This window comes from Narcine bancroftii, chromosome 3 (assembly GCF_036971445.1).
Source record: "Narcine bancroftii isolate sNarBan1 chromosome 3, sNarBan1.hap1, whole genome shotgun sequence".
Lineage (NCBI taxonomy): Eukaryota > Metazoa > Chordata > Chondrichthyes > Torpediniformes > Narcinidae > Narcine > Narcine bancroftii.
Genome location: NC_091471.1, coordinates 9,618,238 through 9,690,326, shown reverse-complemented (window position 1 = coordinate 9,690,326; position 72,089 = coordinate 9,618,238).

The window sequence follows — 72,089 nt, the reverse complement described above, 5'->3', positions numbered from 1 at the left end:
GCGGTAGTCGGCAGCGTGACTCGGGCAGGTGGGCGAGCGGTAGTCGGCAGCCTGACTCGGGCAGGTGGGCGAGCGGTAGTCGGCAGCCTGACTCGGGCAGGTGGGCGAGCGGTAGTCGGCAGCCTGACTCGGGCAGGTGGGCGAGCGGTAGTCGGCAGCCTGACTCGGGCAGGTGGGCGAGCGGTAGTCGGCAGCCTGACTCGGGCAGGTGGGCGAGCGGTAGTCGGCAGCCTGACTCGGGCAGGTGGGCGAGCGGTAGTCGGCAGCCTGACTCGGGCAGGTGGGCGAGCGGTAGTCGGCACCTGACTCGGGCAGGTGGGCGAGCGGTAGTCGGCAGCCTGACTCGGGCAGGTGGGCGAGCGGTAGTCGGCAGCGTGACTCGGGCAGGTGAGCGAGCGGTAGTCGGCAGCGTGACTCATGCAGGTGGGCGAGCGGTAGTCGGCAGCGTGACTCGGGCAGGTGGGCGAGCGGTGGTCGGCAGCGTGACTCAGGCAGGTGGGCGAGCGGTAGTCGGCAGCGTGACTCAGGCAGGTGGGCGAGTGGTAGTCGGCAGCGTGATTCAGGCAGGTGGGCGAGCGGTAGTCGGCAGCGTGACTCAGGCAGGTGGGCGAGCGGTAGTCGGAAGCCTGACCTAGGCAGGTGGGCGAGAGGCAGTCGGCAGCGAGACTCAGGCAGGTGGGCGAGCGGTAGTCGGCAGCGTGACTCAGGCAGGTGGGCGAGCGGTAGTCGGCAGCGTGACTCAGGCAGGTGGCCGAGCGGTAGTCGGGAGCCTGACTCAGGCAGGTGGGCGAGCGGTAGTCAGCAGCGTGACTCAGGCAGGTGGGCGAGCGGTAGTCGGCAGCGTGACTCAGGCAGGTGGGCGAGCGGTAGTCGGCAGCGTGACTCAGGCAGGTGGGCGAGCGGTAGTCGGCAGCGTGACTCAGGCAGGTGGGCGAGCGGTAGTCGGCAGCGTGACTCAGGCAGGTGGGCGAGCGGTAGTCGGCAGCGTGACTCAGGCAGGTGGGCGAGCGGTAGCCGGCAGACTGGCTCAGGCAGGTGGGCGAGCGGTAGTCGGCAGCCTGGCTCAGGCAGGTGGGCGAGCGGTAGTCGGCAGCCTGGCTCAGGCAGGTGGGCGAGCGGTAGTCGGCAGCCGGACTCTGGCAGGTGGGCGAGCGGTAGTCGGCAGCCTGGCTCAGGCAGGTGGGCGAGCGGTAGTCGGCAGCCTGACTCAGGCAGGTCGGCGAGCGGTAGTCGGCAGCGTGACTCGGGCAGGTGGGCGAGCGGTTGTCGGCAGCCTGACTCGGGCAGGTGGGCGAGCGGTAGTCGGCAGCCTGACTCGGGCAGATGGGCGAGCGGTAGTCGGCAGCGTGACTCGGGCAGGTGGGCGAGCGGTAGTCGGCAGCCTGACTCGGGCAGGTGGGCGAGCGGTAGTCGGCAGCCTGATTCAGGCAGGTGGGCGAGAGGCAGTCGGCAGCGTGACTCAGGCAGGTGGGCAGGCGGTAGTCGGCAGCATGACTCAGGCAGGTGGGCGAGCGGTAGTCGGCAGCGTGACTCAGGCAGGTGGGCGAGCAGTAGTCGGCAGCCTGGCTCAGGCAGGTGGGCGAGCGGTAGTCGGCAGCGTGACTCAGGCAGATGGGCGAGCGGTAGTCGGCAGCCTGGCTCAGGCAGGTGGGCGAGCGGTAGTCGGTAGTCTGGCTCAGGCAGGTGGGCGAGCGGTAGTCGGCAGCCTGACTCAGGCAGGTGGGCGAGCGGTAGTCGGCAGCCTGACTCAGGCAGGTGGGCGAGCGGTAGTCGGCAGCCTGACTCAGGCAGGTGGGCGAGCGATAGTCGGCAGCGTGACTCAGGCAGGTGGGCGAGCGGTAGTCGGCAGCGTGACTCAGGCAGGTGGGCGAGCGGTAGTCGGCAGCGTGACTCAGGCAGGTGGGCGAGCGGTAGTCGGCAGCGTGACTCAGGCAGGTGGGCGAGCGGTAGTCGGCAGCCTGACTCAGGCAGGTGGGCGAGCGGTAGTCGGCAGCCTGACTCAGGCAGGTGGGCGAGCGGTAGTCGGCAGCGTGACTCAGGCAGGTGGGCGAGCGGTAGTCGGCAGCCTGACTCAGGCAGGTGGGCGAGCGGTAGTCGGCAGCGTGACTCAGGCAGGTGGGCGAGCGGTAGTCGGCAGCGTGACTCAGGCAGGTGGGCGAGCGGTAGTCGGCAGCCTGACTCAGGCAGGTGGGCGAGCCGTAGTCGGCAGCGTGACTCAGGCAGGTGGGCGAGCGGTAGTCGGCAGCGTGACTCAGGCAGGTGGGCGAGCGGTAGTCGGCAGCCTGACTCAGGCAGGTGGGCGAGCGGTAGTCGGCAGCCTGACTCAGGCAGGTGGGCGAGCGGTAGTCGGCAGCGTGACTCAGGCAGGTGGGCGAGCGGTAGTCGGCAGCGTGACACAGGCAGGTGGGCGAGCGGTAGTCGGCAGCGTGACTCAGGCAGGTGGGCGAGCGGTAGTCGGCAGCGTGACTCAGGCAGGTGGGCGAGCGGTAGTCGGCAGCGTGACTCAGGCAGGTGGGCGAGCGGTAGTCGGCAGCCTGACTCAGGCAGGTGGGCGAGCGGTAGTCGGCAGCCTGACTCAGGCAGGTGGGCGAGCGGTAGTCGGCAGCCTGACTCAGGCAGGTGGGCGAGCGGTAGTCGGCAGCCTGACTCAGGCAGGTGGCCGAGCGGTAGTCGGCAGCATGACTCAGGCAGGTGGGCGAGCGGTAGTCGGCAGCCTGACTCGGGCAGGTGGGCGAGCGGTAGTCGGCAGCCTGACTCGGGCAGGTGGGCGAGCGGTAGTCGGCAGCCTGACTCGGGCAGGTGGGCGAGCGGTAGTCGGCAGCCTGACTCGGGCAGGTGGGCGAGCGGTAGTCGGCAGCCTGACTCGGGCAGGTGGGCGAGCGGTAGTCGGCAGCCTGACTCGGGCAGGTGGGCTAGCGGTAGTCGGCACCTGACTCGGGCAGGTGGGTGAGCGGTAGTCGGCAGCCTGACTCGGGCAGGTGGGCGAGCGGTAGTCGGCAGCGTGACTCGGGCAGGTGGGCGAGCGGTAGTCGGCAGCGTGACTCATGCAGGTGGGCGAGCGGTAGTCGGCAGCGTGACTCGGGCAGGTGGGCGAGCGGTAGTCGGCAGCGTTACTCGGGCAGGTGGGCGAGCGGTAGTCAGCAGCCTGACTCGGGCAGGTGGGCGAGCGGTAGTCGGCAGCCTGACTCGGGCAGGTGGGCGAGCGGTAGTCGGCAGCCTGAATCGGGCAGGTGGGCGAGCGGTAGTCGGCAGCGCGACTCGGGCAGGTGGGCGAGCGGTAGTCGGCAGCGCGACTCGGGCATGTGGGCGAGCGGTAGTCGGCAGCGCGACTCGGGCAGTCGGGCGAGCAGGCGAGCGGAGAGACGCCAGCGCAACTCGGGCAGCCGGGTGAGCAGGTGAGCGGAGAGTCACCAGCGCGACTCAGGAGGCCGGGCAGGGGGTCCAGCGGAGAAATACCAGCACAACTCAGGCTGGTGAGGGAAGATGGTAAAATTTTTCCCCCTTTTTCCCCTCAAAAATGGGGGGGGTGGTCACATTATACACGGGTTGCATTATATATGTTTATGTATGGTATGTGGCCGAGTATTAAAAATTTGTGCTGACCGACTTACTGATGTGTTCACGATAGTTTCAATATTACCAGCAAGACATGGTACCCACCTGTCTCAAACAGGCCTTAATATACCGGTGCCGAAGAAGAGTTTAGTAACCTGCCTAATGACTATCGTCCAGCAGCACTTTACATCAACAGTGATGAAATGTTTTGAAAGGCTGGTGTTGAAGCAGATCAACGTCTGACTGAGCAGTGACATAGATATGTTGCAGTTCACCTACTGTAGTAACAGGTCTATGGCAGATGCCATCTCACCGCCTCTACACAAAGCCCTGCCACACCTGGACAGTAAAGATTCATTTATCAGGATGCTCTTTACCGACTTCATTTTGGTATTTAGCACCATCATCCGCTCCAAACTGATCAGCAAACTCCAAGACCTGGGAATCAACGCCCCACTGAGTAAATGGATCATGGATTTCCTCACCTCCAGACCACAATCAGTGAAGATTGGTAAGAACATCTCCTCCACAATCTCCATCAGTACCGGAGCACCACAGGACTGCGGTCTTAGCCCCTGCTCTACTCACTTTACACAGTATAGCTCAGTACGACAATAACACCACTTACAAATACCACGGTAGTGGGTTTTTATAAAGGAAGGTAATTAGTCAGCATACAGCAATGGTGCATCAACAATAACCTTGCACTCAATGTCACCAAAACGAAGGAGCTGATTGTAGATTTCGGGAAGGGAAAGCCAGATGTATACAGTCCAGTGAGATTGGAGGTGGAGAGGGTGAGCAAATTTAAATTCTTGAAAGTCACTATCTTGGTGGATCTTTCCTGGACCCAACACAAATGGCAACGTGAAGAAAGCACGTCAGCACCTCTAATTCCTCAGGAGTTTGCGGAAGTTTGGTGTGACATCGTAAACTCAGGCAAATTTCTACAGAGGTGTGGTGGAAAGTGTGCTGACCAGTCTGGATTGGGGGCACCAATACCCCTGAGTGTAAAGCCCTCCAAAAGGTAGTGGACACAGCCCAGCACATCACAGGCTAAAACCTCCCCACTATTGAGAATATCTACAGGGAGCGCTGCCCCATCGGAGAGCAGCAGCAATCATTAAGGATCCACACCACCCAGCACACGCTCGGTTCTCACTACTGCCATCAGGAAAGAAGTTTAGGTGCCACAAGACTCGCACCATCAGGTTGAGGAACAGCTGCTACCCCTCCTAATGCATTATCAGTCACTGACTGAGCGTAGAAGGTTGAGGGGGAATTTGATAGAGTTATTTAAAAATATGAGAGAGATAGATAGAGTAGATGTGAATAGGCTCTTTCCCTTGAGGGTAGGTGAGATTGCAATGAGGGATCATGAGTTAAGGGCTAGGGGAAAAAAGTTTATAAGTAACATGAGAGGGAGTTTCTTCATTTAGAGTGGAATGACCTTCCGGAAGAGGTGGTTGCAACAAAATCAATTTTGTCATTTAAGGAAAAGTTGGATAGGTGCATGGATGAGAGGGGATTGGAGGGTTATGGGCAGAGTGCAGGTAGGTGGGACAAGAGGAGATCACTTAAATTGGTGTGGACTAGAGGGGCCGAGATGGCCTGATTCTGTACTGTAATTGTTGTATGGTTATTGTGGAGAAACCAATAGGGTTCAATTCACTTGAGAACTTAACATATCCATACTGTTCAGCTGTCTTGCACTGAGTTGCAGGGGGCTGTGGAACAGTCACCTTTATACAGGAGCCTGCGGGAAGAGGCCACAGGTACAACCAGCAAATAGGTCTGCTTGACCAGATAATGAAACATTACCTCTCCCCATCCGACCTCTCAACAACAAACTCAATCAGGAACTCATTTAAGGACTCTTACTTGTACACTTTATTTATTTTTTTATTATTCTCTCTATATTGAATAATCAAGTTGTTTACATTCATTATCTGTAAACAGTTCTTTATTTGTTTACGTGTATATGTTGTATAAAGTTTTTTATATGAACTACCGATAAGTGGTAATTCTGCCATGCCCGCAGGAAAAAAGAATCTCAGGGCTGTATGTGATGTTATGTATGTACTCTGACAATACATCTGAAATATAAAAATATGTCTTATGAGTCAAGGTTTACAAAGTTAAGGTTTTTTTCTTTGGAGTGAAGGATGAACGGTGACTTAATGGAGGTCTACATGGTTCTGGGAGGCATCGATAAGGTAGACCAGTAGTTCTCTACCTTTTTCTTTCCACTCACATACCACTTTAAGTAATCCCTATTCCATAGGTGCTCTGTGATTAGAAAGGGATTGCTATGGGTGGACTGAAAAAGTTTGAAAACCACTGGTTTAATCGTCCCTAATTGACTCGTTATGTGCACAGTTTCATAACTCCAAAGGAAATCAGCCAATGACAGTTTTTTTCTCAAACAAAATGTTTGGGTCTAGAGCAGTGATTCTAAACCTTCCCTTCCCACTCACATCCCTCCCTAGGCAATCTCCGATGGCTCAGGGATTACCCTCATGTGAGGGGAAAGTAAAAGGTTGAGAACCACTGAGGTGGGGAGTCAGAACCTTTTTCCCAGGGTGGGAGTAGCAAACACCAGAGGACAGGTGTACAAAGTGAAAGGAGCAAAGTTTAGGGGACACATTGTGGTAATTTTTTTTACACATCCACAAAGGGTGATGGTGGAGGCTGGAAAAATAGGGGCATTCAAGCCTGCTGATGCTGTGATTGTTGTACAAACACCCAGCAATGCATCGGGCTTGAGCCCTTCGTCAAGGTACACACAAAGAAAATAGGAAAAGGAACAGTTGCTACCTCTCCACCATCAAACTCCTCAACTACAGACTCAAAGATTCATTCAAAAACTCTTAGTTTGCACATTATTCACAGTTTTACTGAATATTTATCTTTTCTGTATTTGCAGTCAGTTTGTTTACATTTCTTTCTTTGATTACATTAGCTATCTTTTTCTTGAGTAGAGTTTGCACTGCCAATAAGTAGAAATTCTTCCTGATACACAGGAAAAGAATCTTAGGGCAGTATGTGATATCATGTATTTAATCTGACAATAAATCTGAACTTTGAACTTGAATGAAATTATTATGAAGCTGGGGTTTGAGATGGGTTAATGACTTCCCATGGTTTCCGAGGTCCACTTTAGCTCATCTCTGAGTTAAAGAATCTGGGTGTCAGACAGTGTGGAAGAGGTCTTTCAGCCCAACTCGCTCAAGTCGACCTAGATGGCATTCTGGGCCAGTCCCATTTGCCTGAATTTGGTCCATATCCCTCTAAACCCTTCCCATCCATATATCACTCCAAATGTCTTTTGAAAATGTCTCTGGAAGTACGATCCAGATACGGACCACCCTCTGAGTGACAAAAGTTGCCCCTCAGGACCATCTTGTTAATTTATATTTTTTTAAAATTTAGAGATATAGCATGGTAACAGGCCCTTCCGAACCATAAGCCCACGTAGTCCAAACATGCCCTAGTGACCAATTAACCTACCAGGACCCCATACATCTTTGGTATGTGGGCGGAAACCGGAGCACCTGGAGGAAACTCGTGATCACGAAGAGAACGTATAAATTCCTTACAGACAGCAGTGAATTCGAACCCAAGTCCCTGATGACGTAAGAGCGCTGTCCTAACCGTGACTGCCATCCTAACTCAGACCCGTCTCTGACTCAAAAAGTTGCCATGTGCACCGGGACACAGTGAAAAGATTTATTTTCTGCAAATAAACCCACACTTAAATATAGTGGAGCAATTATAATAGACCAAAAATGCAAGGTGTAGCACAGCGGTTTTCAAACTATTTCTTTCCACTCACATCCCACCTTAAGCAACACCTATGCTATAGATGCTCTGTGATTAGTAAGGGATTGCTTAAGGCGGTATGTGAGTGGGAAGGAACAGTTTGAAAACCTCTGTTTTAATCATCCCTCATGGACTCGTTATGTGCACAGATTCATAACTCCAAAGGAAATGGGCCAGTGACAATTTTTCTCAAGCAAAATATTTCAGTAATAATTGGGTCTAGAGCAGTGGTTCTCAGCCTTCCCTTCCCACTCACATCCCGCCTTAAGCAATCCCTTACTAATCACAGAGCATCTATGGCATAGGAGTTGCTTAAGGTGGGATGTGAGTGGAAAGAAAAAAGTCAGCCAAAAATATCCCAGGAAATGTTATAAAAACAGTGCAGCCTTTCAGCTCTTCTGGTCTGTGCTGCACAATTATTCTTGCTAGCCCCACTGACATGCACCCCAACCATATCCCTCAATACCCATCCCATCTGTGCACCCGTCCAAATTCTCAACGTCCAAATTCACCACTTCACCAGGCAGTTTGTTCCACACTCCCACCACTCTCTGGGTGAAGAGGTTCCCTCTAATATTCCTTATGAACCTTTTCCCCTTTTACTCTTAACCCATGTCCCCTGGTTTCTATCTCACCTACCCTCAGTGGAAAAAGCTTCTGTCTATCCCCCTCATAAATCACCCCTCATTTTCTTCTATACTCCAGGAATAAAGTCCTAACCTGTTTAACCTTTCCCTGTAAGTCATTCTGAAATCCGGGCAACATCTCAGTTAATCTTACCTGCTCTCTTTCAATCTTATTGATATCTTTACTGTGTTTAGGTGACCAGAACCTAGCCCAATACTTCAAAGTTGGGCTCACCAATGGCTTGTACAATTTTACCATAACATCCCAACTCCTATATTCAATAATTTGATTTATGAAGGCCAAAATGCCAAAAGATCTCTTTACAACACCATCCATCTGTGATGCCACATTCAGGGAATTATGTATCTGTATTTTCAGATCCCTCTGTTCTCATACACTCCTTGGTGCCCAACCATTTACTGTGTATGTCCTTTCTTGGTTTGTCCTTCCAAAATACAACACCTCACACTTGTCTGCATTAAATTCCATCTGCCATTTTTCAGCCCATTTTTTACAGCTGGTCCAGATCCCTCTGCAAACTTTCAAAGCCTTCCTCACTGTCCACAACACCTCCACTCTTTCTGTCATCTGCAAACTTGCTGATCTAACTTACCGCATTATTCAGATCATTGATATAGATGACAAACAACAAAGGTCCCAGCACCGATCCCTGAGACACACCACTAGTCACAGCTCCAGTCTGAGAAGCATCATCCACCACTACTCTCTGGCTTCTTCAGACCAGCTGTTGTCAAATCCAGTTCACTACTTCACCATGAATACTTAAAGTCTGAACCTTCCTGGGACTTGGTCAAATACTTTATTAAAGTCCATGTAAACAAGATCCACAGCCTTTCCTTCATCAACTATTTGGTAACCTCCTCAAAACACACTAAGACTGGTTAAACACGACCTACCACGCACAAAGCCATATTGACTCTCCCTTATCAGCCCCTGGCTATCCAAATATATGTTTACACAATCCCTAAGAAGAACTTACCTACTACTGATGTCAGGCTCACTGATCTATAATTTCGAAGGTTACTTTTGGAGCCTTTTTAAAACAGCAGAACAATGCGAGCTACCCTTCAATCCTTAGGGATCATACCTGTGGCTAAGGTCATTTTAAATATTTCTGCAAGAGCCCCTGCAATTTCTACACTCACCTCCCTCAAGGGAATAACTTGTCAGGGCCCGAGGATATTTTGCTTTACTTATGGTTCAAAGGTTCCTTTTATTTTCATGTTACAAAACATAAAAATGTAATATGCATGATACACCAAGTTTCGTCTGCCGTAAGGTAAACAAAGAATTAGAACATAGACCATAGAACAATACAAGCCATTCAGCCCTTGATGTTTGTTGACTCATATATTCCTTCCTAAAAAAATAAAGTATGAAACCCTCCCTACCCCATTGCTTGACCCCCCTAACTCCAAGAGAAAGAGAGTCCCTTCAGAATTATTGAGTGTCTGTGGATTTGCCTTCAGTATAGCCGCACAGATTCCTGTTCTATTCATCAGAAACTCGAGCTCTAGATCCAAACCTCTGATATCATCAGGAGGCTTTAAGCACTCGAGGTCCTTCAGCACCCTCTCGAATCCCCATTCCAGTGCTTGGTTCCTATGCGGCAGTCTCCTGCAGCCCACAGACCATGCGTGTCCCGCCCCCAATCACGTTGCCAGGAGCCTGCAGCCTGCGTGGGTCCCTCAGCCACTGAGTTCCTTGCTGATCCGCTGCGGTGGTCACCGCCCTTTAGGTTCGACTCCTCTGTTTTCCTCCTCAGGTTCTACCCGTTTCTGGTGCCTTGCGATGGCCCACTGCTCCTCGGAGTCTGCATCCCCTCATGGAGGTCCATTACAGGGTGTGACCACAGCAGGAAAGGACGTCGCTTTGAATCTGGAGGTCAGTGTTTTCAAGTTCTTGTGTCTTTGGTCTGGTGGGGAGAGGAGATGGGTGGGAGGAGTTGTTTAACTTGGTTGGCAGGAACAAGTTGTGCTGAAGGGCCTTTCCTGTGCTCTATGAATATTAATTAATTGCCCTCATGCCTAGAGGAATGGGAGAGTCTGGGGGAGCTAATGAGAATTTGGGGAGAAGGAGAAGGAGTTCCTGTGAATGGATACTCTCCCCACTTGTCAGGAATGCGCAACAACGACTGAACTTCCTGAGAAGACTGAAGCGGACAAGGCAACCGGCCACAATTCTGTCATCCTTCCACAGGAGTTCTATCAAGAACATCCTGGCCGCCGGCATCACAGTGTGGGTAAGGCTGCTGCAGAGAAACGGATCGGAGGTCAATCCACAGGACCATAAGAGTGGCAGAGAGGATCACTGGAGTCTCCCTTTCTCACCTGCCACCCCCCCATCAACTTGGATCTACCAGAATCATTGTCCGAAGAGGCCATGGAAAATTGTTGAAGATCCCTTGCACCTTGCACACACCAACTTACAGCTGCTCCCGTCGGGGAAGAGATATAGGAGGATCAGAGCCAGCGCCACCAGGCTGAGGAACAGCTTCTTCCCTTGGGCAGCGAGAATGCTGAATGACCAAAGGATCTGCTCACACTGACCACCTGAGACTCTCATATTTATGAAACATTATTTATTTATAGCTTGTCCTGCATATGTATTGTTTGTCAGTATGTGTGTTATGTCTAATTATATGTCTACATGTTTTGCACTAAGGACTGAAGAACACTGTTTCATCAGGTTGTACTCGTGCAATCAGATGGCAATAAACTTGTCTCTGAAACCTGTAAAACTGCCGACACTTGAAGCTTGAGGAAGCAAGGAGAAGCTGGAGGGACTCAGCAGGTCAGGGAGCATTCATGGAGAGAAATAGATGATGGACTGGTAAATTGGGTGAGTAAATACACAGTGAATACAAAAATAGGGGGAGTTATGGATACTGAGGAAGGTTTTCAGGGACTGCAGAAAGATTTGGACTGCTTAGAAGAAAGAGTGGGCTGAAAGATGGCAGATGGAGTTTAATACCGATAAGTGTGAAATGCCTCATTTTGGGAAGAATAATCAAAACAAGACGTATGCAGTGAAAGGGAGGGGATTGAGGACTGCAGAGGAACAGAAGGATCTTGGAATAATGGTTCATCATTCTTTGAAGGTGGATTCCCATGTAGATAGGGTGGTGAAGAAGGCTTTTGATATGCTGGCCTTTATAAATCATAGCATAGAATATAGGAGCTGGGAGGTGATGTTGAGACTATTCAAGGCATTAGTGAGGTCAAGTTTGTAATATTGTGTGCAGTTCTGGTCGCCATATTATAGGAAGGGTATCAATAAGGTGGAGAGGGTGCAGAGAAGATTTACTAAAAGGTTGTCTAGATTGCAGTATCTTAAATACAGAGAAAGACTGAATAGACGGGGTCTTTATTCATTGGAGTGTAGAAGGTTGAGGGGGGATTTGATAGAAGTATTTAAAATTATGAGGGGGATAGATAGAGTACATGTGAATAGGCTCTTCCCCTTGAGGGAAGATGAGATTGGAACAAGGGGTCATGAGTTAAGGGTGAGGGGGCAAAAGTTTAGAAGTAACATGAGAGGGGTCTTCTTCACTCAGAGAGTGGTGGCTGAGTGGAATGACCTTCCGGAAGAGGTGGTTGCAGCAGGGTCAATTTTGTCTTTTAAGAAAAAGTTGGATAGGTGCATGGATGTGAGGTGATTGGAAGGTTGTGGGCAGGGAGCAGTTAAGTGGGACTAGAAGAGAACACTTAAATCGGTGCGGTTACCAACAACCAATGTCAAATTTACTGGTCTATAATTGCCAGGCCTACTCCTTGAACCTTTTTTAATCAAAGGAGCCACATGTGTGACACACCAATCCTCCGGCACTATGCCCCTCTCTAATGACGTTTGAAAAATCACTGCCAGAGCCTCCGCTATTTCTTCCCTGACTTCCCTCAAGGTCCTGGGGAAAATCCCATTGGAACCTGGAGACATATCCACCTTTATATGCTTCAAAAGTTCCAACACCACCTCATTCCTGATCCCTACATTTTCTATAATTACCCCTTTGGCTTCCCTTACCCTGCACAATTCAATATCCTTCTCCTTAATGAAAACTGAAGAGAAGAACTCATTCAATATCTCCTTCATCTCATTCGGCTCTGCACACATTTGTCCACCCTGATTCTCTAAGGGCCCAATTTAATCCTTCACTCTTCTTTTGCTATTCACATATTTGTAAAAACCCTTCGGATTTACTTTCACTCTGTTTGCTATAGCCACCTCATACCTTCTTTTCGCTTTCCTAATTTCTTTCTTAAACTTCCTTTCACAATCAATGTACTTTCCAAGCATCTCGTCCATACCCTGTTTCTTATATTTAATGTAGGCCTCCCTTTTAATTTGAACCAACTTTCTAATCTCCCTTGAAAACCACGGCTCTCTCGAACTTTTGGCTCTTCCTTTTATCCTAACAGGAACATAAAGATTCTGCACCCTCAAAATCTCACCTTTAAATGCACTCCAATTCTCCTCCACCTCCTTCCCAAATCACTTCATCAAATCTGGCTTTCCCCCACCCAAAATCCTTCATCGTCGGACCAGACCTATCCCTTTCCATAATTTCTTCTTTGGCTTGGCTTCGCGGACGAAGATTTATGGAGGGGGGTAAAAGTCCACGTCAGCTGCAGGCTCGTTTGTGGCTGACAAGTCCGATGCGGGTCAGGCAGACACGGTTGCAGCGGCTGCAGGGGAAAATTGGTTGGTTGGGGTTGGATGTTGGGTTTTTCCTCCTTTGCCTTTTGTCAGTGAGGTGGGCTCTGCGGTCTTCTTCAAAGGAGGTTGCTGCCCGCCAAACTGTGAGGCGCCAAGATGCACGGTTTGAGGCGATATCAGCCCACTGGCGGTGGTCAATGGGGCAGGCACCAAGAGATTTCTTTAGGCAGTCCTTGTACCTCTTCTTTGATGCACCTCTGTCACGGTGGCCAGTGGAGAGCTCGCCATATAACACGATCTTGGGAAGGCGATGGTCCTCCATTCTGGAGACGTGACCCACCCAGCGCAGCTGGATCTTCAGCAGCGTGGACTCGATGTGATACGCAGATCACTGGACTTGAAGTGCTCCCCAACACACACCTCAGTCACCCGCCCTATCTCATTCCCCAACAGTAGATCCAACACTGCCCCTTCTCTAGTGAGTACCTCAACCCATTGCTGCAAAAAAAAAACTATCCTGCACACATTTTACAAATTCTAATCCATCCAGCCCATTCACAGAATCTATATTAGGAAAATTAAAATCTCTCACGAACACAACCCTGTACTTATTACAAATTTCTGCTATTTCCTTACATATTTGCTCCTCTATTTCTTGCTCCCCACTAGGTGGTCTATTCTCCTTTCCCATTTCTCATTTCCACCCATACCGCCTCCCTCCTACCCCTCCAATTCTATCACACCTAAAGCAGTGAAATTCTGGAATGTTTAGCTGCCAGTCACAATCCTCCTGTAACCATGTCTCACTAATCATTTATCCACGCCTTCAGCTCGTCCACCTTCCTTACAATACTCCTTACAATTAAAGTAGATACATTTCTGAGATTTCACACATCTTTCCCTCTGTTTGTCCCTATCTTTACAGTCAACTCTTTTATTTCTTTTGATCATCTCCCCTCCATCACTGTACTGATCATTTTCCTTCTCCATCACCTGTCTATCCACCCCCAAACTTTCTACAAACCTTCTCTGTTTTCAGTCTAACCTTCTCCTTTCTATTGTCCTTTATTTGGTTCCCTTCCCCCAACCATTCTCGTTTGAAGCCTCCTGAGTAACCCTAGCAATGCCCCCTTACTAATCACTGAGCACCGACCGATGGCATAGGGATAACTTAAAGTGGGATGTGAGTGGAAAGAAAATGGTTGAGAACCACTGATCTAAAATTAGAAAAAAAATCAATGTGCATACCATTTGGTTTAAGGCTGTCCAGGAGAATTATGATGTGTTGTTCCTCAAGTTTACATTTGACCTCACCTTGACAATGGAGGAGGCCAAGCACCAGAATCTGAATCAGAATTTATTGTCATGAACATGTCATCAAATGTGTTGTTTTGCGGCAGCGTCACAGGTGCAAATTTTGGCTATAAAATTACGTTTAAAAATTAATAAAATTATTACGAAACTAAGAGAAAGTGAGGCCGTGTCTGTCGCTCATTGTCCGTTCAGAAATCTGATGGCAGAGGGGAGGAGGCTGTTTTTGTACCATTGGGTGCTCGTCTTCAGGTTCCTCTACCTCCTTCCTGATGGCAGCAGTGAAAGAGGGCATGGCCTAGTCGGAGAAGATCCATGATGATAGAGGGTGCTTTGTTGAGACTCTGTCTCTTGTACAAGTCCTCAGAAGAGTGAAGTCTAATTCCCATGATGACGCTGGCCAAATTCACAACTCTCTGTAACTTTACCTTTTCCTGGGCATTGGCACTTCCACACCCGACAGTGAAGCCACTTAGTCAAAATCCTCTCCATGTAGAATCCTGTAGAAATTTGCAAGTCTTTGGGGACATACTGAATCTCCTCAAACTTCCCACAAAGTATATGGTAGATGCTGGTGAGCCTTCTTCATGATTACATCGACATGGAGGCCCCAGGACATCTTCAGAAAGTTTTACCCTTTCACTGCCCGATGAGGGCTAATTTCTCCTAATTCACGTTCTCCTAATTTCCCCCTCCTGAAGTCTACAATTGGTTTTGCTATAACAATGAGCGGGAGGTTGTTGTTGTGACGGCACCACTTAAATAGCTGATCTATCTCACTCCTACGCACTTCCTCAGTGCCAAATGTGATTCTTCCGACGACTGTGGTGTCCTCAGCAAACTTGTACTTGAGTTGTGCTCAGCTATGGCTATAAAGTGAGTAGAACAGTGGGCTAATATCACTGTTGGAATGAGTCAGGGAGTGAAAATGGTTGGCAATGGGTCTAAAGTGGAGCCGATGGTCATTAAGTTTCCGACTGTTGCCGACTGTTCCCCTTTAATGACCTTTAATGTGACCTGGATTAGGGGAGTTTATTTATGGAGACAGATTGGATCAGCTGGGGCTTGTTTTGTGGTGAGTGAGGTAGACAAAAGACCTGACAGACATAGAGAAGATTATGAGAGATACAGATAGGACAGACAGTCAAATCTTTTCCTGTGGCAATATGTCAGTATGATGGGTTTGAAGATGGCATGCCTAATGGTCTGTCAATGCTGTACAGGTAGAACTACTGTTCGGGAACCTGATAAAGGTCATCCTCTCATCTATATAAAATGCCCAATATACTCTCGCAGCTGGTTTATACCTGGAGGGACCAGTTAACAGAACACTGCAAGTGTGCTGACGGGATTAACGAACCAGACTGAACTGTTAAATTCTTGGAGCCAGCTCGTATGGGGATTAGACGAGGATAAAAGAGGAAAAGAATAGTGAGTGAACACACACCCTTGTTACTCTCATTTTTTCTGAGAATTCTGACTAAGATCTCTTTAAGAATGTTTTCATCTTCTGAGACAAATATGGTTGGGGTAAATGTTCTAAAGCATGTTGATATTAAGAGAGAGAATGTTAAATTGCATTAAGGTGGCTAAGTCCCCGGGGCCTGACGGAATATTCCCCAGGCTGCTCCACGAGGCGAGGGAGGAGATTGCTGAGCCTCTGGCTAGGATCTTTGTGTCCTCGTTATCCACGGGAATGGTGCCGGAGGATTGGAGGCTGGCAAATGTTGTCCCCTTCTTCAAAAACAGTTGTAGGGAAAGTCCAGGTAATGATAGACCAGTGAGCCTTACATCTGCGGTGGGCAAACTGTTGGAAAGGATTCTCAGCATGGCCTTGTGTAGGGCAGATCATATGGTATCTCACAAACCTGATAGAGTTCTCTGAGGTGGTAACCAGAGTGGTGCGCTGTTAGATATAATCAGACGCACACAAGGTAAAGACTGTACAACAGGGTTTCATCCACAAAGACTTCCGCAGAGCCAGGCTGGCTGTAGCAGCAGTAACTCTGAGTGAGACTTCGGAAGCTGGCGCAGGCTTATATCCCGGAGGGTGATTGACAGCCAGCCAGGTGTTGTCCTGTCCCCTTACTCTCCTGCAGGTACTAAGGTTGCTTCCTGCAGTAGGCCAGTGGTGTACCACCACAACCAGATATATTGATGAGGGTGGTGCGGAGGATGTGGTCTACATGGATTTTAGTAAGGGATTTGACAAGGTTCCACATGGTAAGTTTATTCAGAAAGTCAGAAGACATGGGATCCAGGGAAGCTTGGCCGTGTGGATTTAGTATTGGTTTGCCTGTAGAAAGCAGAGGCTTGTGGTGGAGGGAGCACATTCGGATTGGAGGGTTTTGCCTAGTGGAGTCCCTCAAAGATCAGTTCTTGGACTTCTGCTTTTTGTGATTTTTATTAACGACTTGGATGAGGGGTAGAAAGGTGGGTTGGAAAGTTTGCAGATGACACAAAGGTTGGTGGTGGTGTGGATAGTGTAGGGGAGTATAGAAGATTGCAGAGGGACATTGATAGGATGCAGAGCTGGGCTGAGAAGTGGCAGATGGAGTTCAATCTGGAGAAGTGGGAGGTGGTTCACTTTGGAAGGTGTGACAGAGTATAGAGAAATGTTTTTGGGAGATAAATTGGGAATGTTTGTTAGAGTAGGTTACATACAAACACTTTAAAACAGATCTTATTTGAAATACTGCCCCATGCTAGACATATCGGCTACTCAGCTTTTGCAAGAGCTTTGAAGAGAGCTCAAGATACTTCACTAATGGATTGTTGGTTACAAAAGGCCACAGATGAAAGAGCATGTCAGTGCCGCTGCTGCCTGGAAGAGGGTCATGTGGTTTTACAAGCAGAAAGAGTCAAACAGGCTCTCTCTCAGAGAAAGAGAGAGACACACACACACAAAGATCACTTGTACATTGTTTCAGCCAGCAGAAGTAGCTGGGACTGGTGCAGGAGAAGCTAGAAAGTCCAGTTGTAAGATGGCCTGGTCAAAGCCCTTGTGGTTCATGCAAGAGGAGAGGACTGGCTGTCTAATATTTCCCTTGGAAAAAGTAAAACAAAAAGAAACTCTGTGATGACCTGAAAGAAAGAAGTTATCATCTGGAGAACCCTGAAGTGGCACGTTTCGTCAGCAAGACACTGGAGTGACTGATGGAAGTACATCAGTTGTGGATGTCCTGGAACAACAAATCTCTCTGTGAAAACTGACAAAAACCTTTCTGAGTGGAAAACATTTACCTTTCAAGCACCAAAGTCTGGTGAACTTTATAAATGTTAAATTCTGTGCACAGTATAAGAATAGCCTGCAACCAGTGAACTTGGAGGAATGAGAAATGAGATTGGATTGTGAATCAAATAACTTTTCTGAACTTATACACACATTACATACACGTGCACTTAGAATTAGAAGGGGGTTAAGTTAGGTTAAGTAAGTCAATAGCGATAAGTTAAAGTGTGATTCTGTTTTCATGTTTAAAGGTAATTAAAAACAACTTTTGTTTAAGTAACCATTTGCCTTTGTGAATATCTATTGCTGTTGGGTTTATGGGTCCTCTGGACTCGTAACAAAGGACAAACTCCAAGGTAGAGTACTAAGTTAATTGCAGGATTCTTGGTCATGTGGCAGAGGGATCTGGGGGGGTCTATGTCCACAGAACCCTGAATGTTGCCTCAAATAGACAGGGTGGTTAAGAAAGCTTCTGGGGTGTTGGCTTTCATAAATCGAGGGATTGAGTTTAAGAGCCACGAGGTAATGATGCAGCTCTACAAAATTCTGGTTAGACCACACTTGGAGAACTGTGTCCAGTTCTGGACACACATTATAGGGAAGATGTAGAACATTGGAAAGGGTGCAGGGGAGATTTACATGGATGATACCTGGTTTAGAGAGTGTGCATTATAAGCAGAGATAAAGGGAACGAGGACTTTACTCTTTGGAGAGAAGGAGGATGAGAGGAGACTTAATAGAGGTATACAGGATATCCAGCTGTGCCTCTTTCCCAGGGCACCACCACTCAATACAAGATGGCATGGCTTTAGGGCAGTGATTCTCAACCTTTTTCTTTCCACTCACATACCACTTTAAGTATTCCCTATGCCATCGGTGCTCTGTGATGAGTAAGAGATTGCTTAAGGTGGGATGTCAATGGGAAGAAGAAGTTTGAAAACCACTGTTTTAATCATCCCTAATTGACTCATTATGTGCACAGTTTCATACCTCCAAAGGAAATGGGCCAGTGACAATTTTTCTCAAGCCAAATATTTCAGTAACAATTGGGTCTAGAGCAGTGATCCTCAACCTTCCCTTCCCACTTACATCCCACCTTAAGCAATCCCTTACTAATTAATCACAGAGCAGTGATGACATAGGGAATACTTAAAGTGGGATGTGTGTGGAAAGAAAAAAGTTGAGAACCACTGCTTTAAGGTAATGTGTGGGAAGTTCATGGGAGATATTAGAGGAAGTTTTTTTTTAAGCCAGAGAGTGGTTGGTGCGCAGAATGCTCTACCTGGGTCAATGGTGGAGGCCAGTACATTGGTGAATTTCAAGAGACCACTAGACCGGCATATGGAGGAATTTAAAGTGGGGAATGTGGGAGTCAAGGTATAAAGGTCGGAGCAACATTGTAGACTGAATGGCCTGTACTGTGCTGTACTGTCCTGTGTTCTATGTAAATAAAAGGGGAGAAGGAAGGGGAAGATTTAAAAGGGACCAGAGGGGCACCTTCTGGACACATAGGGAGGTGGGTATTTCGAACAAGCTGCCAGTCGGTGTGGTAAAACTACATACTGAAAAGGAGAACAAAGCTGTTTCTCCACTTCCCCCACCTTCCGTCCAAGAATCTTATCAGCTCTGCACCCGTCCCCCAGTATTTTTTGCCCCTATGGGTGTAGGGAAGAGTAAATCAAAGCAGGTTAGATGATTTTAAAAACTAAAAGGACATGGTTCAAGGGTGAATGGAGAAATGTTTGAAGGGAACAGTGGGGAAAAATTCTTCACGCAGAGAGTGGTGGGAGTGTGGAACTGGCTGAAGTGGTGTATGTGGGCTCAATTTTGAGATTTGAGAAAAATCTAGACAGGTACATGGATGAGAGGGGTATGGACTGCGTGCAGGTCGGTGGGATTAGGCAGAAAAATAAACTGGAAAGGCTGAAGGGACATTTTCTGTGATGTGGTGTCCTAAGGTTCTATATACATAATTTTACCCATTCCTTTTTTGTCTCCATTAGGAGTTCAGAACCAAAATGCTAACAGACCATTTCTACCCATAGATGTTGTCTGACCTGCTGAGTCCCATCTGCATCCACAGTTGGGCAGTGAGTTCCAGATTCCCAGGACCCTTTACGTCATGTTAAGCTCCATCCATGGGTTCAGTGCCCCCAATAGGCAGCATCTCTAATGGTCTATCAGTATTATGCTAAGAGAGCTACTCTTCAGGAGCCTAATGACCTTACAAAGAACACATGCAGCCCTCTGCCTTCTCTTGAGCATTATATTTTCACCAGCCAACCACAGAGACAATTTTGCAAAGGCGCTAGAGAACCTGGAATAAATGTTTTCAGAAAAAGGATATAAAAATTTCACCATCCAGAAATAATGAGGCTGTGACGAGATGATGGAAAAATCTTCAATACATGTTCAGAAAGGTGCCACTTGGTTAGCGCAACGCTGTAACAGCACCAGTAACCGGTGTTTGAATCCCACGCTGTCTATAAGGAGTTTGTGCATTCTCCCTTTGTGTCCATGGGTTTCCACCTGGGGCTCCAGTCTCCTTGCACCATTCAAAACATACCGGGGGTATAGGACAATTAAGTGTACTTGGCAGTATGGATTCGTAGGCCGAATGGGCCTGTTACAGTGCTGTATGTCTAAATTAAAGTTAGCTTTAAATCAAGTTCCATCACTATTTTTCAAAGGATATTGCTGGAGAGTTCAGCACAGAAATGGAAAATGAAACAACAGGAAATGGTCGGCAGGTCAATCAGCACCTACACAGAGAGAGAAGGGTTGAAATTGGCTCATGCACTGAGTTACAGCAAGAAAAACCTTCTTTTGTGTGTAATCCAGGCAAATAAGCAGGAAGTGCAAAATAAAAGCATGGAGCAGAGTGTTACGGAGGAAAAGTTCAGTTAAAAAACCATCCAAGGATAGCATCAACCTGCCAATGAGCGGTCCTTTCAATAGTCTGTTGACAGCATGGAAGAAACTGTCCTTGAATCTGGAGGTTTGTGCTTCAGATGCATGTATGTCTTCTGACCAACGGGAGTAGGGAAAAGGGAGTATGACAAGTTGGATGGGGGTCTTTTCATATATTAGCTGCTTTCCCAAGACATTAAAAGTCAGAGGTTGGTTTGTGTTGTGCTCCGAGCTATGCTTACCTACTCCCGGCAGCTTCTTGCCAATGCAAATTCACCAGCTCTCCGCTCATCCCTGGTTTACCGAGACATACTATTCACTGACGACAGCTCAGCCTTCAACAGCATCACACCCTCAGTGCTGGTAAACAAGCTTCAAAAGCTGGATGTCTGCACCTCCTTCTGCAATTGGATCTTTAACCTCTTCATTGGAAGACCACAGTCAGTACAAATTGGAAACTACGGTCTCCTCCTCACTGACCATCAATACAGGTGCACGTGGACCTCGAGAATGGGTGCTTACCCCACTGCTTTACTCGCTCTGCACCTGCGAAACACAATTCAAATGCCATCTCTGAACGGTCCGTGGTCGACAATCACAGGTGGCAATGAGAAAGCCCACAGGAGGGAGAGAGATCAGCTAGTTGAGTGGTGTCACCAAAACCACCTTGCCATCAGCACTGGCAAGACTAAGGAACTGATTGCACACTTCAGGAGTGGGAATCCAGGAGTACACAAACCATTCCTCACTGAGGGGGTCAGCAGTGGAAAGGGTTAGGAACTTCAAGTTCCTGGGTGTCAACATCTCAGAAGATCTAACCTGGGGCTTCCATGTGGATGCAATCACAAAGAAGGCTTGCTATTGGCTTCACTTCAAGAGGAGCTCTGAGGAAATTTGGTATGAAACTTGCAAATTTCTACAGGTGCACCCTGGAGAGGATTCTGACTGGTTGAATCACAGTCTGGTATGGAGGGGGCCAATGGACAGGACAAGAAAAAACTCCAGAGAGTTGTTAACTTGGCCAATACCATCATGGGCCTTAGTCTTCACTCTATTGAGGACATCTACAAGAGGTGATGTCTCAAGAAAGCAGCCTCTAACCTCAAGGACCCCCACCACCCTCTTCTCATTGCAACCATCAGGGAGGAAGTGCAGGAGCCTGAAAACGAGCACCCAGCGGCACAAGGACAGCTTCTTTCCCGCGGCCATCAGATCCCCAAATGAACGCTGAACCGCAGACACTCCCTTACATTTTTTTGCACCTTTTATTTACTTTGTAAAGTGGTCTATCTGAACGCTTGCATTGTGATGCTGCCGCATAACAGCGAATTTCGTGACGCGTTCATGACCATAAATTCTGATTCTGAATCTGAACAGCTCAATGACTTGAACAGCTTACCCCTGCCCCTATGTGCAACGTCGACACAAGCCGCCGGCAAAAGACAATTAAACTTGAAATAGATGGGGCTGGCACAGTGCCAGCAGGCTGGCAACTCATCCTTGCCTGTTTTTCTCAGGGTGATGAAGGAGAAATGTGAGAGCGCAAAGACTATCGCGGCAGGTTGTTGATGGAGCGAGCAGGTAAACTCCCCTGGTGAGGCCAGGCCTTTGAAGTCGGCACCTTTGGCCTCCTAGCTCTCGTTTATCTTTGTCAGTCCACCCACTTGAGGTGCAAGGGAAAGAATGAAAGAAAACACTTCTTTCAAAAGAAAAATCAAAACATCGGGTTTCAACAGGAGTCCAGAGCAAAAGAGAAAAACACAAGAGCTGCCAGTGTTTCTTTCACTTATCTTAAGGCCTCTGTAAAGTTACCTGCAATCAACAAAATCTGTTTTGGAGTGTAGTCACGGTGATAAAGTGGAGGGAGGAACGGGATGCGGGGGGAATGCACCGTAGCCGGTCTGTGCACAGCAAGATCCCACGGGCTGTAGTGGGGATGATGCAGGTCGAGAGATAAACATTAACCAGGTCACACGGGAGAGAACTCCCTGATCCGTGACGCCAAGTAGACACCTTCTGTGATTCTATGAATCACTCAGAATTAAACCAGGCTATTCGGCCCATTGAGCACAGGCAGACCATCATGCTTTCATTTTCTTGAGTCCAACGCACATCCCATTTTATTCAACCGTGAACATTCATTATTTTTTTTTCCCTTGCTCTTGTGCATTGTGGGAGGCTGCCCCAAGTAAAACGTTCATAGCACCTGCACATTGCACTAAGCAGTGCAGGGGTTAGCGATTACAGCGGCAGCGACCCTCGTTCGAATCCAACACTGCGTGTAGGGAGTTTATACGTTCTGCCCGTGTCGCCGTGGGTTTTCTCCCGGGTGCTCTGGTTGAATGTAATTGGGTGGCACAGTTTTGAATTGGCTGTAGATATTTTTTTAAATCAAAAAGGATAAACATTTTTTAAAATGACATTTATGCGATCAGTCATTCATTTCCTGTTCATTGGTAGAAATGGTCATTTCAGGTCCTAAAGTAGGAAGGATTAATGTTCAAATTTAGCATCAGAATACGTACATGATACAACCCTGATAGGCAGAATTTCTACTTATTGGTCATGCAAACTGTACTCAAGTAAAAGGTTTATATACAAAAGAGAGAAATGTAAACAAGGAAAGAAATGTCAACAAACTGACTGGGTAAATGTAGATTTAAGTTTTTTTTAGACATATAGCACGGTAACAAGTCCGTTCCACTCAATGAACCTTCAACCACGGGTATGGATTGAACGGTGCGAGGAAACCAGAAACCCCGGAGAAAACCCATTCAGACATGGGACAGCGTCCAAACTCCTCAGGCAGTGTGGGATTTGAACTCTGGTTCCAATCGTTGCCACTATAAAGGTGTTGTGCTAACCGCTGCACAAACCGTGCATAAAAAATATTCAGTAATAAATAAGGTGCAAAGTGAAAGAACTTTAATAAGCCTCTGATTGAGTTTGTGGTTTTGCAGGGGTGATATCAAGCAGATCAAGGGATGGACAAAGCTGGGAGGGGCTAATAGGTGAAAGGCTATTGGACAGAATACTTCATTCATTCGTTTTCCCCCTCAAGAACTTCCAGATTCTACTACTCACCTGTACACTAGGAGCAATTTAAAACCATAAGGTCGGAAGACATCAATAGGCCATTGTGTCTCCCCCACCATTTACTCATGAACTGATCCATTTTCCCACTAGCCCCATTGCTCAGGCCTTCTCCCCATTACATTTGATGCCCTGGCTAATCGAGAACTGATCAATCTCTGCCTTAAATACACCTAACGACCGGGCCCCCACAATGCCCCGTGGCAACAAATTCCAGAAATTTACCACCCTCTGGCTGAAGAAATTCCTACGCATCCCTGTTCTAAGCGGACACCCTTCAATCCTGAAACTGTGCCCTCTTGTCCTAAACTCTCCACCATGAGAAACCACCTTTCCACATCTCCTCTGTCCATGCCTTTCAACTTTTGAAATGTATGAATGAGCTCCCTCCTCATTCTCCTAAATTCCAGCGAAAACAGGCCAAGAGTTGTCAAACGCTCCTCATATGATAACCATTTCATTCCCAAAATCATCCTTGTGAACCTCCTTTGAACCTTCTCCAACACCAGCACATTCTTTCTTAAATGAGGAGCCCAAAACGGCTTACAATGTTCCAAGTGAGGAAAACATACAGCAGCAAATTGTCTCAGCTATTAAATCCCCATCAAACTTTGGTTGGGTCCAACTTGGCATCAACTTTCATATTTAGGGAAGCATCTGATGTCTTAACATAACATAACAATTTACAGCATGGAAACAGGCCATTAGGCCCTTCTAGTCCGCACCGAACCAAACACCCCTCTCTAGTCCCACCTCCCTGCACAATGCCCATAACCCTCCATCTTCTTCTCATCCATATACCCGTCCAACCTTTTCTTAAATAATACAATTGACTCCACTATTTCTCCCGGAAGCTCGTTCCACACCGCTACCACTCTCTGAGTAAAGAAGTTCCCCCTCATGTTACCTCTAAACCTCTGCCCCTTAATTCTTAACTCATGTCCTCTTGTTTTAATCTTTCCTCCTCTTAACGGAAATAGTCTATCCACATCCACTCTGTCTATCCCTTTCATAATCTTAAATACTTCTATCAAATCCCCTCTCAACCTTCTACGCTCCAAACAATAAAGACCTAATCTGTCCAATCTCTCCCTATACTCTAGATGCTTAAACCCAGGTAACATTCTGGTAAACCTTCTCTGCACTCTCTCCACTCTGTTTATATCCTTCCTATAATTAGGCGACCAGAACTGCACACAGAACTCCAAATTAGGCCGCACCAACGTCTTATACAGTCTCAACATCACCTCCCAACTCCTATATTCCATGCAATGATTGATAAAGGCCAGCATACTAAAAGCCTTCTTCACCACCCTATTCACGTGAGTTTCTACCTTCAGGGAACGATGTACCGTTACTCCTAAATCTTTCTGCTCTTCTGTATTCATCAATGCTCTCCCATTTACCACGTATGTCCTATTCTGATTCTTCTTACCAAAATGAAGCACCTCACACTTATCAGCATTAAATTCCATCTGCCACTTTTCTAAGCAGCCCAAATCCCTCTGCAATCCTTGAAAACCTTCTTCATTATCCACTATTCCACCTATCTTAGTATCGTCTGCATATTTACTAATCCAATTCACCACCCCATCATCTAGATCATTAATGTATATAACGAACAACAATGGGCCCAATACAGATCCTTGAGGCACACCACTGGTCACCGGCCTCCAACCTGACAGACAATTATCCACTACCACTCTCTGGCCTCTCCCTTTCAGCCAATGTTCAATCCATTTGACTATCTCAAAATTTATACCTAAAGACTGCACCTTCCTAACTAACCTTCCATGTGGTACCTTATCGAAGGCCTTACTGAAGTCCATATAGACAACATCCACTGTGCTACCCTCATCCACATTCCTAGTCACCTCTTCAAAAAATTCAATCAGATTGGTCAAACATGACCGTCCTCCCACAAATCCATGTTGAGTGCTCCTGATCAGACCCTGTCTATCCAGATGTTTATAAGTACTATCTCTAAGAATTTTCTCCATTAATTTACCTACCACAGACGTCAAACTTACAGGCCGATAGTTTTCATGGAACATTCCAGCACAGACAGGCCTTTCAGCCCACAATTCTGTCAATGGGCGGCACGGTTGGTGTAACGGTTAGTGCAATGCTGTTACAGCGCCAGTGATCAGGACCAGGGTTCGAATCCCGCGCTGTCTGTAAGGAGTGCTCCCCGCGTCTGCATGGGTTTTCCCCGGGGGGGCTCCAGTTTCCTCCCACCACTAGGTCAATTAGGTGGCCCAGGCTCTAGGGCCAGATGGACCAGTTACCATGCTGTATGTCTAAAAAAAGACCATGTAAATCTGCTCCACAAGAAGCTAAGCCTTTCCAACCACAGACACATCGCAATCTATTTTTCTAGCATATGTGTGCCCAAGCATCTTTTAAATGTCGATATTGTACCAGCCTCCTCCACCACCAGCCCTGGCAATGCAATCCAGGCACTCACTGCTCTCTGTGTATAAAATCTTATTTCTGATATCTCCCCTAAACTTTCCTCCACTCATTAATATCCGATATTTGTCATCCCGGGAAAAAGGTGTTGGCTGTCTCCCCTTTCGAAGCTCCCAGTAACCTCCATCGAATCTTCTCACCCTTTGTTGCTCCAAAGAGAAAGGTCCTAGCTCAGTCAGTCTTTCTTTAACTCATCCTTAGCATTTTGCCTGGGGACAGGATTGTGAAGATTCCAACCTGATAAATTACTCCGTTTTTGCTTTGCTACCTTGTCACCAGAGGCTCCCATAATTATTTGGATCGACAAGGGTGGTTGCAGAGATTAGTGCTTCAGCCTTGCAGCTCCTGTGTTCCGGATTCGACCCCCTAACTTCCACTGATGTCTGTGTGGAGTATGACTGTTCTCTCTGCGACTATGTGGGTTCGCCGGCTTCCTCCCACTTCCCAAAATCCCAGCAGCATCCTGGTAAAACCCCCCTTGCCTCTTCCCCAAAAGCTCCACACCCTTCCTGCTGTGAGGAAACCGGAGCAGCACATAATCCTCTGAACGTGGCCTAACTGAAGTATTATATGCAGCTGAATAAAGCTCTGACCAATGTAGCTAAGCTTCCCCGAAGACCTATTTAAGAACCTATCCACTTGATTGACCACTTTCTGGGGACTATGGGCTTGCACCCCAAGATCCCTCTGTACATTATTGTTCCTTAGGGCCCTGCCATTTACTGCATGCTTTCCATAAGACCATGCGATATAGAAGCAAGAGTAGGCCATTCAGCCCATAATTCTGCTCCACCATTCCATAATGAGCTGATCTATTCTCCTACTCAGCCTCATTCCCTGCCTTTACCCCATAACCTTTGATACCCTGCCTATTCAGATACCTATCAATTTCTGCCTTAAATACACCCAATGACCGGGCTTCCACAGCTGCCCATGGTCGCAAATTCCAGAAGTTCACCGCTTTCGGGCTAAGGAGATTCGTCCGCATCTCTGTTTAAAATGGGCGACCTTGAATCTTGAAGTGGTGCCCACTTGTCCTGGACTCCCCCACCACATCTACTCTGTCCGGGCCTTTCAACATTTGCAACCCTTCTATCAGGTCTCCCCTTATTCTTCTGAACTCGCCGGAGTGCTGTCTAAGAGCCGTCAAAGATTCCACATGCGCTCATCCATTCACTCCGGGAATCATTCGTGTGAATCTTCTCTGAACCTTCTCCAGTGTCGGCACTTCAGGTTTTAAATAAGGAGCCCAAAACTGTACCCTGTACTCCTAGTGAGGCCTCGCCAGTGCCTGATATAAAGCCTCAACATCACATCCCTGCTCCTATATCCTTATTCCTCTGGATACGAACACCTCTTATATAGATAACATAAATCAAATCATATCACATATCAATTGTAAATTTGAAGGAGAACCATAATTACTTCATAACTTATTTTGTTCAGGACATCAAATTCTATAATTATAATAATTAAACAATTTAATCATAACTTGTACCATGTCCAGAAACAGCACGAAATACAAAAATTATACAAACACGGAAAATTCCCATATTTTATACTTTCCGGTGAGATCATGTTGTTCTGTGATATGATCCGTGATCTGTAGTTAAACCTCCTCTACTTATTGATCTTAATAATAAAAAGAAAAAGAAATTCTGTGTATTTACTGCAGCAAATCAAACCTTCTCTTCCTCACGCCCCATAACCCTCTATTTTTCTTGTATGTATGTGCCTTGTGTAAAGGGTTAAACTCAATAAAGGTATTTAATAAAAGAAGAAAATCGTGGAGAAATTCAGCAGCGTCCATCGGAGGCAAAGATATGGGACCAATGTTTGTGGCCTGAGCCTGAAACATTGGTTGTGTATCGATATCTTTGCTATATAAAGACCTGCTGATTTTCTCCTGCGTTGTGTTTTTACTTCAACCACACAAACTTTTGTGCTTCACTTCTGGCTATAGCAGATTAATGGGGGCGGCAGAATACTAGCTTTTCAGGAACCAGATGGGCCAAAGGATCTGTAGTGTTCTTTGCTTCTATGGTTCCAGGTTGCATTCACGAAATCACAGGCCTCCGTCTGGGGTCGAAACACGAGCTGAGGTTCAGCACAGCGATCTGCATGCAGTCACCGAGGCCTCGCTCCCTGCCAGTGAGCAGATCAAACAAGACGTGCTGTGACAAGGGATTGTTGTGTGTTTAACAAGAACCTCCTGCCACACTAGCTTCTCACGATTAATTACGGGATGTTACGGTTGGCTGACAAGATCAAGTGGGCTATGATTGATGCAAAAATGCTGACGCTCGGACCAGACACTGGGGGAACCAGCTCACCAGCATTTCACATGGATTCCACCACTGAGTTCGAGCATATCTCAAAGTACATGCCAGAGGCAGTGGTCTTAAACAAGTACATCAAAGGCAGTATCTGATGGTAATTGTCTCCCACTGATACATGACACAAATTCCCCCATGGGTTCGTCTTCAGATATACCTTTTTGTTAAACAGGCATAGCTCCTTATTGAGGGAGCCCTTTTAGCTTGTCACTAAAATCAGTTGTAAACACATTAGACAGGCATGCACTCTGGATTCTCTCAGGTCAAGTCATATCGGTTGAAAGTTCCTAAGTTGGAGCCAACTCCGCCCCTTCCCCAACAGCCTCACCATTATTCTCACAGCCACCATCTCCCCCACCACCACCAGTTCCTCACATTTGACATTTCTGGGTGCGTCACTGCACGGTATGGCTCTGCACAGGATTGGAAGAAGGTGGTGAACGCAGCTCAGAACATCACGCAAACCTTCCTCCCCTCCACAGGCATCATCGACATCTCCCACTGACCAGGAAACACTGAAGGACTCACCACACCCCACACGCATCCTTTGTCCTCCGCATTGAGAAGAAGACTCAGGAGTGTGATAATGTGCACCAACGGACCTAAAGGACATTGGCAGTTTCTTTCCCACAGCCATCAGGCTCCTGAATGATCCCAACAATGGTGCTCTCATGCTTGGTGGTAACTGATCTTTTTTTCCCCCATTGTAACTCTGCAAATTTCGCTCTTTACATTACTGTGCAAATGTCAGAGATAATCTGTTAAATTGCTCTGAGAACTCTTTCCATGAATTCGGCATAATGTGACAAATAAGAACGGCCATTAAAACCAGATGAGATGAGTCAATGTGATGAACGATGCAGTAGATTATAGACAATAGACAATAGGAGCTGGAGTAGGCCCTTCGGCCGTTCGAGCCAGCACCGCCATTTTACAGATCATGGCTGATCACTACCATCAGTACCCCTTTCCAGCCTTATCCCCATAACCCTTAACTCCTTTGCCCACTCGAGTCTTATCTAACTCTCTTTTGAACATAATCAGCGAATCTGCCTCTACCACCCTCTGTGGCAGAGCATTCCACAGATTCACACTTCTCTGGGTAAAAAAATGTTTTCTCATCTCCGTCCTAAAGGGCCTACCCTGTATTCTTAAACTATGCCCTCTAGTCCTCGTCTCCCCCATCATTGGGAACAAGTAATCAGACTTCACCTTGTCTATCCCCCTGATGATTTTGTATACCTCAATCATGTCCCCCCTCATCCTTCTAAACTCCATCGGATACAAGTCCAGTTTTTCTAGCCTTTCAGCATATGTCAACCCCGCCATCCCTGAAACTAACCTTGTAAATCTGCGCTGCACACCCTCTATAGCTAGTATGTCCTTCCTCAAAATTGGAGACCAGAACTGGACGCAATACTCCAGGTGGGGTCTCACCAGGGCCCTGTACAACTGCAGAAGGGTGTCTCTGTTCCTATACTCCAATCCCCTCTTTATGAAAGCCAACATGCCATTTGCCTTCTTCATAGCTTTCTGAACCTGCATGCTAGTCTTCAGTGACCGGTGAACAAGTACACCCAGATCCATTTGCACCTCCCCACTCCCTAGCTTGTCTCCATTTAAATAATACTCAGCTTTCCTATTATTTCCCCCAAAACGGATAACCTCACATTTGCTTACATTGATCGTCATCTTCCATTCAACAGCCCACTCCCCCAACCTGTCCAAGTCCCTCTGCATTTCCTGACGTCCTCCTCACACCCCACACCGCCACCCAGTTTCGTGTCATTGGCAAATTTGCTCAAATTATTAATAATCCCCTCATCCAAATCATTTACATAAATCACAAACAACTGAGGACCCAATACCGATCCCAGCGGCACTCCACTCGTCACATCCTGCCATCCTGAGAAAGACCCGCCTACCCCAACCCTCTGTTTCCTATTTCTTAACCAATTTCCTATCCATGTCAGCACCTTACCTCCAATACCATGCTCCCTGATCTTGCCCACTAGTCTCCCGTGCGGTACCTTATCAAAGGCCTTCTGGAAGTCCAAATACACCACATCCACTGGCTCTCCCGAGTCCACCCTCTTTGTCACATCCTCGAAAAATTCCAGAAGGTTAGTCAAGCATGACTTACCCTTAAGGAATCCATGCTGACTAGCCCTTATACTATTATTTCTGCCGAAGTGTTCTGCTATTACTCCTTTTATGATGGACTCCAATATCTTCCCCACCACCGACGTCAGGCTGACCGGTCTATAATTTCCCGTTTTCTCCCTACCTCCCTTCTTAAAAATCGGCACCACATCAGCCACTCTCCAATCCTCAGGGACCTCCCCCGAATCTATGGAACTTTAGAAAATGTCGACCAGTGCTTCCACAATTTCCATAGCAACTTCTTTAAGCACCCTGGGATGCAGCCCATCAGGCCCTGGGGATTTATCAGCCCTCAGTCCCAACAATTTACTCACTACCTCCTGTTTCTGGATCTGGATATCCATTAGATCCCCTACTTCCCCAGGAAAGTTCCCCAAGTCTCTTGATACCGCATGACCACTACCCCCTAACTGACCATAACCTATATCCTCCTTGGTGAAGACAGTTGCAAAGTATTTGTTAAATTCCTCAGCCATCTCCTTGTTTCCGGTAATAATTTCACCCTTTTCCATTCTTAATGGACCAATTTTAGACCGAACCAATTTCTTCCTCTTCACATATTTAAAAAAGCTTTTGCTATCCTCCATTATATTATTTGCTAATTTCCTCTCGTACTTCATTTTCCCCTCTCTCATAACTTTCTTAGTTACCCTCTGATGCTCTTTGAAGGTTTCCCAATCCTCTAACTTCCCACTCCGCTTCGCTATCCTATACTTACTCCCTTTGGATTTGATATTACACTTGATTTCATTAGTTAGCCATGGCTACCATTTGCATCTCCTAGAGCCTTTCCTCCACTTTGGAATAAATAGAGGATGGATGGAAAGACCTGTGAAAAATGTCCAAAAATACCTGCCATTTTTCCCCAGTTGTCCTCCCAGCTATCTTTCCATTTTATTTTGGCTAGCTCCTCCCTCATAGCTGCATAATCCCCTTTATTTAACTGCAGTACAGATGCTTCCGACTTTTTCCCTTTCTAATTGCAGCTAAAAAGTAACCATACCATGGTCACTATTCCCTAATGGCTCCCCTACATCGAGGTCACTTATTAACTCTGCGTCACTGCACAGCACCAAGTCCAGAATCGATTGGACCATAAGACCATAAAATATAGGAACACAATAAGGCCACTTGACCCATTGAGTTCGCTCTACCATTCCATCATGAAGCGATCCATTCTCCCAAATAGTCTCCCAAATATTTCTTGTATTTCCCCACCATCTCCCCCATAACACTTTGATGCCCCGACTATTCAGATACTTATCAATTTCTGCCTTAAATTCTGCCTCCACAGCTGCCCAGGGTTAGAAAATTCTGTATCTCAGTTTTCCATGGGCTCCCTGCAGTCTTGAAGTTGTGCCCTCTTGTCCTAGGCTTCCCTACCTTGGGAAACAACCTCTACTCTGTCCAGGCCTTTCAACGTTCAGAATGCTTTCATGAGGCTCACCCCCTCATTCTTCTAAAGAATTGTCGGGCATCGAGGCTCCTATCCAATTTCTCCAGAGGGAATAACATTTCTTCCACATATATCATCATTTGGAATCATTGAACGGAACGGTTCAGTCAACTGTTCCCAATGTGACCAACGATGGATAACTAGATTAGTTCCACTCTCCAGTTCTTATCCAGAGCTCTGAGGGTTTCAACACATCAATTACTCCTCTAATTCCTTTTGACAGAGTATTGAAGGCTCAGGAACAAGTTGATGGACATATTGTGAGGCATGTGCAGGTGGAAGTGTCAAATAGAGTGCCGTACAGATGCTTCAGCTCACGATGTTCTGCCGACCTATGGAAACCTACTCCCCAACAATCTAAGTGTGAATCAAGAGAGCCTGTAGATGCTGTAATACAAAAACCATTCTGAGAAACCCAGCAGGCCCATAGGATACTCAAAGCTACTGCACAGGTTGATCGTGTTGTTAAGAAGGCATGTAGTCTGTAGGCCTTGATTAGCCATGGGATCGAGTTCAAGAACCATGAGGTAATATGGCAGCTGAGTTTAAACCCCAGTTGGATTATTGTGTTCAGTTCTGGTCACTTCACAACAGGAAGGATGTGAATTCTACAGAGAGTAGATTTACAAGGATGTTACCTGGATTGGAGAACTTGATGCCAACATAGAATGCGCTGTTGGCAATGGCACCTTTAAAGAGTCTACAGTCATGCGCCATTTGATGTCCGTTCGGGCAATGTCCGACCTCATATATGTCCGTGGGCCCATCAGAGAATGTGACATAGCGAACGTACATGGAATGAGCTATCGAAGTAAGTGGCCAGAATCTGGGTCAACTGTATTGGTGCAAAGGGCACTTAGACATGGACATGGAAAGGGGAGGCTTCAAGGTAAATGGGTAGAATGCTGACCTCTAGAGCTGGCTGGTCGCCGTGTTCAAGTAGGATTGCCAAACAATATGGTTCAATGCGGTGGTGGTAGGTGAAGCGCAGTAAGGGCAGCAGTAATGGGAATTGCTATATTAAAGAAAACCTGCAATTAACTGAAGACCTTGCGTGAATATGAAGCTGAACATAAACAGAGAGAGCTTTGTGAGGTGGAAAATGCTGAAAAGAAAATCAATGTCCAATAATAGGGAGATTAAAGTCCTGGGGCACAAATTATACACGACCTGACTTCGGAAGGAAAGAGCTGAAATGGGACTGTCCGAGTCCAAGGACCAGAGTCACGTTAGCTGAAATTCAGTACTGTATGTGTATGGTGTCTTGGCTCTTTAGTCAATACAGATACACTACAGTATCTCACGTAGCTTTGCCAAGTACTGAATAAAATATGGTGCTTGCACAATGCCCAAATCGCATAACGTCCTATTTCACAGAATGTAACATGGATAAGAAGCGATGCATCATCTGTGAAGAAAAAAAATACCTGACGTCTCCCGCTCACCTTGAACAGACATCCTCTGGTATTCCCCATTGCAACCCTGGCAAAAAGTGCTCACTGCCAATCCAACCTTTGCTTCTCATAAACTTAACCCTTTTGACGCAGAGCTTGAAAGCCAGGGTTTATCTGCCTTTCGAAGTGCTGTGTGAAAGAATTGCAAGGTGGATTTGTGGGGGGTGGGGGGGGGGGGTCTAGACTTTCCCATCTTCCATCCACCTAGGGAGGTAGTCTCAGCATTGGAGCGTATATGCCTCATGGAGCTGACTTTTCTCGGTTCTGTGTGACTATGCAAGCCAGCTTCCGAAGACTTGTCATGTCGATGGGAATACCGGCGTTTTGCAGTATAAAAGGGGCTTCAGATACCTCTGTTGGTGTCGGGGCTGCACAATTGCTCAGCAAAAGGAGGTATAAGGCGCTCCTTCTGCCCAATAGTCAACAGATCTTGGGCAAGATCTAGTACCTGTTTAGCCTCCCAATCAGGGTCACGTGAATCCCTGCTTTGCAGTTGGTAGATGGTTTTTACAAGCATATTCTACAGATTGGAATGGATAGTCGTAAAACTAAAAACACTTGGCAGATGAATCCGCTGATCAGCGGCCAGGGTTATAGGACACTGCAACTGAAGAAGGCAATGGGAAACCACTTCAATATTTTTCCCTTGTATAATCATGAACTCAACAACGACTATGGTCTCAGCTCAAAGATGGAGCCTTCACTGAAGGAGAAAAGGCAACCACCACAATTCGAAGAGTCAGAGATCGTGATGGATGGAAAGACCTGATTGCCCCAAGCCGAATGACAAGACATCTGAATTACCTCTATTAAGTCACTTCTCATGCTTCATTGCTCTAAGGAGGAAACCCCTATCAACTTTGACTACTCTGGGTGTCTGTTATTCATTGTGTAAACCCCCTGATCTTTTCGATTCTATTCCAAGCTGCTAATTACAATAGATATCTTGTTATTCCATATATAAACCCCCTGAACCCCTCAATCATCGTTCAACCAGTGATTCATTCCTGTGTTCCTGTTAATGTATACACAGACCCCATTGACTAGCTTCCAACTTGCATGCAACTCCAATATTCAGCGCAAGGAACGCTTGCAAGTCAGGGTGCAACTGATTTAATCAAACTGTTTGAAAGAAACAACCTCTGAGCCAACTGATAGATGCATGATAGATAGTTGCAGTTCTTCAAACAGCATCATAAATCTCAGCTCATTCTGTGTCTGTAAGAGACTAACATAAAATGAGCCCTCAAGGGTAGTTTTGCTCTTGTCCCTTTGGTTTTATGCGCTTCTTGAAGCTGTATTAGATCTCGTATCGTGACTACGCTTGATCTGAAAAGGCTGGTGATTTGAAATCTTGTCCACCTTCCCTCTCTTGTGGAGGAGAATTGGAAATAACACATTTGCGAATGATCCCAGTTGGCCTTCTTTTTTAATTTTCAAGCACCTAATTCAGAGCAATTGACTTTTCCCTCATATTGTAAGGGCCTCTCCTGCTCCTCCCTCTGCGTCCGAAGTTCAGAGGTCAGGGCCAAAAATATCTTGGGGAGAAACCGAAGTAATATCTGTTGGGTGAAACGATTCAGAAAGGTTTCCCAGGACTGAAGCTCATAAAGATATAGTGTGTTGACCTTCATGAGTCAGGGGATTGAGTTCAAGATTCGAGAGGTAATGTGGCAGCTCCGTAAAACTCTGGTTGGACCACACTGGGAGTATTTTGCGTTCAGTTCTGGTCACCTCATTACAGGAAGGATGTGAAAGCTTTGGAGAGGGTGGAGAGGAGATATAGACCCATAGGGAAAGGCAGCCCAGAGGCCAAAGTTGGACATTTACCAGGATTTTGCCTGGATTGGAGATCATGTCTTATGGAAAAAGGTCAACAGAGTGAGAGCTTTTCCCTTTGGATGGACTGAGGATGAGGGGTGATCTCATAGAGGTGTACAAAAACATGAGAGGAATAGATCAGGTAGACACAGAGAGCATGTTGCCCAGAGCAGGAGAACCTTTTTTTACATAGAGGGTAGTGGGTGTATGGAATGGACTGCGGGAGGAGATGGCTGAAATAGGTATGACCGCAATATTTAAGAAAAAAATTAGACAGATACAAGGATTGGATGAAAGGAAAACAGAAGGTTATGTAGTAGGGGGAGTTTTGCTTTTTTTTTTAGGAAGAAATATAAGGGCAAGCATACAACATCGAGGGCTGAAGGGCCTGTACTGTGCTGTATCATTCTATGTTCCATATGTTTGGAGGAATATGGGGCAAACACAGACAAATGGGTCTAGGGTGGGTGGGATATTTTGTTCAGAATGGGAAAGTTGGGCCAAAGATCCTGTTTCCACACCATCTGACTATCATGTTCAATCAGCAAAGCCTTAGTTTAATTTGGGCACCATGGCCAGCACAGACACCATGGGCCAAAGGGCCTGTTCCTGTACTGTTCTCTGTTTCATGTGTGCTCAATCTCTCCTCATACACACTCACAAGCCAAGGAATCAATCTGGTGAATCTTTGTGGCATTTCCTCAAATGAAAACATATCCTCCCTTAGGTAAGGAGGCGAAACTTGGTCAGAAGAGAAAACCATATTTGATTCACCAACTTTATCAATGATTTATCAATACAGTGGAACCCACCCCCCCCCCCTATCTGCGGTTTGGCTTTGTGCGGTTTCAACCACGGTCCAAAAATATTAAATGGAAAATTCCAGAAATAAACAATTTATAAGTTTTAAATTGCGCGCCGTTCTGAGTAGCGTGATGAAATCTCACGGTGTCCCGCCCAGGACGTGAATCATCTCTTTGTCCAGCATATCCTCGCTGTATGCACTACTGGCCCATTAGTCACGTAGTGGCCGTCCCGGTTATCAGTTCAACTGTCGAGGTATTGCAGCGCTTGTGTTCAAGTTACCCATCTTCTTCAATGTTATTATGTGTTCTATTTTCTTATGAGATATTGTTGTTAATCTCTCATTGTGTCTAATTTATCATAGGTATGGATGTATAGGAAAGAACATAGTATCCGCAGTTTCAGGCATCTGGTGGAGGTCTTGGAACATATGCCCCTTGGATTAAAGGTGGTGGGGGGGGGGGGGGGGGGTGGAAACAACTGTATCCAATTTTGTTGAAAGGTGGGTAACATCATAAATTGAGCGTGGATGCAGTTTTCAGAGGTTGTAGACAGATTAAAAATGAGTGAGGGATTGGAGAATCTCCACACAGACGCCTCCAGAGAAATGTTTCAACCCAGACGCCCGACGTTCCTTGCTGAGTTGACGCATTCTCTCCTGGTTACCAGTGGGCTTCCTCTCGGTGCTCCCATTTCATTCCACGTGGTGTCCATGTTTGGTGGGCATCACCAGCGCATGGTACGGTTGCTGCAGGGAAACGGATCAGAGGTCAATATACAGGAACGTAAGAGGAGCAGAGAGGATCACTGGCGTATCCCTCCCTGGTAGACTTTTGTCTACCAGTATTGTTGTCTAAAGAGGGCTCTCAAAATCATTGAGGACCTCTTCCACCCCACATGCAGCATCTTTTGGCTACAACTATTGGGGAAGAGATACAGGGTACAGGAATATCAGAGCCAAGACCACTAGGTTGAGGAAGAGCTTCTTCCCACGGGCAGTGAGAATGCTGAACGACTGAATGAACTGCTCGCTTTAACCATCTGAGACTCACAACCTGAGTCTCAATGTGTTCAAGATGAAGGAGATGATCGTGGTCTTCAAGAGGACCAGGAACGACCACCTTCTACTACACATCAACCACTCTGTAGTACAGAGAGTGGAGAGCACCAGGTTCCTTGGAGTTCACTTAACTAGTGACATATTGTGGGCACTCAACCTCTCCTCAATTGTCAGGAAGGCACAACACCAGCTGCATTGCCTGAGAAGACCGAAGTGGGCAAGGCTACCAGCCACCATTAGGTCAACCTACTATAGGAGCTGTATTGAGAGTGTCCTGGCTGGCGGCATCGCAGTGTGGTAAGGCCGCTGCAGAGAAATGGAATTGACGTCAATTTACAGGACCATAAGAGTGGCAGAGAGGATCACTGGGGTCTCCCTTCCCCCATCGACGTGATCTACCAGGATCATTTTTTGCAGACGGCGCACAAGATCATTGAGGCCCCTTTCCACCCTGCACACGGCATCTTTCAGCTGCTCCCATCGGGGAAAGATACAGGAGGATCAGAGCCAGCGCCACCAGGCTGAGGAACAGCTTCTTCCCACGGGCAGTGAGAATGCTGAACGACCAAAGGAACTGCTCACACTGACCATCAAAGGCTCTACTATTTACTGAACAATATTTATTTTTGCATATGTATCGTTTCTTTGAATGTGTGCAGTTATTTGCATGTCCTTTGCATTGAGGACCGGAGAACGCCATTTCACCGGGTTGTACTTGTACAATCATATGACAATAAACTTGAAAAAATATGGTGTTACCAACTTTGGTATATAAAAAAATGAGTAAATGTTAAAAAGAGTTGATATTTACTTGGGCCATGTATTATTGTACATTAATCACATGTCATCAACATGCACCTTCTACGAGCAATGCCAACGTCAATGGGAATTCATTGTCATATCCATAAGTACAATGTATACATGCACCAAAATTCTTAATTACTGCAGCCACACAGATCCATAGTGAAAACATTGATTTATCATACAAAAAGAGATGTCAAATAGCAAATAACGTACAAGCCATTATATAGGAAGACTCGAGTATAGGAATTTCCATCTCACCGGAGAACCCAAGGAAGCCCACGCAGACATGGGGGAGAACATACAAACTCCTTACAGACAGCGCTGGATTGAAACCTGGGTCGCTGGCTCTGTAACAGTGCTCTATTAGCATGGGAAAGGGTGGCAGCAAGGATACAAAGAAGGGGAATTGTCAACAGAGGGGCTTGGAGGTAATAGGATACTGGATACCAGATGGTGGGAGGGGTGAGATAGACAGGGAGTAGAGGTGGAGGCCACTCAATGGGATGTGAAAAATATATTGGGCTTCAATGCAGCAATTACTCGCATCTCCTCCATTTCCCTCTGCCCCTAAACGCACCAAAGGCAGGATTCCTATTTTCCTTACCTTCCACTCCATCAGCCTCTACATCCAACACCTACAATGGGATTCCATCACCCTTCTCCTCCCCTCTCTGCTTTCAGTAAGGATCACTCCTTCCACAACTCATCCCCTCTCACGAATCACTTTAAAATTTCAGACTTATTGTCCGAGTACATTCCTGACATCACATACAATACTGAGATTCCTTTTCCTGAGGGCAAGGCAGAATTACCACTTATTGGTAGGGCAAAAAAAACTGTACTCAATTTACACATGTAAACAAAGAATGCAATATAAACCAACCGACTGTGCAATACAAAGAGAAAATAAATCAGTAACGTGCAAATGTAAGAGTCCTTAAATGAGTCCCTGATTGAGTGTGTCGTTGAGGAGTCTGATGGTGGAGGGGCAGCAGCTGTTCCTGAACCTGGTGGCACCGATGCCTCTTTCCTGATGGCAGCAGTGAGAACAGAGGGTGTGCTGGGAGGTGGGATCCTTGATGATTGCTGCTGCTCTCCAAATACAATATTCCCTGTATCTGTGATTTACTGGGCTTTGTCCACTTGCTTTTGCATGGCTTTCCTCTCAGGAGTATTGGATGTAGCCAGTCAGCACACTTCCCAGCCTCATCTGTAGAAATTTATCAGGATTTCTGATGTCATACCAAACCAAACAAATTCCCCCTTCGTTTCCTACACCTGAGAATGCAAGAATTGCCAAGGCGAGTCTGTGTCTTGTCAACGGACGCTGGGCTCCACCTGGCTTGTGAAAGGAATTTGAGAGAACCATCAAAGCACAGTGCACATACACATCCTCCCTCCTCCGCCTTCTGCAGGGACCACTCCCCTCTGTGACCCTCCTCCACTCCTCCCTCCTCACCAATCCCCCCTTACCAACGACCCCTGTGACAGCAGGTGATGCAACACCTGCTCCCACACTTTCTCCTTCACCACCGTTTGGAGCCCCAGAAAGTCCTTCCAAGTGAAGCGGCACTTCACTTGGGAATCTGCAGGGGTCATTTATTGCATCCGGTGCTCCAGCTGTGGCCTCCTCTATATTGGAAGGACTGGACCCAAACTGGGATATCACTTCGTTGAGCACCTTCACTCTGTTTGTTACAACAGCAAGGACCTCTCCATAGCCAACCACATTGATTCCACAGCCCACTTCCTCACCAACGTGTCTGTCCATGGCCTCAACCACTGCCAGGTTGAGGTCACATTTAAATTGTACGAATAACACCTTATATACTGTCTCGACAGACTCCAGCCAGAAGGATCAATACCGACGTCCAATTTCTGATAATCCTCTCCCCTTTCTTTTCATTCCACACTCCTTGCTCTTCCACATCCCTCCGACCCTTTGGTCTCTTTCCTCTACCCGTCACCTTCCTTCCCCAGATCCCCATCCCTTCCCATCCTTCTTCCTCTCTTTCTCAGCTCTCTGCTCCTTCTTGGTCCCACTGTCATTCACCTACCACCCATAGGTCTGTCATCTCCCTAGTCCTACTGACCTGCTCCCATTCCATAACCCTCCTCTCACATCCATGTAGTTATCAAATTTATTCTTAAAACATATGATTGACCCCACATTCACCACATCAGATGGCAGCTCATTCCACACACCCACCACTCTCTGAGTGAAGAGCTTCCCCCTAATATTCCCCCCAAACCTTTCCCCCTTCAGCTTAAAACTATGACCTCTTGTATTTATTCTCCCCCCCCAATCTAAGTAGAAAAAACCTTTATACATCCAATCTGTCTATACCTTTCATAATCTTGTAAACCTCTATCAAATCTCACCTCATTTTTCTTCACTCTAAGGAATAAAGTCCTAACCTATTTAATCTTTCCCTGTAACTCAACTCCTGAAGACCTGGCATCATCCAAGTAAATTTTATCTACACTCTTTCAATCTTATTGTATTGACATCCTTCCTGTAGTTGGGCAACCAGAACTGTACACAATACTCCCAAATTTGGCCTCATCAATATCTTAAATAACTTCACCATAACATTCCAACTCCTATTCTCAATAATTAGATTTATAAAGGTGAAGATATGTGAGTGGAAAGAAAAAGGTTGAGAGCCACTGCCCCATAAATTGATTTAGCAAACTTTCCTCAACACATTTCACAACTCCAAGCCATCCAGCCCTTTTACAGTCTGGGAGTCCCAGTCAATATTCAGAAAGTTAAAATCTCCTTCTGCCACAGCGTTTTGCTGCTTACATCGGTCCGCTCTCTCTCTACAGATTTGCTCCTCCAATTCTCTCTATTGGCCAGTCTACAATACAGCCCTATCAGTGTGGTCACACCTTTCCCGTTCTTGAACTCCACCCACATGGCCTCTGTAGATAAGTCCTCCTAGCTGTCCTGACTTCACACAACTGAGATATTTTCCCTGACTAGCAATTCCACTCCTCCCCCTTTCACCTCTCCTCCTCTATCACATCTGAAGCAACAGAACTCCGAAACATTAAGCTATCTGTCCCGCCTCCCCTGCAACCAAGTCTCACTAACAACAATGACATCGTAAACCCATGGAGTTAATCCATGCCCTAAGATCATTAGCCTTTCCAACAATACTCCTTGCATTAAAGTAAATGCACCTGAGAACATTTCTATCATGTGCAAACCTTTCATTTCTGTCTATACATGCAATCCTCACATGACCTTTATCTCTAGCTGCTCTCTAACATAATGGTTCAACTCACCCTGTAAATCTCATTGGGGCAAGACTAATAAACCTACCTCTTTGGCTTGGCTTCGCGGACGAAGATTTATGGAGGGGGTAAAAAGTCCACGTCAGCTGCAGGCTCGTTTGTGGCTGACAAGTCCAATGCGGGACAGGCAGACACGATTGCAGCGGTTGCAAGGGAAAATTGGTTGGTTGGGGTTGGGTGTTGGGTTTTTCCTCCTTTGCCTTTTGTCAGTGAGGTGGGCTCTGCGGTCCTCTTCAAAGAAGGTTGCTGCCCGCCAAACTGTGAAGCGCCAATATTAATCCCCTTCCAGCAATCCATCCTGTCGGGGCAAATCCCACCTTCCTTGGAGCACAGTCCAGTGATCTAGAAACCTGAAGCCTCCCTCCTACACCATGTCTCCAGCGACGTGTTAAGCTGCCTTCACCTCCTATTCCTAAACTCTCCAGCACATGACATGGGAAACTACCCTTATCCTCACTACTTCTTCAACCTAGTGCCTAATTTCCTGAACTCTCCTTGCAGGACCTCCACACCCTTTCTACCTATGTCATTGGTCCCTAGGTGGATCACGACATCTGGCTGATCACCCTCCCCCATAAGGATGTTGTGAACTCGACCTGAGATATCCTGTACCCTGGCACGTACCATCCGGGATTCACGATCTCCACAAAACATCTCATCTACCTTCGTAACTATGGAATCCCCTATGACAACAGCCTGCTTCTTTTCCCCCTCCCCTTCTTAGCTACAGTGCCAGGCTCTGTGCCATAGCTTGTACACAGTAGGTCATCCCTCTCAACAGCATTCAAAATCTTCTTATTTAGTCATTATTTAGTGAAAGGCTCAGGCCCGAAATGTTGGCAATATATCTTAATTTAAATTAGACATACAGCATGGGTAACAGGCCATTTTGCCCCAAAAGTCCATGCTGCCCAATTTACATCCAATTAACCTACACCCCCATTATGTTTCAAATGGTGGGAAGAAACCAGAGCCCTCAGCGACAATCCACGCAGACACGGGGAGAACTCCTTACAGGATTCAATCTCCAGTCCCAATCACTGGCACTGTAAAGACTAACTGCTATGCCAACCATACCTCCCTGTCTCCTAAAGACGCTGAAAAGGTCGGCTTAATTCCTCCAACTTTTTGGTGTGTTTTTGTTTTATTCAGTCATTTGCCCGATCTCATTAGATAACAATTTTTTTCAAAAAAGTTTGCTTCCTAAATATAAATTTGGAATTATGATAGTCAACTTCGAGCAGAACACAAAGATAATTTCATATTTGCGGCATCATGTAGGAAGTTGGAGAAACATTAAATTACCAGTAACTTTCATTGAATTGAGCATGTTTAATCACATCATGATGTTGACACATTGCGTTAGTTCAACAGACCTTAAAATGTTTTGCCGCTGATTTTCACTTGTACTCAGCATCTGATGCCTCTCTTGTCAGTGTCCAACAATAGTTCCAATTGCCCTGATCCCACTTTTCTATGATCATTTACAGAAACTCAGAAAGAGAGTTCATTTTCAGAGTTGACGTGTCTGGATAAATAGAGCCCTAAAGGTGAAGTAATTTCTTAATTGAAAATTCAAGTACAATGTGTGGTTCTTAAAAGCATTTTTGTGTACATCAGCATTATACTGGCAGCTGTTTTGAATCCCAAGTACCATTGGAATGACCTGTGCAGACTTGAGTCATATAACCACTTAAAGAGAGATGAGGTCAGAAGTTTGTGGACAAGTGTTTTGGACAGAAATGAAACTGAAACAGTAGTGATGTCAGGTCATATGATTTCAGAGAAAAATAAATGAAGAGAGAGAGAAATTTTGAAACCAGAAGGATACATTGACCCTTCTGTTAAATACATGGGGATAAAACAGTAGTCTGTGGAGAGAGAAGGAGAATTTGTTCTGTATTATATTATCCTTATCATAGGACATAGACAAAATTAGTGGACTAAAGAAGAGTCACTTCACTGTCTCTTTGAATAAGGAGGAAATTTTCAGAATGGAAGAATCAGTAACCAGAAAAGGTACTGTTGTGTGTTACTCCTGGAAAAGAGGAATGCAAAACAAGTGGCTGTAAAAGTAAGTAAGGCAACTTCACTCTTGATTAACTCTTAGGCAAGATAAGAGGGAATTTTTGGAATTTGTGAAATCATTCAGAGGAAGAAATATCTCTCTGAAAGCCAACTCATGAAAAGGAATGTGAGTTTAAAAAGATCTGAAGACATAACATTTAAAAGTGCTTCATAATTATTTCTGAACAGCAATTTTAAATGTTTCTCAAGTTCAACGAGATGTTTGAAATTGGACTTTAAGAATTTGAGAATCAAGATTGAACTGTAATAGTTTGGAATTGAAACACACTCACACACACACACACACACACACACACATTTGCGCAGTGAACTGAGATTCACTGGTGGTGTGTTATACTGATGGATGGCTCTACCCTCATCTACCCTGGGTTCCTGCCTAAACCCTGAACCTCTCTGAAGACCACTGTAAGACTCTACCCTCATTTATAATCTAATAAAAGCATATGTTCTCCCTCCAGTTGTGAGAGCTTTTATTCATGCTACAATTTTATTAGCTTATTCGCTACTCAAGCCAGGTTTGCTGCAGATAGACCCTCTGTCCCCCGACTTGGCAGAGGAATTCACGTACTGGCTAGACTGCTTCCAGGCCTACCTGAACACTACCAGAGATGCCTTCCACACTGATGGACTCAGGAGGCCCGCAATCGTTTCAAGGGTAGGAACAAAAGGGTATGCAGTCCTCAGGGACTGCACACATATGATGCTGCTATCGAGGCTTTGAAGGTTTGGTACCTGAAGTCGCAAAACGAGGTCCTAGCCATCGATTACTACCTGCTGGATCTGTGGACTCTTGCCGAGAAGTGCAGGTATAAAGCGGCGACGGGCCATATTCATGAAGAAGAACAGATTTGGGACACACAAATCGCGGGGGTCGGCTCAAGGTACATGAGGCAGCAACTGCTCGAGTCGGGTAAGAAGGACCTGGCTACTAGCCACGTCGAGCTGGCCAAATCGTTGGAACAGGCCAAGCTCGAGAATGACAACCTTGAAGCCAGCGAACTCGCTCTGCCAGGTGAGCCCTTCCAAGGACCAGCTGCTCCCATTACCTCAGCCCTTCATAGTGACTGGGGAATCCATCGCATCTACAACCCTTGGGGAACGGGCAGGTTGAAAAGGAGAATGCCATGGTCTGCAAGGCTGTCAAACTGGTCCTGAAATCAGGAGACCTTTCAGACTCATGCTGGCAGGAAGTCCTCCCTATGAGGCTCTATTCCATCCGGTCACTACTATGTACTACTCCTCATGAGCACCTATTCACTTTCGAAAGAAGATGGGCATTGGGAACTACACTCCCAGTCTGGCCCACCACTCTTGCTCCAGTCCTTCTCAAGAAGCACCTGAGGAGAAACAAGACTGACCCCCTGGTGGAAAGGGTGAAATTGCTCCACGCCAATTCCACGTATACCTATGTGGAGTATCCAGATGGCAGGGCGGACACCATCTCCATCAGGGACCTGGCACCCACTGGAACAGAAGGTCCGTTGCCTCAAGTGACCTGCGAACCACAGAGCTCGTTCCCACCACCCCCAGTCAGAGCCTCAGGGAATTCGGTTCAGGAGGAAAGTGCATCCCCCTCCACTGAAGAGCCGGAGACTCCGCCTGCCACTCCTCCTCCACAAGGGGACCAGGAGAGCCAAGGAGCCAAAGACTCTCCTGTGCTTAGGTGCTCCACCAGAATCTCCAGATCCCCAGACCAATTAAATCTGAAAATAACTATATTTTTTTGGTAATTTTTTCTGAATCATTTGTTCTCTGTCTTCATCCATATACCCTAAATTCTACAGGAAGGGATGAATGCAGTGAACTGAGATTCAATGGTGGTGGATTGTACTGATGGCTGGCTCCGCCCTCTATCTACCCAGATATATCCCTGGTTTCCCGCCTAAATCCTGAGCTCCTCTGAAGACCACTGTAAGACCCTACCCTCAATTATGTTAATAAAAGTGTATGTTCTCCCTCCAGTCATGAGAACTTTTATTCATGCTACAGAGTTTTAAGACAGAGTTAAGTTTAGAGATAAGTAAAAATTTTATACTATTAAAATGCACTTAAACCTCGTTAGAACGTGATTCGATAATCCACGGAATCGCTTATAGTGTTGGTGTCTGTGGACCCCCAAACTTTATACATGGCAGCGCTTGACCTGCTGGTTTTCACCAGCTTTGTGTTTTTACTTTAACCACGATATCTGCAGTTTTACTACGTGGAGGCTAGACTGGGTATGAATTGTTCCTGGACTGAGGAGGCAGTAAAGACAGTAAGAACTTTGGTGGGTCTCCAGCCACATATATGCATGTATTCTGCGACTTGGCTAAAGCGAGGCATGAAATCTTGGACCCCAACTATTACGTTCTAATGGGTTTTTACTGTAGTTCCATTAAAAAAAAACTTTTATATTGAATTTACCATTGTCTGGTGAATTTTTCATTGCTGTTCCTTTGTTAGTACTAATAAGATTGTATTAGTTCATAGCAATCTGTGGACTTCTTGTTTAACCTCCAGATTGTGTACACTCTCTGCACACCCTCCACTGTGTGGCCAAGCACCGCTAAAACTCCATCTGTCAACTTGCGAATCACACCCCTGCCGCAAGCAAAATGTCTAACAATGATGAAGTGGAGCACAGAAGAGATCGATAGGTACTCGAGGCTTGGTGCCAGGACAAGGACCTCTCCATCGAAGGTAGAAAAACCAAGGAGTGGGCTCATTGACTTCTGGCAGAGGAGACGAGCTCACGCTCTAGTTGGCATCAAGGGCGCTGAGGTGGAGATAGTCAAAAGCTTTCAGATCTTGGTGACTACTCCCTGTCGATGCCGTGGCCAGGAAGTGCACCAGTGTGTCACATTCTTCAGAAAGCGAAGACCATCATCTTTTAACAACCTCTACAGATGCTCCACAGAGAGCAAACTATCATTGAGTAGGACAGGAACTGCCCTCTCCCTGCCACCCCCCCACCCCTCCACCCCACCAACCTCCAAGTTTTCAAGAAACTGGAGAGAGTTGTGAATGTGTTTCAGGTCATAACCCTCTGCCTACCATTGACTCCTCCCATAATTCCCACTACCTTGGAAGACAAAGAGCTCAGGCCCAAAACGTTGATTACCTTCTTATTTTCTATGGATTCTCCAGCATGTTTGTTTATTGCACTAGACCCCATTGTCTGAGTGTTTTTGTTTAAAAGCATCAAGCAACAATTTCTCTTCCCTCCCCACCCCAGTCCCGTCAGGAAGAAGATTTATGAGCGTGAGATCACCTACCACCAGATTCAAGGTCAGTTTCTTTCCTGCTGTTATCAGGCTCCTGAATAAACCTCTCATTGGTGAAGTTATGCTAACTTTGTTCTGTCCCAACTAATCTCTTCCAGTAACTGCTTCTTCACACTGTGTCTTTCCCGATGTACTGCGAATGAGTTGTACGGAAGGGCAGCATGGTTAGTGTAGCAGTCGGCGCAGCACCAGTTACTCAGGTTCGAATCCTGTGCTGTCTGGAAGGAGTTTGAAAGTTCTCCCCGTGTTTGCGTGGGTTTCCTCTGGGTGCTCCGGTTTCCTCCCGCCATTCAAAACACAGAGGGGCTCTAGGTTAATTGGGATATATGGTTGGGCCAGAAGGGCCTGTTACCGTGCAGTACATCTAAATTTATGCCCACTGGTCTGCTCACAAAACAACTTTGATTCCTACATTTTATTTTATACTGGTGACAATAAATGAACTTGAATGTATATCCCATTGGTCTGTGGTTCCACATTGTCCGCCTCAGATACATCGGATCCCACAAGTAGTAGAAGAAAAGTTTTGTCAATCAGTAAGCAACTACAAGAAATGGAGGCAAAGTACAAAGAAAGTTAGATCACAACTGAAGAATCGCGGGGAATGTAGCAAAGCATTCTATACTGAGTTCCTGTAGACAGCGGTGTACACGTTGTGGAACCTCTGTACACGTTGTCAAGTTGATGTATACGCTGGGAAGTTGATGTACACGCTGTGGAGTCTAATGCAAGACTGACGCCTCCAGGCTTGCATGGTGGGCTTAAATACATCACTGCTTCTGTCACACGGACAGGACTTGACATCATCGGTGATGTCATCAGCTTAGATAAAAAACCTGTGTTGGATGAAGGTCATTTTCCCACATTTTCCACAGCATGCTCACCATTTCTGGAGTCGGTTTGCTTGCTGGTAAATGGGTCGCCAGAGGAATGGTGAATATTCATGTATGGATCCTTCTATTTTCGTTATTTATTTTTCAGTGGTACAGCACGGTAACAGGTCCTTCTGGTCCATGAGCCCACGGCATCCAAATATTCTCATGTGACCAATTAACCTTCGAACCTCGTGCATCTTTGAAAAGTGGGAGAAAACCAGAGCTTCCAGGGAAACCTACACAGACATGAGGAGAGCGTACAAAGAACTTCCAGGCAATGCCGGATTCGATCCCGGGCCGCTGGCCCCGTGAGAGTGTTGCACTAACTGAGTTAGTGGTGGTAATGGTATTGTGGTAATTGAATTTGTACTATTGGGGTGGCACAATTGGCGTAGCGGTTAGTGCAACGACTTTATAGCACCAGCGATTGGGACGGGGATTCGAATCCCGCACGGTTTGTAAGGAGTTTGTAAGTTTTCCCCGTGCCTGCGTGGGGTTTCCCCAGGGGATCCTCTTTCCTTCCACTGTTTGAAACATACTGGGGTTATAGGTTGAGTGGGTGTGCTTAGGCGGCATGTGCTCATGGGCCAAAATGGCCTGTATGTCTAAATTTTGTTTTAAAAATTGTGATTCATTTATCTTATGTACCTCTATGGCTGCAGCAAGTAAGAATTTCAACGCACCTGTGCCTTGTGCTTATGTGTATGACAATAAAATCTATCTTATCATCACTGTCTGATTTAATGGAAGTTTTAGATGATGGGTCTCTCTGCAATACTGAGTGCCTTGTTCTTGAGGCTCGGTTGTTGGAGTTAAAGGATCGCGCTTAAACTCTATCCAGATCATGAAAGACTACAACTGGAGCACTACATCCTGTTCTGGCACAGAAGGCATTTCCTGGAATGGTTCTGAAAAAGGGAGGATGGGTTCCAGATCCAGGGTCAGACTAGAAAAAATGGAGTTGGAGTAAAGAAGGTTGAAAGGCAATTGGTCAAGGAGCGTAACTGGTTTAGACAGGTTAAGCTTGAGGAAAACTCTTCCCATTAATGGATGGTTCAAGAGATGTGTTCTGCATTTTGGCCATTTGAGGAAGCTTCTCATGGTATTCAAATCTGTTTATTTTTGAAAATTTTATTTATCATTTGTATCAATATAGTCAAAAAAATATTTAATGAATATTAATCGTTTGATCATACATAGTGATACAAAAAAAAATTTTCCCAAACCCCCCTTCCTCCCAAAAGTAAGAAAAAGAGAGAAATGAAAGGAACACCTTAAAGTTCCTCAACATGGTTATCCAACTGCACGAAAACCAACAAGGTCGGGTCAGATACAGTAATGAGCTCTCTGAACACTTCTCCATTAACAATGGCGTGAAGCAAGGCTGTGTTCTCGCATCAACCCTCTTTTCAATCTTCTTCAGCATGTTGCTGAACCAAGCCATGAAAGACCCCAACAATGAAGACGCTGTTTACATCCGGTACCGCACGGATGGCAGTCTTTTCAATCTGAGGCGCCTGCAAGCTCACACCAAGACACAAGAGCAACTTGTCTGTGAACTACTCTTTGCAGACGATGCCGATTTAGTTGCCCATTCAGAGCCAGCTCTCCAGCGCTTGACTACTACATATAGCATATATATATATATATATATACCGCAGAGCCCACCTCACTGACAAAAGGCAAAGGAGGAAAAACCCAACACCCAACCCCAACCAACCAATTTTCCCTTGCAACCGCTGCAATCGTGTCTGCCTGTCCCGCATCGGACTGGTCAGCCACAAACGAGCCTGCAGCTGACGTGGACTTTTTACCCCCTCCATAAATCTTCGTCCGCGAAGCCAAGCCAAAGAAAAGAAAGATATATATATATATGGCCACCGAGACAGAGGTGCACCAAAGAAGAGGTACAAGGACTGCTTAAAGAAATCTCTTGGTGCCTGCCACATTGCCCACCGCCAGTGGGCTGATCTCGCCTCCAACCGTGCATCTTGGCGCCTCACAGTTCGGCGGGCAGCAACCTCCTTGGAAGAAGACCGCAGAGCCCACCTCACTGACAAAAGACAAAGGAGGAAAAACCTAACACCCAACCCCAACCAACCAATTTTCCTTTGCAACCGCTGCAATCGTGCCTGCCTGTCCTGCGTCGGACTTGTCAGTCACCAACGAGCCTGCAGCAGACGTGGACATACCCCTCCATAAATCTTCGTCCGCGAAGCCAAGCCAAAGAAGAAAATATTCATTAATTATTATTATAATTTCTGATTGAGCGGAGTGGATAAGGTGGAAGAGGTGGACGGAAATTTATTCGTAGAGTCCATATATGGTTTCCAAATGCGGTAAAAATTTTCAACTCGATTCCTTAAACTATATGTAATTTTTTCTGAAGGAATACAATTTTGCATTTCACTGTGCCATCTACTTAATAATCAGCTTTCCATGTTACCATTATACATTTCTTTGCAGTCATTATTGCTGTACTTAAAGCATGTTTCTTGGCAATTATCCTTGGTATTTGTCGCTGAAAGGCGTGTTCCCACCTCTAAATTTTTTTACCCCACCTTTGTGACCATTTCACACTTTAGGACAATGAAGCTCAACAAAATGCATGGCATGAGAGCAGTGGTTCTCAACCTTTTTCCACTCCTACCCCACTTTAAGTAATCCCTGTGCCATTGGTGCTCTGTGATTAGTAAGGGATTGCTTAAGGTGGAATCTGGGTGGAAAGAAAGAGGTTGAGAACCACTGTCCCTCATTGACTCATTATGTGCAGGGTTTCGTTACTCCAAAGGAAATGGGCCAATAACAATTTTTCTCAAGCAAAATATTTCAGTAACAACTGGGTCTAGAGCAGTTGTTACTAATCACAGAGTATCAACGGCATAGGGAATACTTAAAGTGGTATGTGAGTGGAAAGGCAAAGATGAAAAGGAGATCCTCCAGTGCTCTGCTATACAGCCAACCTCCTGTGCCCTTTCCAAAGTCTTCACACCCTTCCGGGCTGCCAGAATTCCACATAATGCGCCAAGTGCAACCGAACCAACTTTTCTTTGATGTTAGGCTGATGAAGACTAACACCTCTGGGTTCAAGAAGAGTTTATTTCCAACAACTAACAGGCTCTTGAACCTCCCCTTGTTATACCGTATTCAATGCCATCATCAAGAAGAAGATGAACACCCAGTGGCAAAAAAAACCCCAGCTTCTTCCCCCTCCAGCACCAGATTTCTGAATGGACAATGAACCACAGACACTACCAATTTCTCTTATTTTGCACTAATTTATTGATTTAAAAATTGAAGTTATAGCAATTTTGCACCTGCAATGATGTTGCAAAACGACAAATGTTATGGCACTGGTTTATGACCACAAGTTCTGATTCTGATCCTGACACATCAGGGGCTGCTCCGACACCACAGGAGGGCTGTCTGTAGTATTTATTGCTGGTCATTTTATTTATTTTTGCACTGGAATAACGGAACATTTATCTATCGATTTTGTGCATTTATGGTCAAATTTATATTCAATTGAGAATGTGGTACGCTGTTGCATTATAATTAGGACCGTAGAACACTGCAGCACAGAAACAGGCCTTTTGGCCCTTCTAGTCTGTGCTGAACTATCATTCTATCTAGTCCTACTGACCTGCAGCTGCCATACCCCTCCCATCCATGTAGCCATCCAAATTTTTCTCAAATGTCAAAATTGACCACTTCAGCTGGCAGCTTGGTCCCCACTCAGGATTTATTGTTGTGAAACTTGGTGTTTTGCAACACCATAGTGGAAACATTCATATTATGACCTTCTTAATAAAATAAAATATTAAGTCGAGCAATAATTGTGCAGGAAAAGTCAGGCCGTCTCTTTGGTTCACTGATTATTCAGGAATCTGATGGCAGCGGGGAAGAAGGTGTCATTACGCCACTGAGTGCTCGTCTTTAGGCTCCTGTACCTTTTACCTGATGAAGAGGACATGGCCTGGGTGGTGGGGGTCATTGAGGATAGAGGCTACTTTTATAAGACACCATCATGTAGATGTCCTTGATGGAGTGAAGTCTGGTGCCTGTCATGGTGCAGGCCGAGTTAACAACCCTCTAGAGTTTATTCTCATCCTGAGAGTTGGTGCCTCCATACTGGGCAGAATGCTCTCCACCTGTCGAAGTTTACAAGAGGCTTCAGTGACATTCTGAACCTCCTCAGATACCTCACAAAGTATAGCAGCTGGTGAGCCTTCCTTGTGATTACATCAACGTGGAGACTCCAGGACAGATCCTCGGAGATGTTGACACCCAGGAATTTGAATTAGATGAGGGATCAGTAGTCATGTTCCCTTGACTTCCTCCTGAAGTCCACGATCATCTCCTTGGTTTTGCTGATGTTGAGAGCAAGGTTGGTGCCGTTGCACCATTCAACGAGCTGATCGATCTCCCTCCTGTTCACTTCCTCATTGCTTTTTGTAATTCTGCCCGACAACTGTGGTGTCATCGGCAAACTTAGATGGCATTGGAATTGTGCCTGGCCGCACAGTCATGGGTGTAGAACGAGTAGAGCAGTGAGCTAAGCATGTATGTGGGCTGAGTCTTCCGATCAGAAAGTCAAGGATCCAGTTGCTCCAACCACTCTCTGTGTGAATAAACTCCCCCTAAAACTCCCCCTAAAGTTCCCTTTAAAGTTCTCCGCCTTCACCCTTGCCTCTGTGTCTCACCTAACCTCAGTGGAAAAAGCCTGGTTGCATTTATTCTGTCTATACCCCTCATAACTTTGTAGATCTCGATCAAATCTCCCCTCATTCTTCTACAGGAAATAAAGTCCTAACTCCTTTAACCTTTCCCTAAAACTCTGCCCTGAAGTCGCAACAATATCCTAGTGAATCTTTTCTGCAGACTTTCACTCTTGATACCGAAGACATGTAGTAATTGTTATCATTTCTGTTTAAAAAGGACCTGTTCAAGAAAGAATTTCAGTGCATAAGTAAACTGCACAATGTGTATGACAATGTCATTCAATCATATTTATTGTTTTCACTAATAAACCTTATAAATATTCATCTTCCTTTTTAATGGTGAGATCTCCCTCACTTTGAGCAGTTGGAATCTCTGCAAGGTGGCACCTACAACTATGTGGCACTCCCATTTTGTGCCTGCCAGCCGAGTTATTAATGATAAGGAGGGTGCACAATGTGCTGGAGAAACGTGGCATCCATAGGAAGCAAATGCCATTTTGGGCCTCAGATCTTCATCGGGAATTTAATTCAGACATACAGCATGGCTACAGGCCCCTTTCCCAATCACACCCAATTAATCTACAATTAATCTGAAAGGTGGGTGAAAACTGGAACCCCCTCCCCACCCCCCACAGGGGAAAACTCATGCAGGCCCAGGGAGAGCGTACAAACTCCTTACAGACAGTGCCATACTTGGACTCAGGTCACGGGTTTGGTTGCAGCATTGCTCTAACCACAACACTAAACATACTGCCTGAATGTGGATTCCCATTAACTACCAGGAAGTTGGATGGAGGCCAGGTTTGTGTCTTGTGACAGAGTATATAGATATGATTTTGGGAGATAAATTGGGAAGGGTTTGTTAGTGTAGGTCACATACAAACACTTTAAAACAAATCTTATTTAAAATTCTCGAGCTCTGCTCATGCTAGACATATCAGCTCGACAGCTTTTGCAAGAGTTTTGAAGAGTGCTAAAGAGACTTCACTAATGGATTGTTGTTTATAAAAGGCAACAGATAAAAGTTCTTGCTGGAGCCTCAGATTGTCTGGAAGAGAACTTGTTGTTCCAGGAGAGTCATGTGATTTTCCAAGAAGAGAGAGTCAAACAGGCTTTTCTCTCTGTCTGAGGGAGAGAGAGAGAGAGAGAGAGAGAGAGAGAGAGAGAGAGAGATACAGACAGACAGACAGACAGACAGACAGACAGAGACAGAGACAGAGACAGAGAGACAGAGTCAGAGATCACTTCCACAGTGTTACAGCCAGCAGAAGCAGTTTGGACTGGAACAGGACAAGATGGCAAGCTTATGGAAAACCCCATTAGGAAGATGACCTGGTCAAAGTCCTTGTGGTTCATGCAAGAGGAGAGGATTGGCTGTCTAATGTTTCACTTGGAATAAGGAAAACAAAAAGGAACTCTATGGTGACCTGAAAGAAAGAGGTTATCATCTGGAGAACCCTAATGGGGGCAAGTTTCGTCAGCAAGACACTGAAGTGGCTGATTAAAAAGGAATCAGTTGTGGATGTCCTGGAACAATAAATCTCTCTCTGAAAACTGACAAGAACCTTCCTGAGCAGTAACCATTTACATTTCAAGCACCAAAGCCTGGTGAAATTCATAAATGTTAAATTCTGTGCACTGTATAAGAATTGCCTGCAACCAATGAACTTGGAGGAATGAGAAGTGAGATTGGACTGTGAACCAAATAACTTTTCTGAAATTACACACCTATTACACACACGTGCGTTTAGAATTAGAAGGGGGTTAAGTTAGGTTAAGTAAGTTAATAGAGTTAAGTTAAAGTTTGATTCTGTTTTCATGTTTAAATGTAATTAAAAGCAACTTTTATTTAAGTAACCATTTGTCTTGGTTGGTTTTGGGGTCCTCTGGGCTCATAACTGTCTCCAGTTGAATATTCTGAGATCAGTAATTGAAAGGTGAACCAGAGTGAGAGAAAGATATAAACTGATATAAGGTATTTTCAAAGACACCATGGGTGTGTGCAACATATACTCCTTTCTTGGGATAGGTGTGGCTGTTTTGAGAGCACCTGTTCTCTATTTTAAGTTTCTCCCCGAGGCATAATCAATGGCTGTTGCATGATCCCCTGCTCTTGGGACTGTTCTGAACATGCCTTGTATCAGGAACACAGGCATGCTGTCAACATTGGGAAAACTTGCAGTGCCAGCTGGATTGAGTTGATGTCTTATATCAGGAACTCCTCCATGCAGACAGTTGTGAACACTTCATTTGATGGACGTTACACTCTGCCAACTTCTTGCTGACATCAAGTACAGCTGGAGAAGTAATGGAGCAATGCTGCAGAATCTGTAATCCATCAGATCCATGAGGACCATGTTATGAGCCCAGAGGACCCATAAACCCAGCAGCAATAGATATTCACCAAGACAAATGGTTACTTAAACAAAAGTTGCTTTTAATCTTTAAACATGCAAACAGAATCAAACTTTAACCTATCTCTATTGAGTTACTTAACCTAACTTAACCCCCTTCTAATTCTAAGTGCATGTGTGTGTAAGTTCAGAAAAAATCTTTGGTTCACAGTCCAAACTCACTTCTCATTCCTCCAAATTTACTGGTTGCAGGCAATTCTTATACAGTGCACAGAATTTAACATTTATGAATTTCACCAGGCTTTGGTGCTTGAAATGTAAATGAATACTGCTCAGGAAGGTTCTTGTCAGTTTTCAGAGAGAGATTTATTGTTCCAGGACATCCACAACTGATTCCTTTTTAATCAGCCACTTCAGTATCTTGCTGACGAAACTTACCCCCATCAGGGTTCTCCAGATGATAACCTCTTTCTTTCAGGTCACCATAGAGTTCATTTTTGTTTTCCTTATTCCAAGTTAAACATTAGACAGCCAGTCCTCTCCTTTTGCATGAACCACAAGGGTTTTGACCAGGTCATCTTCCTTATGAGGTTTTTGATAAGCTTGCCAGCTTGTCCTGTTCCAGTCCAAGCTGCTTCTGCTGGCTGTAACACTGTGGAAGTGATCTCTGTCTGTCTGTCTGCCTGCCTGTCTGTCTGTCTGTCTGTCTGTCTGTCTGTCTGTCTCTCTCTCTCTCTCTCTCTCTCTCTCTTTCTCTCTCTCAGACAGAGAGAAAAGCCTGTTTGATCTCTCTTCTTACAAACCCACATGACTCTCCTGGAACAACAAGTTGCGGCTCCAGCAAGATCTTTCATCTGTTGCCTTTTGTAAACAACAATCCATCAGTGAAGTCTCTTGAGCACTCTCCAAAGCTCTTGCAAAAGCTTTGAGACCCAAAGATGTCTAGCATGAGCAGAGCTCCAGTATTTCAAATAAGATCTGTTTTAAAGTGTTTGTACGTGACCTACTTTAACAAACCTTTCCCAATTTATCTCCCAAAAACATATCTATATACTCTGTTACAACTGTAAGATGCAAGAGCAGAAGGAGGCCATTCATACACTCAGCATCAGAATCAGAATTTATTGTCATAAACAAGTCACAAAATTCATTCTTTTGTGACAGTTCGTATAAACCACAAAATAAATAAAATACCATGATCCATTCAGAAATCTGATGGTAGTGGGGAAGATGTCCTTGCTCTCGATGGCTCAACCATCCACCCATCTGAGCTCCCAACACCCCAACTGTACATTTCAGGCACTGTGGCCCTCAATGCTGTGCCTACCTATATACTTCCAAAGAACAAATATGAAACCCTTCCTACCATTCTATTTTTCTTTCATCCATGTGCCTGTCTAAAAGTCTCTTAAATGCCCCACCACCATCCCTGGCAAGCAATTCTAGGCACCCACTACTCTTTGATGTCTCCCCTAAACTTTCCTCCCGTAACTTTATGCAGGTGTTTTCTGGTGTTTGCCACAAGTCAGGTTTATTGTCATCGGATTGCTCTCAAGTACAACCCAACGAAACCGCATTCTCCAGTCCTCGGAGCAAAACATGTAGACACGCAACCAGACATAACACACATACAGGCAAACAATACAGATGGAGGACAAGGATTATATCTCTAAAATTAAATAAATAAATAGATTTTGTTTTGTACAAAAGAGACCCTCGAGATGCTTTGTGTGAGCAGTTCCTTTGGTCATTCAGTATTCTCACTGGCCGTGGGAAGAAGCTGCTCCTCAGCCTGGTGGTGCTCACTCTGATACTTCTGTATCTCTTCCCCGACAAGAGCAGCTAAAGGATGCTGTGTGCAGGGTGGAAGGGGTCCTCAATGGACAACGATCCCAGTAGATCATGTTGATGGGGGGAAGGGAGACTCTAGTGATCCTCTCTGCCATTCTTATGGTCTTGTGGATTCACCCCCGATCCATTTCTCTGCAGCAACCGTACCACACTGTGATGCAACCAGCCAGGATGCTCTCAATAGAGTTCCTTTAGAAGGTTTAAATAATGGTGGCCAGTAGCCTTGCCCGTTTCAGTCTTCTAAGGATGTGCAGTCTCTGTTGCGACTTCCTGTCGTGAGGAGATGTTGACTGTCCACGATAGGTCACTAGTTAAGTGAACTCCAAGGAACTTGGTGCTCTCCACACTCTCTCTACTACAGAGTTGTTGTTTTTTTTTTAAATTTTTTATTTTTCACACCATAAATCACATTAGCCATGATATACACTATTTCTTTTTCACACATATACAGTGACTTTTTCTCCCCCCCTTTCCTCCCAAACCACCCCCCCACCCCCCCCTCTCATCCATTTTAGGTATACAATCTAGGTTGCATTAAGCCAGTCAGACAATGTTGTCATTCAACAAAATTACACCAGAAATTCTACTGAGTCCATTCTTTTCTTTCCTTCTCCTTCCATCAACTTAGGTAATGTTTGTCCCCGGTAGGTTTTCGCTATTGTATTTAATGTAAGGCTCCTATACTTGTTCGAATATTTCAATATTATTTCTTAACCTATATGTTATTTTTTTCTAATGGAATACATTTATTCATTTAAATTTAGTAGTTTCTTCCTTTTAATTTGGTTATGTATTCCATTAATATTTAAAGACATATAGTTCAGCGTAGCCCTTTTATATTTTGTTTATCTTCTCTTTCCGTTTTTCCATCATTACCTTTCCTCCTTTTCCATTTCTGTTTTCTTATTTTCAACTCTTTATAAGACAACATTCCTACAACAACCAACATTTTCCTTATTCTCCTATTTCTATCTTATTTATCCCCAATCTCCCCTTCACCTCCTGAGTTGTCCTTTATCCCTTGTCGGACAACCACATCTCCCCTCTCCATTTGGATTTGCGAATCCACTCGCAAGCATCAACTGATTTTGCAGTGACCGCTATTTCCCCCCACCCCGCCTCCCCCAGAAAAGATTTCACTTTTCATATGTCACAAAGGTCACTCTTTTAATTCCCTCCTTATTCTCTCTATTCCATTACCTTCCCTTATTAATTCTTGTCTATACTATCTATATTTTCCTCTAAGTACAGATACATTCATGTATGCTCATTGTCTCTATTCACTCTTATACCTCTTTACCCGCATACATATCAATCGTGATCATTTTTACTCTCATTACCCGTCTTCATCCCTCAGTCTATTTTTGTCTTTACCTACATCCATATCAATCGTGATCATTTTTACTCTCATTACCCGTCTTCCTCCCTCAGTCTATTTTTGTAATTGTTCTGCAAATTTTCGTGCTTCTTCTGGATCCGAGAATAGTCTGTTTTGTTGACCTGGAATAAATATTTTCAATACCGCTGGATGCTTTAGTATAAATTTATACCCTTTCTTCCATAAAATCGCCTTTGCTGTATTGAACTCTTTTCTCTTCTTTAGGAGTTCAAAACTTATATCTGGATAAATGAAGATTTTTTGCCCTTTATACTCCAGTGGTTTGTTGCCCTCTCTTACTTTTTCCATTGTCTTCTCCAGTACCTTTTCTCTTGTAGTATATCTTAGGAATTTTACTACAATAGATCTTGGTTTTTGTTGTGGTTGTGGTTTAGAGGCCAATACTCTATGTGCCCTTTCTATTTCCATTTCTTGCTGTAGTTCTGGACATCCTAGGGTCTTAGGGATCCACTCTTTTATAAACTCCCTCATATTCTTGCCTTCTTCATCTTCCTTAAGGCCCACTATCTTTATGTTATTTCTTCTGTTATAATTTTCCATTGTATCTATTTTTTGAGCTAGTAGTTCTTGTGTCTCTTTAGTTTTTTTATTAGATTTCTCCAATTTCTTTTTTAAGTCTTCTACCTCCATTTCTGCTGCTACTGCCCGCTCTTCCATCTTGTCCATTTTCTTTCCCATTTCTGTTAAGGTCATCTCCATTTTATTTATTTTCTCTTCTGTGTTGTTTATTCTTTTTCTTAAATCCTTAAATTCCTGTGTTTGCCATTCTTTAAATGACTCCATGTATCCTTTAATAAGAGCAAGTATATCCTTTACCTTGCCTTTCTTTTCTTCTATTTCACTGTACTCTTCTTCTTCCTCTGGGTTGACCATCTGTTGTTTCTTTGTTGCCCTTTCCTCCTCTTCTTTCTTGTTTCTATTGTCTTCTGTGGTCTCTTCTTGCTGCAGGTGTTCTGCAGCTGTCGTTGCCGGCTGTGGAGGTCGACTCCCCAGCTGGTCCCCCCTCCCGTCGGTGTGTTTTTTTTCATTCACGTCGCGCATGCGCGATACTTCGCGCATGCGCGGTTGCGCACTTTTACTCGGCTCTGCGAGCCATTTTTGTAGTCCATTATTTACCGACCTGAGGGAGCGGGTTTCTCTCTTCGGACAGGTAAGGCCTTCACCTTTTTCCTCCTTTGTCTTCTCTTCCTCTCTTCTTACCGTTGCTTTCGATTTTTCTTTTTTTGTCGCCATCTTCTTTCCACCTTTATACTCACTTTTCTGTAACTTGTATTTCTGTGCCTTTGTGTTTTCCTTTGTTTTTCCCGACTTTTCTGGAGAGGGCTGGAGTTCACCGTCCGGCCACTACTCCATCACGTGACTCCTCCTACTACAGAGTTGTTGATGTGTAATGGAGGGTGGTCATTCCTGGTCCTCCTGAAGTCCACGGCCATCTCCTTTGCCTTGTCCATGTGTTATTCTCGCACCATCTCATGAGATTTTCCACCTCTTCTCTGCAGTTCAATTCATCATTGTTGCTGATGAGGCCGACTACTGTTGTGTCATCTGCAAACTTGATACTGTTGGAGCTGAATCTGGTGGTGCAGTCGTGGGTCTGTAGCCTGAACAAGAGCAGCCCTGAGGTGCATCAGTAAAGTCAACATCTTTTTCCCCTGGGAATAAGCCACTGACTGTCTATCTTATCTATGTTTCCCTGAATCTTGTAGACCTTTATGAAGCCACCTCTCATCCATCTTCACTCCATTGCTGCACTATGCATGAGATATCTAACTAGTTTGCTTGCAAAATAACTACAATCACAGCATCTTTGGTACATGTGACAAAGAACTTGTACTTGAACTTGACCTGACCACCGTTCCGTCATCATTGTCGGGACTAAGTCCAAGAACTCCATCCGTTCAGGTCAGCACCTTCACTAGAAAGACTGCAGTCATTCAAGAAGGCAGCTCATCATCAACTTCTCGAGGACAATTAGATAAATGCTGGCGAGGCCAAGGTTACTCTAAGCTGGTGAATGATTTTAAAAGATTCATGCAACAGTGCCACACCAAAATGCTGGAGGAACTCAGGCAGTCTTTTGGTGTCCATAAAAGACAAAGATATACTGTCGATGTTTGGGGCCTGAGCCCTTCTCTTTTTTTGAATATTTTCAAATTCAAGCTCATACAGTGATCAACGTTCAACATTTCTGCACAAGGTTCACCGTTGAGTCCGAACCCTTTTTCTACTTCTCCCTCCCCCCTTATCACACACGATGGACCATATAACATACGACCTTCAAGAAGCTCGCAACACAGGTTATAAATGTAAATCAGGGATATGCGGATTTGTTACGCCCAGGCGGTCCATGACCCAGCCAATATCCTATCTGTGGCTTTTTTCCTTCGGAATGGGATGGGAAGGAGTTAGGCTGTGAGGCAGGACAGCCCACCTTATAGCTGTGCACCTATTGCAGACGACATGTTCCTTATTCTAATATATCCTAATTTCAAAGAATCATCTTCCAAAACATGAGCTGAGATATCCCAAATTTAGATCTCTTTAATCCAACAAACCAAACTCTGTGGCTGTTACTTTATGTGGTTTTAATTCGTTGATAGAACAGATAAACATCTTGCTTAGCTTTGCCACAAAACTTTCATAACAGCTCGGAAACAGGCCAATTTGGCTCTCCTAGTCCACACTGATCCAAGTACCCTCTTCTAATCCCACTTACCAGCACTCTGCCCATATCCCTCCATCCCTTTTCCATCCATATATTTATCCAATATCTAAAGACTGCTATAAAAACACAAAGAGATACAAAATATATAGAGATACAAAAATTTAAAGAAATATTTCTCATGCTCTTGATTCCTTCACATCTTGTAGAATGAGAGCAAGCAGTTAGCCTAGGTGGATATTACAACATATTACATTATAGGCACTATGGTATCACTACAAACAATAGTTCTCTTAAAGAGACAAGTACAAAATTAACTAACAGAAAAAAAAACCAAGATTTTAATCTTTACACCTATGAAATCTAGATATGGTTCCCAAATTTTAACAAAGGTACTTTGCTTTTCCCTGAGTTTATAGGTGATGTTCTCCAGGGGAACACAGCTCTGCATTTCTGAATTCCAGTGCACACTGCTCAAGCTGGAGTCGGACTTCCAGGTAGCTACTATGCCCTTTCTGGCCACAGCCAATGTGACCATTGGGTTTGAAATTTGGACAGCTTCATTGTAAGTCTTTTGTCCATCATATTTCTCAGCAGGAACAACTCTATGGGAATGATTATTTGCCTATGAATTTCCTCAGGGATTTGCCCAGGTCTGCCCAAAAGGGCCACACCTTGATACATAGGAACATAGGAAGTAGGAACAGGAGTAGGCCAAAAATGGCCCATCAAGCCTGCTCCACCATTCAATACGATCATGGCTGATCTAATTTATGATCTAACTCCACCTACCTGCCTTCTCCCCATATCCCCTAATTCCTCTATCATGTAAACTATCCAGATAGCATGCACAAAAGTTCCTGTCGCAATGCCAAATCTGAGGCACTGGTCTGAGATTTCTGATGTTGACCTGTTCAATTTTTGTGGCATCAGATGCAGCTGATGAAGAATGTTGGACTGCGCCAGCCTGTATCACGTGTTAATGATTGCTTGCTGTCGTGCTGATCCGACACAGGTCCGACCAACACCGCTCCTCAATTGTTATTCCCAAGTCCAACTCCCACCTTGGCTTGTGAAGGCCTGGTTCAGGCTCCCACCACCTGAAGGAAGAAATACATTGCTGGAATAAACTTCCACGTATTCCCCTTTGGAATCAGGGTCTCTATGTCTCTCCACGCTGATAGAGCCATAGTTGGACCTAAATTGTCCCTTAGAAAAGGTCTTATTTGTAGATAGCCTGAGTGAGCCCTTCTTCAGGGAATAACCAGAATGAGACAAAAGGAGAAAATCTCAGAGAACATGATCATAGAGCTTGAGAGCAGCAGGGAGTGCAGATGGGGAGTGGGATTCCCTTCGACAAGAGGAGGCAAACTTCTTCAGGGCAGGCATCCATCGAAGAGATTTTGCAGTGGATCGACCGAACTGAGTGAAAGACAGAAGACTGCAGACGCCGTGACTGCAATAAAAACACACTGAAATTCTGGTGAAACAGCATTCCTACAATTTAGGAATAACTCTTGACAAAAATTTGAAATCTCCCTTTCCTGCATGCTACGGCTAAAATGAGAAGAGACAAATAAATAGAGGTCTGGTCCCAGCAGGTTTAAAACTCCAAATTGGCTTCTGTCAAAGAGGGAGAATCATTTCTTTGAGCATAGTCGAATATAAATGTTCAAATCACCACTTGGCCCATTGGTTATCAGGTTCACCTAATCCCCTCTGACACCCCAATCCCACAGGCAGACGCGACGATTGGATTTCCTCATGTCGAAACAGGTCTTCAGCTGGAGAGGCGGTTACAGTAGAAAAGAAGTAAACTGGGTCAATCAAGAAAAAGCTTTTGAGCTAATTGCTGTCTCAAACCTGAGGGCTCAGACAAGGAATATTAAGTCCAATTAAGGCATCTATGAATTGCATTTCCTTCTTGTTCAATAAGATCTATTACAGCATTCCCTTCAATGACAGGTGGTTTCTGAGTTGCAGACATAAGGAGGAGTTCATCTGCCATTCAAGGCGCAAGGAATTTAATCCTAATGAATGTGATGTGAAGTCACGCACTTTGGAAGGACCACTAGCACTAGGGTATACATAATGTATGGTCGGTCCTTGGGAGGTGTTGATAAACAGAGGAGCCTTGGTGTACATGTGCAATGATGCCTGAAGTTCAGGTTCAAGGGGCAGCACAGTTGGTGTAATGGTTAGCCCAATGCCTTCACAGTGCCAGCAATCGTGACCGGGGTTCAAACCCCGCACTCTCTGTACGGAGTTTGTACGTTCTCTCCGTGTCTGTGTGGATTTTCCCCTGGGGCTCTGTTTTCATCTCACCCTGCGAAATGAACTGGGAGCTGTAGATTAATTGGGTGTAAATTGGGTGGCACAGACTCGTGGGCCGAAATGGCCTGTTACTGTGCTCTATGTCTAAATTGTTTTTAAAAATTCAAGTTCCAGTTTATTATCATTTGACTCTGCTTATAGAAATAGCATTTCTCTAGACCAGCCATTTTTTTTTGGCTATGGACTCCTTAGGACACCAACTTAAAGTTTATGAGCCCCTTTCCTGAGAAGCAGTCAATTTTATTTGGTTTCTTCCATATTTCTTCCCTATGCCCATTTTGAAGGATTTGAGTCCTTGGCTACCCTTGAATGCATTGTGGGCCCCGAGGGCGTACAGACCCCATTGAGAATGGCTGTTCTGGCCCATGGTGCAGACCCATTCACACACAGTACTTTCTTTCTTTGGCTTGGCTTCGCGGACGAAGATTTATGGAGGGGGTAAAAGTCCACGTCAGCTGCAGGCTCGTTTGTGGCTGACAAGTCCGATGCGGGACAGGCAGACACGGTTGCAGCGGCTGCAGAGGAAAATTGGTTGGTTGGGGTTGGGTGTTGGGTTTTTCCTCCTTTGCCTTTTGTCAGTGAGGTGGGCACAGTACACTGTACATAATAATCACATGTACAGGTTTCCCCCACTATCCGAAAGTAGAGCGTTCTGATGAAGCCTTTCGTGAGCCAAAATGGCCTATGGTGAAGAAGCGAGTACCATTGATTTCTGTGGGAAAAATTTTTGAGCCCAAAAAATAATCCACCAATTCATACCAAATAATACATAAAACCTAATGTATGAAATTACTTAATGTATAAAACCTAATCTTTCTCTGTGTGTAAATGGTGGATGCAGGAAAGTTCAACATGCACAATGTCTTTATTTTGTTCACCACAATTGAAATGCTTAATTACGTCCAGTTTTAGGCTAAGTGTAACGCCCTTACAGGCTCTGTGAGGCTTTTCTGATACCTTAGGACACATATATAAAGGTGGATAAGCCTCCAGGTCCTGACGGGATTTTCCCCACGACTTTGAGGGAAGTCAGGCTCTGGCAGTGATTTTTCAACAGTCACTGGAGGAATGTGTAGTGCCGCAGGATTGATATGTTGCAAACGTGGTTTCTCTGTTTAAAAAGGGCTCCAGGTGTAGGCCCAGCAATTATCGGCCAGTGAGTTGACTTCGTTGGTGGGTAAACTAATGGAAAATATTCTTAGAGATAATATGTATAAGTATCTAGAGGGGCAGGGATTGATCAGGGACACCCAATATGGGTTTGTGAGGGGAAGGTCATGTTAGACAAACCTTGTTGAAATTTTTGAGAAAGTGACTAGAAAGGTTGATGAGTGAAGAGCAGTAGATGGATTTCTGTAAGGCTTTTGATAAGGTTCCATGGAAGGTTGGTGAGGAAGGTTCAGGCACTAGGGATTAATGTTGAGATAGTCAGATGGGTTCAATGGTGGAGAGAAGATAGGCACCAGAGAGTCATGGTGGATAACTATCTATCCGGTGACGAGTGGTGTGCCTCAGGTATCGGTGTTGGGTCCCTTGTTGTTCGTCATTTACATTAATGATTTGGATGCTGGAGTGGTAAATTGGATGAGTAAATATGCGGATGATACAAAAATAGGGGGAGTTGTGAATAGAATATAGGAGCTGGGAGGTGATGTTGCGACTGTTCAATGCATTGTTGAGGCCAAGTTTGGAGTTTTGTGTGCAGTTCTAGTCACCAAATTACAGGAGGGATATCAATAAGGTAGAGAGGGTGCAGAGAAGATTTACTAAAATGTTGCCTGGATTGCAGTATCTAGAATACAGAGAAATATTGAGTAAACTGGGTCTTTATTCATTGGAGCTTAGAAGGTTGAGGGGAGATTTGATAGAGGTATTTAAAATTATGAGGGGAATAGATAGAGTAGATGTGAAAAGGCTCTTCCCCTGAGGGTAGGGGAGATTGGAACGAGGGGGTCATAAGTTAAAGGTTAGGGGGCAAAAGTTTAGAAGTAACATAAGAGGGAGCTTCTTCACTCAGAGAGGGGTGGCTGAGTGGAATGACCTTCCGGAAGAGGTGGTTGCAGCAGGGTCAATTTTGTCATTTAAGAGGAAGTTGGATGAGTACATGGATGTGAGGGGGTTTGGAGGGTTATGGACAGGGAGCAGGTAGGTGGAACTAGTGGAGTTCACTTAAATCAGTGCGGACTAGAAGGGCTGATATGGCCTGTTTCCATACTGTAAATTGTTATATGGTTATATTGTTATATATATTGATGCACAAAATAAATCGAGATAAAGCACAGATGCTCCCAGACACAGTTCAAAGCTATAATGGCTTGATGCTGAGTTGCTGAGTGTCATTCCTCGGGAAGGAGCATAGCGGCGCCACTCTTGGTGCACGCTGCCTCTATCACGGCTCACGGAAAAACGAACGCTGAACACTATTTTCACTTTTCGCCTTTTTTCGTAAAAGCGAACGTGCCCTTCAGATTTCTTTTGGTCAGCGAAAACAGGTACTAATGAGGGTCTTTCGTGAAAGCGAAGTGGTGTAAAGCGAACTTTTGAAAAGTGAGGGATACCTGTTTATAAAAAGATATAATCGCATCACATTTTTCAGGATTAAATTCCTTGCCACTTGAATGGCAGCTGAACTCCTCCCTAAGGCCTGAAGCTCAGAAATCATCCATCATTGAAGACAATGCTGAAGGATATCTTACTGAACAAGAAGGAAATTTTTGAGTGGCTTCCAGCTCTTCCTGATGCTTGTGTTTGGTCTCAGTGCCAACCCTAACGTCTCTCCACCAGAGCTACGGGAGGGATTCCCCATGAGTTCAAAAGTCAAGGAGGTCTGAGGAAGTCCATGAAACGTTTTGCCATCCTCCTGCCTGTCCCTTGCTGTGACAAGGTTTGGAACTGTGTTTCAGGACTCTGTTGGGCGATCTGACCCAGCTGGTTGGGTGCGATCAGAGCCTCTCTGCTGAGGATGTTGCCCTGGGCAAGGACACTGATAGGACAATAGAGTGATAAAACACTTTAACAGAGAAACAGACCCTTTGGCTCATTTAGTCTGTACTGAATTATTACTATACCTGGTCCCATTGACGTGCACCTGGAACCTATCCCTCCATACCCCTCCCATCCATGTTCCTGTCCAAATTCTTCTTAAATGTTAAAATTCAGCTCACATTCACTACTTCAGCTGGCAGCTTGTTCCACACTGCCACCACTCTCTGGGTGAAGAAGTTCCCCCTCATATTCCTGTTAACATTTTCCCTTTTCACCCATTTGGAACTTCTTAGCAAATGAAGTGATTCCTTACATATGCAAAGTGGCCTGGGTTCAAGTTCAAGTTCATTGCCGCATTATTCCTGCTACAGTGAGAAGGGTTATATTCACAAGCAATCCAGGAAGCAACCCCAACATTCATGCAGCAGTACAAAGCAGAAGAGCAGGAGAATATTACAGTGCGCTGCTTAACGATCAGTTTGTACGTAGCAAGGGAAGCATGGGAGTGTGAGGCTCATTCAGGAGCCTGATGACTGCGGGGGGGAAAAAACTGTATTTTAACCTACAAACCATCTGCTGGAGGAGCTCAGCAGATTTAGCAGTGGGAGAAATCACAGCATGCTGCAAAATCAGTATGCTGCAAATTCACTGTGTTCTGCAAAATCACAGTGTGCTGCAAAATCACAGTGTGCTGTAAAATTCACAGTGTGCTACAAAATCAGTGTACTGCAAAATCAGTGTGTTGCAAAATCACATGGTGCTACAAAATCACAGTGTGCTGCAAAATCTGTGTGTTGCAAAATCAGTGTGCTCCAAAATGATAGTGAGCTATAAAATCACAGTGTGGTGCAAAATCAGTATGGTGCTAAATCACAGTGTGCTGCAAAATCACAGTGTGCTGCAAAATCAGTGAGCTGCAAAATCACAGTTTGCTGCAAAATCACAGTGTGGGAGATGAGTAAAACTAATATGAAAATATGAGAGATGAAGAAAGCTAGTATGGATATATGTGTAATGAATAAAGCCAGTATGAATAGGATAAGGGTAGATAATAGAATGTAGGAAGTAAAGTTAGTCTGAATAAGATAAGGGTCTTCTAGCCTTAGATAGAATACTAATGCCAAACTTATCCAGGAGGCAGAAGAATGTTAGGGAGGGGGGGGGGGGGGAAGGGTACCTCTACACTGAAATGAACTGTATAAAAGTTGGGTGAGCCCCAGTATGTGTGTGTATTCCCAGGGTAAGGGGAAGCACTCAACTTTACATTGTTGTATAATAAATGTTCTTTGCTCTCAATTTTTGTCTCGAGCAAATTCTGTGAAGGTACTTCTGTTTCTCACAATATGGAGACCAGAACTGAAGCATTTAAGGAGACCATTTCTAGTCCTGTTCCTAAAGAAGGATCATTGTTAAAACCTTTTTTTAAAATTTAAATATACAGCACAGTAACAGGCCCTTCTGGTCCATGAGCCCCTGTTCGCCAAATACACCAATTAACCTGCAACCTTGAAGGATTGGAGGAAACTGATGCACCTGGAGGAAACCCACACAGACCATAGGACAATAAAACCATTGAAAACGACAACCCAGAAATATGCCCTTTGGTCTTCTACTCTGTGCTGAAGTTCCACTGACCCACCCCCCCCATGACATTTGACATTGGTAAATCGGTAAATTGACATTTACCAGTTCATTCCACACTCCCTCTACTCTCTGTGAGAGGAAGTCCCTCCTAATGTACCCATTAAACTTTTTCCCTTTTGCACTTAACCAATGTCCTCTTGGTTTTTATCTCACCTACCCTCAGTGGAAAAAGCCTGCTTGCATTTATTCCATCTACACCTATCATAATTTTGTATAACTATCAAATTTCCCTCATTCTTCTGTGCTCCAGCAATTAAAGTCCAAACCTGCTTAATCTTTCCCTGTAATTTAGTTCCTGAAGTCCCAGCAACATCCTTGTAAATCTCTCTTGCTTTTTTTCGGTCTTATTGATACCTTTCCTTTAGTTAGATGTCAAAACTTCACACAATATCACAACTTTAGCCACACTAATGTCTTTTATAGCTTCAACGTACATGGGCAGAACTTATAAATTTCTTACAGCCAGCCCTAGATTCGTAACTAGATAGTTAGTACTGTAATAACATTGCACTAACTGCTACAGTAACTGTGCCACCCAGATATGTCACCTAAAAGAGTGGTTCTTAACCTTTATCTTTCCACTCACATCCCACTTTAAGTAATCCCTATGCCATCCCATTAGTAAGGGATTACTTAAGGTGGGATGTGAGTGGGAAGGGAAGGTTGAGAATCACTGCTCTTGACCCAATTGTTACTGAAGTATTTTACTTGAGAAAAATTGTCACTGGCCCATTTCCTTTGGAGTTCTGAAACCGTGCACATAACAAGTCTACTGGGTACGATTAAAACAGAGGTTTTCGAACTTTTTCTTTTCAGCCACCTTAAGCAATCCCTTACTAAACACAGAGCACCGATGGCAAAGGGAATACTGAAAGTGGTACATGAGTGGAAAGAAAAAGGTGGAGAATCACTGATCTAAAATGTTTCAGACGATCCAGAAAAAGTTATCCACTAAATCCAAGAATGGAGGAGTGGTGTTTTGATCGACTGACTGGTCTCTCAAGGTGGATGCTTGTTATGTTATCAGCTATTTGTACCATTGGCTCTTGCTTTCTGTTGGCAGTGGTGTACATCTTCCTTTGAAGTAAGTCATTGAGTTTCATTTCCATTTAAATCATTCCATTTGCATGATTTTACTTCTTCAGGCAGTTTTACACAATGAGGACATCCACTCACCACGAGACCGGCAAAATATCTCTGATAGTTAATTTTTCAGATGGTTGGATTAACAAGACCTCTCTCTAAGCCACTTGACAGAGCCTAATTTATAATTATCCACCCCCCCTTCCACTCCAGAATTGTCACTACATAATCTTAAATACATTTCTGCTTGTTCCAAAATTGCTATGGCTATTTCATGGTGAGCCAAATTTCATTGGTCACATTTAATGGCCTAATGTTTGAAAGATACATTGAATGTAAGAGGAATCTTAAGAGAGGAATTAGGAAAGCTAAAAGAAGGTACGAGAAAACTATGGCAAGCAGGGTGAAAACTAATCCAAAAGAGTTCTACAAATATGTTAATGGTAAGAGGAAAGCTAGAGACAAAATTGGTCCCTTAGAAAATCAGAGTGGAAAACTGTGTGTGGAACCTAGAGAAATGGGGGAGATATTGAACAGTTTCTTTTCTTCGGTATTCACTAAGGAGAAGGATATTGGGAGATGTGGGATAAAAAAAGCAAATTGGGTAAATATGGGGAATATAGAGATTACAAAAGGTGTAGTTTTAAGGCTTTTGAAGAATATAAAGGTGGATAAGTCTCCGGGACCAGACGGGATCTTCCCCAGGACATTGAGAGAAGTGAAGGAGGAAATAGCAGAGGCTCTGGTGGTAATTTTTCAAATGTCATTAGATATGGGGATAGTGCCGGAGGATTGGTGCATTGCGCATGTGGTTCCGTTATTTAAAAAGGGTTCAAGGAGGAAGCCTGGCAACTATCGGCCTGTAAGTTTGACGTCTGTGGTAGGTAAATTAATGGAGAAAATTCTTAGAGATAGTACTTATAAACATCTGGATAGACAGGGTCTGATCAGGAGCACTCAACATGGATTTGTGGGAGGACGGTCATGTTTGACCAATCTGATTGAATTTTTTGAAGAGGTGACTAGGAATGTGGATGAGGGTAGCGCAGTGGATGTTGTCTATATGGACTTCAGTAAGGCCTTCGATAAGGTACCACATGGAAGGTTAGTTAGGAAGGTGCAGTCTTTAGGTATAAATTTTGAGATAGTCAAATGGATTGAACATTGGCTGAAAGGGAGAGGCCAAAGAGTGGTAGTGGATAACTGTCTGTCAGGTTGGAGGCCGGTGACCAGTGGTGTGCCTCAAGGATCTGTATTGGGCCCATTGTTGTTCGTTATATACATTAATGATCTAGATGATGGGGTGGTGAATTGGATTAGTAAATATGCAGACGATACTAAGATAGGTGGAATAGTGGATAATGAAGAAGGTTTTCAAGGATTGCAGAGGGATTTGGGCTGCTTAGAAAAGTGGGCTGAAAAATGGCAGATGGAATTTAATGCTGATAAGTGTGAGGTGCTTCATTTTGGTAAGAAGAATCAGAATAGGACATATGTGGTAAATGGGAGAGCATTGAGGAATACAGAAGAGCAGAAAGATTTAGGAGTAACGGTACATCGTTCCCTGAAGGTAGAAACTCACGTGAATAGGGTGGTGAAGAAGGCTTTTAGTATGCTGGCCTTTATCAATCATTGCATGGAATATAGGAGTTGGGAGGTGATGTTGAGATTGTATAAGACGTTGGTGCGGCCTAATTTGGAGTTCTGTGTGCAGTTCTGGTCGACTAATTATAGGAAGGATATAAACAGAGTGGAGAGAGTGCAGAGAAGGTTTACCAGAATGTTGCCTGGGTTTAAGCATCTGGAGTATGGGGAGAGATTGGACAGATTGGGTCTTTATTCTTTGGAGCGTAGAAGGTTGAGAGGGGATTTGATAGAAGTATTTAAGATTATGAAAGGGATAGACAGAGTGGATGTGGATAGACTATTTCCGTTAAGAGGAGGAAAGTTTAAAACAAGAGGACATGAGTTAAGAATTAAGGGGCAGAGGTTTAGAGGTAACATGAGGGGGATCTTCTTTACTCAGAGAGTGGTAGACGTGTGGAATGAGCTTCCGGGAGAAATAGTGGCGGCGGAGTCAATTGTATTATTTAAGAAAAGGTTGGACAAGTATATGGATGAGAAGAAGATGGAGGGTTATGGGCATTGTGCAGGGAGGTGGGACTAGAAAGGGGTGTTTGGTTCGGTGCGGACTAGAAGGGCCTAATGGCCTGTTTCCGTGCTGTAATTGTTATGTTATGTTATGTTAAGACAGGAGATTTGTTCAGATCTTTTGGCTCTTGAGTAAATTCATGGAACGGTTAGTGTAGCGGTTTGCGCAACAATGTTACAGCGCCAGCAACCAGGTTCGATTCTGGCACCATCTGTAAGGAGTTTGTCCATTCACCTCATGTCTGCGTGGTTTCCCCCTCAGGGCTCCGGTCTCCTCCCACCTTTCAAAAATGTACCAGTGTTGTAGGCCAGTTGGGTAATTGGGTGGCATGGGTTTGTGGGCCAAAAGGGTCTGCTGCCATGCTGTTTGTCTAAATTTAAAATTTAAACAAAGGAAGATGAAAGGTTACTGCAAGGGTAGAGGGATTTACACAGTCATATTCACATTTGTCACTATTTTATAGATGCTGTTATAGATGCTGTGTGGCCTAGTCCTGGTCTCATATAGGGCGTGTTAGGGCACAAGCTATCCCATCTGATTCACCACACTCCTCTGCTTTTAACCCACAACCTCACCGGCTCTATGCTGTCACCCAGCTTCTTTCCCCCTTTATGTGCATAATGGTTAAAATTCAAGATTCCTTCACTGTCAAGTAATACTACATAACATATCTTCTTCTTCATCTTTGGCTTGGCATCGCAGACGAAGATTTATGGAGGGGGTAAAAGTCCACGTCAGCTGCAGGCTCGTTTGTGGCTGACAAGTCCGATGCGGGACAGGCAGACACGGTTGCAGCAGTTGCAGGAGAAAATTGGTGGGTTGGGGTTGGGTGTTGGCTTTTTCCTCCTTTGCCTTTTGTCAGTGAGGTGGGCTCTGCGGTCTTCTTCAAAGGAGGTTGCTGCCCGCCAAACTGTGAGGCGCCAAGATGCACGGTTTGAGGCGTTATCAGCTCACTGGCGGTGGTCAATGTGGCAGGCACCAAGAGATTTCTTTAGGCAGTCCTTGTACCTTTTCTTTGGTGCACCTCTGTCACGGTGGCCAGTGGAGAGCTCGCCATATAACACGATCTTGGGAAGGCGATAGTCCTCCATTCTGGAGATGTGACCCATCCAGCGCAGCTGGATCTTCAGCAGCGTGGACTCGATGCTGTCGGCCTCTGCCATCTCGAGTACTTCGACGTTAGGGATGTAAGCGCTCCAATGGATGTTGAGGATGGAGCGGAGACAACGCTGGTGGAAGCATTCTAGGAGCCGTAGGTGGTGCCGGTAGAGGACCCATGATTCGGAGCCGAACAGGAGTGTGGGTATGACAACGGCTCTGTATACGCTTATCTTTGTGAGGTTTTTCAGTTGGTTGTTTTTCCAGACTCTTTTGTGTAGTCTTCCAAAGGCGCTATTTGCCTTGGCGAGTCTGTTGTCTATCTCATTGTCGATCCTTGCATCTGATGAAATGGTGCAGCCGAGATAGGTAAACTGGTTGACCGTTTTGAGTTTTGTGTGCCCGATGGAGATGTGGGGGGGCTGGTAGTCATGGTGGGGAGCATAACATATAACGTTACACGAATAGCCTTGTTCCTGCCAGAAGGGTTGCCAAGTGTTGCCCAACACCCATTACAGTAAGAGAGAACCTCCTTTTCACCTTGATAAAAGGTCCCGACCCAAAACGTGGACTGACCCACTGGAGTCCCTGCATCAGCTTAACCTTTGCTCAATATGTGACTTAATAGAGGTAGATAAGGTTGCAGAGTGGACAGCCAGCACTTTCCTCCGGGGGGC